General features: G+C 42.0%; 1 protein-coding gene across 2 annotated transcripts; it reads left to right on the top strand.

Moving 5' to 3' along the window:
* Positions 1–8,573: 8,573 nt before the first annotated feature.
* On the top strand, positions 8,574–57,536 carry SLC26A4 (solute carrier family 26 member 4). 2 transcript variants are annotated; one of them, XM_027573041.2, is made up of 21 exons: positions 8,574–10,815; positions 11,606–11,772; positions 13,238–13,377; positions 20,699–20,809; positions 22,426–22,610; positions 23,383–23,547; positions 30,277–30,429; positions 31,193–31,275; positions 34,669–34,816; positions 35,442–35,555; positions 39,275–39,352; positions 39,494–39,589; positions 41,012–41,118; positions 43,173–43,242; positions 44,980–45,072; positions 46,010–46,105; positions 46,699–46,929; positions 50,306–50,360; positions 51,422–51,567; positions 53,853–53,936; positions 56,794–57,536. In XM_027573041.2, exons 2-21 carry the CDS (start codon positions 11,609–11,611, stop codon positions 56,815–56,817), a joined length of 2,343 nt encoding a protein of 780 aa, XP_027428842.1. In that variant the 5' UTR covers positions 8,574–10,815; positions 11,606–11,608; the 3' UTR covers positions 56,818–57,536. The 2 variants fall into 2 exon arrangements, with proteins under 2 accessions (XP_027428842.1, XP_027428843.1); XM_027573042.2 differs by having other exon boundaries at positions 8,574–11,772.
* Positions 57,537–58,116: the final 580 nt, after the last annotated feature.

The raw sequence follows: 58,116 nt of genomic DNA, 5'->3' as shown, positions 1-58,116 counted from the left end.
GGTGGCTCAGTCGGTTAAGCGACTGCCTTCGGCTCAGGTCATGATCCTGGAGTCCCGGGATCGAGTCCCACATCAGGCTCCCTGCTCAGCAGGGAGTCTGCTTCTCCCTCTGACCCTCTTCCCTCTCGTGCTCTCTCTCTCATTCTCTCTCTCTCAAATAAATAAATAAAATCTTTTTAAAAAATTTTTAAAAAAGTGCTAAGACCTATGTAGGAAGAACATCAACCCTGGCCTTTGGCTACTAGGGAAGACTCCAGGGAGGACTCCATGAAAGGGGCACCTAAACCAAGACAGAAGCTAGGGATGGTGAAAAGGGTCCCAAACAGAGGGAGAAGCAAGCCTCCAAGGCAGAGAGAGCTCACTCGGTACCATGGGTGCATAAAAGAAGAGGGTGATGGAGAGCCATTTTGAGAAATTTTAAGCTAAGGACAAACCTGACCAGATATGCATTTCTAAAACTGTTATTGGCTGGTTTGAAGAATATCTTGTGAGTAGAACAAGAAGAGAAGCAGGGAGAACTATTAAGGTGCTGTTGCCTTTGGGGTAATCCTGGCCTAAACCCAGGCAATAGCAGTAGAGATGGAGAGAACCAGGGGAACTGGAGAGTTATTTAAAAAGTAGACTTGACAGTAGAATGACATCAAAGGCATCAAAGAAGCCTGAATCAGGTGTCCTAAGTCTCTGCCTTAGGCAACTGAATGGATGGGATGCCATTCGCAAAGATGGGAAACTCAGGAAGAGCAGCAGATTAAAAAATGGGGTTGAAAGAAGATCATTATTTCCATTTTGACCATGTCGAGGTACTCATGCAACATACAGATTCATAGGGGGATCATTCTTTATGAAAGAATAATTCACATGAGCCCTTTTAATCACCCAGTTGCCCTAATATATTTTCAAAAGCTTGAGTCACAAAATTTTTAATAGAACTTTTTCATCTAGTAATCCACAACTCTTAAGACATATATATATATACAATTTATCTTATCACTAGGGAATTTCAAACATCATATTAGTTCTTTTTAAATGATTGACAAACTACCATATGGCTATTATTTAAAAAAAAATAATACAGTACAAAATAGCATACAACAAAAATAAGTCTATTAGTATGAACTTATGTTAAGCTTAATGGAGATACAGATGGTTACATATAGAAGTACTATAGGCATGTTTATATACATATTTTATAATATGTAAAATGTTATCTAATATTTCATAATACACATGTGTTTTTCTTTGCTCTATCAGCAATGCCATCCCAGCAGCAATGAGCCCACCGACTGCCCACATCTTGGTTTCTAATACTGTTTCCCAGTAAAAGAAACCGGGTGGGCTTCCTTAGAGAAATGGCAGATTCAAGGACTGATACAGGAAATATACAAGATAAGCCTGGAGGGGCTCCTGGCTGGCTCAGGCAATAGAGCATGTGACTCTTGATCTCAGGGTTGTGAGTTCAAGCCCCATGTTGGGTGTAAAGATTACTTAAAAAAAAATAATAATAATAAGCCTGGAACATCTTGCAGTGCCAGAAAGTAAGGAAGTGCTCCAAAAACCAAAATGAAAACCACCCTACGTTGATGGGGACATGTCAAAGGGGCATAGGAGCCAAATGAAAGAGCTTTCAAGGCCAAACCTGGAAAAATTTGATGAACAAAATAAAGTAGTATTAGATCCTAATACAAAGGATAAAAGAGTCATGATTCCATACGGACATAAAGAATTGAATAAATGAATAAATGGAGGAGGGTGACACAAATCTCTGTTACAGAAGAACTCTAAGTAATCTATGCAGATACTCCACCCTCACGGAGATGGAGGTTAACTCCCCTCTCTTAAGTGTGGGCTGCATATAGTGACTTCTTTTCAAAGAGTACGGTTATCGAAAAGGGGGTAGGGTAGGAGAGAGTCACTTTACAGTGGAGAAACCTAACAGGTGATCAAGCTCAATACCCTATCAACAGTGGTAAGTCATATTGAAACTGTAAGATAAAACTGGTAAGATAAAAATGTCTCTTGCCCTGTATGGTTTTCCTCCCCCCAGAAGCATAACACCAGTCTAAGGATGAGAAAAACCAGATAAATGCAAGCTCAGAAGTATCCTACAAAATACTTAGCCAGTACTCCTCAAAACTGTCAAGGTCATCAAAGACAAATGGAGTCTGAGAAACTGTCACAGCCAAGAGGAGCCTAAGGAAATAAGAAGACTAAATGTAACGTGGAACAGAAAACTAACGTTTGGTAAAAACCAAGGAAATCTGAACAAACTGTTGACTTTAGTTAATAATAATGTATCAGTATTAATTTTTTCATTGTGGCAAAAATACTATACAAATTTAAGTTGCTAATAGGAAAAACTGCCTATCGGGTACATGGGAACTCTCCGTACTATCCCCTCAATTTTTCTGTGAATCAAAAACTATTCTAAAAATAAAATGTATTTTTTTAAAAGTCTCTTGCTTCCATCAGAACCTTGTTTCTGATGGATCTTTCTAGAAATACTCTGTTTATATGCAGAGAGATTGTCAATTCACCCCTCACTATTCCTTCTCCACCTTTCTCTGCTCTGTGCCCTGAAGACTGACCCTATGAGCAAGGAACAAGCTGTCTGGCTTCTTCCAATAGAATTTGGGCAATGGAGAAACAGAGGGGTGGGGAAGATCCAACCAGCAAAAGATGAGAGGTTAGGAAGGGGAGCAGCTTCTTCCTTGTTGGGCCCGGAGTTAGCAGTGCTTCCATTCCTCTATTGAGGGCTACAGCTCCTGCTGAGCCGCCCGGTCCCACCGCTCTGGGTCGTGGTAACCGCTCCCGCCCCCTCTTCCTGCAAGCTAGAATTGCTGACAGTGGTCTTCTCAGACGGTAGACAGCTGACAGCTCCCCTCAGCTAGCCCTGAGGTGCTTCACCATTGCCTTGTTGGTTTTTCTTGATCTGCCCACACTTTTATAAACAGTCCCCTTATTAACTCTCAGGGTCTTATCTCTTTCTTGCTAGGACTCTGGTTAATATCATATACAAATGTATATTCCTTTCCTTTATACAACTAGGAGCATGCTATACACACTTTTTGTACCTTGCCCTTTTTTCATCTATGATGCATTTTGGGTTCCCTTCCATGTCCATATTTGTCGATCAACTTTGTTAGTACCCCACAGTATCCTACTGTCCGTGGATATCATACTTTAAAATATCATATCAAAAGAGAGGAGTTAAAAGTTGAAACCTAGCTTAGGGACCATGAATGAAGCCTGGAATGGGGGAAGAAGATAGGACTAGAAATTCCATGATACTGTGGTGAAGAGAACCGACATTGCCAACGCCTGGAGAGGTGAAGAAGGTGGAAGTTAAGAAGGTGGGCTCTGGAGTCAAACTGCTTGGGTTCATATTCCAGTTCAGCCAAACTATATGACCTTGGGCAAATTACTTAACCTTTCTGTGTGTACTTTCTCATCTGTAAAATGGGAATAACAATACCCACCTCAAGGTAATCCCATGCTCAAAAGCAGTTAAGTTTTCAAGTTAGCTTTCAAGTCATTCCACACTGGGAAATATGGCTCATCCAGTGGAGATAATGCCATGAACTTCCATCCCAGTCTCTCATCCTGGTCCCAACACTTTGATTCTTTCTCCTCAACCTCCCTCAGCTTCTTCCTTCTCTGCTCTTCACACCAATCTCTCTTTATGCATGATAGGCTTTCTCTCTCTTGATATTTAAGATTTGCTTTTAAATGAAGAATTCGTAGATTCTAGGATTAATTGTGTCATTACTAATTTATAGTTCAATAGAGGTGGTATAAATAATTTTAAAAACCATTTTTAATAAAGGAAAATAGCTGTCAGCCAGACAAAAAAAAAAAAAGAAAGAAAGATAAACTGTCTCAGATAATATGCCATTGTTTTCTACCAAAAGCAGTTGGAGTCATTGTCTGGATCAATGTCTGCTTAGATCTAACACAAATTACCTTTACTACTGAGGAGAACTTACCGAGTGTAAGGCACCACCAGTCCCCAAAAAAGTAATTAATCATACATGGGATAATTAGAAACAATTGAATAAATTCTAAATACTGAAAGTTTTTCCTTTATATGTGTCATTTAAAAACATAGCTACCAAAAAACTTTATTCAGAAAATAGTTCTCCATGATGAATCACAGACCTGTACCCCTGAAACAAATACATTATATGTTTAAAAAAAAAAAGTTCTCCAAAGAGTTCAAAGTATTTTATTTTATTTTATTTTAATTCAATTAATTAACATCTGGTGTATTAGTTTCAGAGGTGGAGTTCAGTGATTCATCAGTTGCTTATAACACCCCGTGCTCATTACATCATGTGCCCTCCTTAATGCCCATCACCCAGTTACCCCATCCCCCCCAGAGTTCAAGGTATTTTAGATTTTCTTTTCTCGCCACCTGAATTCAAGAGTCATCTGCATTTTACAGAAGAAAAGAGGTCTTTCATTCTCCTTTATGACCTCTCAAGGGCTTTGGTGCTGGCCTTTTTATCTGTCTACCCTGCCCCCCTCCCGAAATGCCTGGGTGTAATTGCTACATACATATGTACGGAGGGCTCCCAGGTTGCTATCTCTAGATCTGACTTACCTGAATTTCAGCCACACTACCTTCCTTTTTCTCAAGCACAGCCTGCTCTTTGCTGACTCAGGGTTTTTGCATTTGCTATTCCCTTCTCCAGGAAGGCTGTCTCCTCATCTTTCAGATCTCTCTTCCAATGACATACCCCGTTTAAGGCAGTCCTCCTACTCTCCTTGCCATGCATTTTCCCCACCAACAATTCCACGTGACATCGTTCTGTTTATTTCTCCCATAGATTTCATCACAACTAGAATATTATCTGATTTATTTCTTTGCTTGTAGTCGTGTCCCCCACGGGAGTATGAATTCTTTGGGGGCAGGAACTTTGTCAAACCTGCTCATTGCTGTATCCCTAACACTTAAGACGGGGTCTGACACAAGAGGTTCAATAAAAATTCACTGAATGAAAAAATAAATGGATGGATGGATGAATGCGTGAATGGAATACCTAAATATCCAACTATGACAACAAGGCACATCCTCAAGTTTCCCTTTTCTCCCTCCATTGATAACTTTAAAACTTCATGCTAGTGAGAGACAAATTTCCAGAGCACATGTCAAATTTGGATTCATATTAAAGAATCTGGTGCTTCCTCTACTATCCGAGACATTATTGAATTATATAAAAATACATTTTTATTGACACTGCAAATTGTTTTAAATTGGAATTCATGGCCACATAGTTTTAGAAAGAATTCTTTTTTTTTTAGTGATTTTTTTAAAAGCATGGATTCTCAGTTTTTTTAATTAGTTTCATTCCTACCTCACAATTTCTCAAGATTCCATCATTAAAAATCAACCAATCTGGGGCACCTGGGTGGCTCAGATGGTTAAGGGTCTGCCTTCGGCTCAGGTCATGATCCCAGGGTCCTGGGATCGAGCCCCACATCGAGCCCCATATTGGGCTCCCTGCTCAGTGGGAAGCTTGCTTCTCCCTCTTCCTCTGCCTCTCCCCCTGCTCATGCTCTCTGTCTCGCTGTATCTCTGTGTCTCAAATGAATAAATAAAATCTTTAAAAAACAAACAAATAAATAAATAAATATCAATAATTTAACAAGTATTTCTTCAGTACCTGTTACATCATCATGATTTGCAAAGGTCTTGTCTGGAAACGCAAAAGAATACTAGCATTATAATCTTGCAGATAGGAAAAAAAAAAGACAAGCAGGAAATCATCAAAAAGCTTAACAGTGATTATCTGGATAATGAGATAGGAAGTGAATACTGTTTTCTATTTTAATATATTTTTTAACTCATCTGCTTATAGGCATGTCTTATTTTTAAATACCATAAAAGACATATACGATATTATGTTATTTCTGTCTTCAAGCAGTGTATCTTGTATCTAAGAGAGAAAAAAGTAACATACAGGAAACAGAGAACTATTGAATACGAAATTGTATGGTTACTGAAAAGAAGCCCAAATAGTTGTTCAGAGGAGAGATGGGAAAAGGTGAGAGAAAGTTAAGGTTCTTTTTTGTGTATACTTATGGCAGAAATTTAGCATCTATTGTCTTGAGAAAGTTAACAAGCAAAATGAAAATAAATGCTCAGGATTAGAGTTGATTTTCCCAGTGAAAATGACCACTTCCCAGGCAGCTGATTTTTCAGAGTTTCTACTGATCACCCACACCAGCTTGAGATGTGAACAATGTTTCTGTTTGAAATGTGGACAATAGTGAGTTCCAAACACTGCCTCCAAACAGAAGTGACTCAATTCAGTTCTATAGAAAAAAATAATAAATGAGCTACACACATGACAATTCAAATGTAGAAGATGATAAAATCAAAGTCTAGGTTGCTTTTGAAAAACAAATTTTGGGGCATTATTTGCACATTTCCATTAGTTTGTAGTTCTTCTGATTGGAGAACTTTTAACTTGTTTGAAAAGAAGAAAGTAAAAATTTACACCATAAATTTGCCCTCCAGACCAAAAAAGAATAAAAAACTGAAAAAAAAAAGCCTAAAAATGCCTCTAATTAAACTCTAGGATACCATCAATTGCAGGATGAGTCCTGATAAAAGGTGAAAAATACGCATTGTAGAATCAGTGAAATAGTGTATATATTCTGCGACCACTTGATGAATGTCTGCCGCCCCCACAGATAAGAAACCTGTGTCCATGCCGATTTTGTTCATCATTATACCATAGCCGGCACTAATAAATTCTTAATAAATCCTTGAATGAACGAATGAATAAACAAACGAGTGTGTAGATCAAATAGTGGAGTTTGTCTTACACTCCAAATACGTAAATGATAAATACAAAATGCATTTTAAATCAGCATTAATGGCTAAAGCAGTGCTGGAAAGTAACAACAACATTGTCTGACATTTATTTTGAAGTGACACATTATCTCTTTGGAAAGAAGTCCTTTTAGAAAGGATTAAATTCTGATAAATAAGAACCACCCACCTCTACATGAACCAGGTGAAGCTTGATTTGTAAAGCCTAAGTGAGTAATTTGAGGTGTTTAATATAACAAGTAAATTGGACAGGGAGGGGCGCCTGGGTGGCTCAGTTGTTAAGCATCTGCCTTCGGCTCGGGTCAAGATCCCAGGGTCCTGGGATTGAGCCCTGCATCGGGCTCCCTGCTCGGCGGGAAGCCTGCTTCTCCCTCTCCCACTCCCCCTGCTTGTGTTCCCTCTCTCGCTGTGTCTCTCTCTGTCAAATAAATAAATAAAGTCTTTAAAAAAAAAATTGGACAGGGAGAGCAACCTGTTATCACATCCTACTCTTCTCTGTTTTAAAAAACAGCCAGATTCAGACCTATGAGAAAAGCAATTCTCTACTTTTATAGAAACCTGTAAGGGAGATGCCATTCTATCCATGCACCATTTCTTTCTTTCTCAGAAAAGGCTTTTAAAGGGTGCCTGGGTGGCTCAGTTGGTTGGGCCGTGGGCTCTTGATTTTGGCTCAGGTCAAGATCTTGAGGTCCTGGGATCAAGCCTCCCCTCTCCCTACCTCCACACTCAGCAGGGAGTCTCCTTGAGAATTCTCCCTCTGCCTCTTCCCTCCCCGGTCAAATAAATAAATACATCCCTTTGTAGACAACCTGCTTCTGTTTCAGGGTTTCACATGTAGCAGAGCAGGTCCCTTGCTGTGATCTATCAAAAGCCCTCAACACAAGGGTTTGTTAAAAAAAAAAAAAAAGTAAAAGAGAAGGAAAGAAAGAAAGAAAAGAAAAAGGTAAGAAAGAAAATGAAAAAAAAAGAAATCGTAAAGAAAAAAAAGAAAAGGCATTTAACAGAAGAAAACAGCATCTTTAACCGGGTACATACAGCTCTGTAATATTACAGTGTGATAATTTTTAAACCAAATTCTTCTATAGAAATATGCAGTTCAAAGAATAATTCTATTCTCCAAAGGAAGTTACCCCCTTGCCTTCTAGTGTAAGCTGATAGTCTGTTTTCTCCTCTGTCCTTCTGACACCTCTAACCCACTCCTTATTCTGTTGATCTCTACCGCCACCAAACCACCATTAAGTTTTGACACAAGTAGTCCACAGAGCTGACTGGCCCAGTTTACAAGTGTTCAAAATCGCAAGTAACAGGGAGCAGAAGTTCTAGAATGGGATGTGGGTTATATATGTATTTGCACAGAGCCTCCACATTAATTCAACTAAGAATTGTGAGTCCTCTAGGTGAATGACTATGGAACCAATTATATGAATTGATATGAAATCTTAGGCAGCCATTGGGAAAAGTTAGGAAAAATCCATAGGTACTCACCTGGAAGATATCAGTGACATAGACTTAATCAAAAAAACAAAAAGTTGTAGACCAATATGTAATTTAAGTTTTAGTTTTTAAAAGAAATATGTTGGGCTCTAAGTATATCTGTTTAGAAAACATTATAGAAGGTAATGATGGTTGAGGGAGGTATAGTACTCTCCTTCAAAGATTTTTGGTCTCCAAAAAAAAAAAAAATGTTCTGGTCTAGTGAGAGAGATAAGATTTGTATGAAAACAGAATTAGGATATTAAGGTAGATAGTGAAAGGCATCTTGAGAGAATCAGATAAGGGGCCAAGAGAATTCAGAAAAGGAACTGGATTAATTCTGACTGAGAGCATCAAGGAATGTTCATGGAAAAGATAGTGTTTTAACTGGAGCTTGAAGCTATGGGTGAGGGTGTATAGAATGGAAACATTCAGAATCTACTTTAAGACAAATATTTGCCTCTATTTCAGTGTAGTTGAGTTACACATTCAATTATGTGTTACTTAGAGAAAATGCCTATACACTATATACACACATATGTATGTATATATATGGAGAGAGATTCGTATGTTTAGTACATGTAGCAATTTAGAAATAGATGTACATTTTAAGTAATATACACAACCTTGGAGGGTCTTTGAACCCCATCATAGGATGTTTAATAGCATCCCTGGCCTCCATCCACTAGATCTCAATAGCATACCCTCAGGTGTGACAACAAAAATGTCTCTAGACATTGCCAAACGTCCACCCCCAAGGGGCAAAACAGCCCTTAGTTAAGAACCACTGGTTTATACAGTTGATCCTTGAACAATGTGTTAGGGGTTCCAAACCCTGTGGAGTTGAAAATCCTCCAATAACTTTTGACTTCCCACAAATTTAACTACTAATAGCTTAGTCTTGATTGGAAACCTTACCTGTAACATGATCAATCAATTGACACATATTTTGCCATGACTTATGTATTATACACCATATTCTTACAGTAAAGTAAGGTAGAGAAAAGAAAAATGTTATTAAGAAAATCATAGGGAAAACACATTTACAGTATTGTACTGTACTTACGAGAAAAATTCCACCTATAGGACGTCCCGTGCAGTTCAAAGCTGTGTTGTTCAAAGGTCAGCTGCACAAGCTAAACCTCCCCTGTACTGAGTGGATAAGAATTCTCAGGTTCATGACCTGGATTTTTATTTTTGGGTCCCTTCTTCAATGGTTCTTAACTTTGTTTAAAGTTTATTTATTCTATTTATTTTAAGTTATCTCTACACCCAACATGGGACTTGAACTCAGGACCCCAAGATTAAGTAAGAGTCGCATGCTCTTTCCACTGAGTCAGCCAGGCACTCCTTAACCTTAAGAATCAAGTAAATTTTTGAACATCTGTTGAGAGCTGTTGACTCATTCATCAGGAAAATGTACATGCTCACACCATGTGGAATACAATTACAGGGAATTTACACTAGGATTCTCCCCAGAGGAGTTTTGTTTCCTGGAGCTTAGAGAATTGTCATGGTCCGTATTTTCCAGCTAAGCAACTGAAGGCTGGTGTCCAGAAGGTCCATAGTCTCTTTTGGCGTCTCTTCTGTATTTACTTCAGAACATTGATAATCAGGGAAGAATCTTCCTGTTTACCCAACTCTCCCCTCCTTCATCTTCACCTACATTAGTCAGTGAGATTCATCCCAGCAGGAGACAGAACGCTGCTGAGGGAGGATAGATCCCCCTGCCCCTCACTTCTTTCTAGTCTCCTTTCCTGTGGAGTCCAGCTGATTCCTTCCGTAATTGCCCAGCTGACTGAGAAGAAAGATAGAACCAAAGAGTCAGCAGGGTAAGAAAGCCAGCCCCCTGGACACTTGGTTTTGATTGTGAAATGTAACACACACAGGCACAGACAGAGAGAAAAGTGCATTCACAATGTATCTAAAATTTATGAATAAACTATGAACTCTCTATAACCACCACCCACTGAGTACTTCCGAAGAAACACTTTCTAGAAATACAGAGTGTTATTAAATACAAAACTGGCCACTGCTCCCTTCCTCCTCCCCCACCCGGAGCAGTATGAGAGCTGTGTCCCGGCTGTGGAACTTCTTCATTCACACAACCTAGGAGCCAAGGTCAGCGCTCCAAGCAGTCGTGTTTTCCACGCAGGGCGGGGCTCTGCTCTCCTGTAACAAGTTTCCCTCTCCCAGCCCCTGACCTCGCGGCCCGCGTTAGCAATCGCGAGGTGAGCGACGATCCCACTGGCCCTTACGTGACAACCAGTAGGAAGAATCTCGGCCTTCCCGGTTCGGGAAAGGGAAAGAATGCGGGAGGAGTAGCCTTTCTTTCCCAGTAGGATAGGTGGAGAAAGCCGCTGCCTCTGTGTCCCTCTTTTCGACTAAGGTGTCTGTCTCTGTTGTTCCATAAATAAAACGTCTCACTGCCTTCTGCGAGCGCTATAAAGGCAGCGGAACGGCTGTCCCCGGGGGCATTCCGGGCGGGCCACCAGCCGAAACAGGTGAGCTGGCCGCTGAGGATGCAGCTTACCTCCCCCAGCTCTGGCTTAACTCCCGGGAGGCATCGCTAGCCGCAGATGGGACTAGTGTGGGGACCCGGAGCGGGCGGGCAGGGGGCAGTACAGCCTTCTTTCTGAGAAGCTGAGAGCGAGAAGGAGGCTAGCAAAACAGGCCCGGGCAAGAGGTCTGCTCCACCTGTCCAAAGTTCTGCCCGGGGGAGAACTGCGACCCGCGGCTGGAATTTGCCTGCAGTGCACCTAGCCTCGGGCGCCGGGGAACGTGGCCTGAGGTTTCCACGCCCGGCCTGGGGGCCAGTGCTTCTCTCCTGGTGCGCGCCTGGGGCTGTGCCCTGGGTCGGGTGCGACGCGAGAGGAGCGCTCCCAGGGTCCCCTTACGTCCCCGCACACGGTCGGGCTCCAGCTGGGATTTGGGGAGATTTCAGGACGCGGACAGCGCCCTGGCTGCCCGCGGGTGGGGACTGGGTCTAGCTGCGGAAGACCCCAAGGCGGGCCTCACCCTCTTCAGAGTCCGGGAGCCCCGGGCAGCAGGTGCAGGCTACCGGACCCTAAGGTCCTCACGTGCCCCGGTGCAGCCGGGTGGTGCGCGCCCGGGGGCGGCGGCCTGGAGCGCCCGGGACGGCGGCGCGCGGACCAGGCGCTCCGGGATCGGCTGCAACAGGTGGGGCCAGGCGACAGCTAACGGGCGGTCGCCTCTTCCTGTCTCTTCCTCTTCGCCTCCTCTCCCTCCTTCCCCGCTCCATCTCCTCCCTCCACGTCGTCCTCCGCCTCGCAGGTCATGGAAGCGCCCGGCAGCAGGTTGGAGCCGCCACCGCTCCCGGAGTACAGCTGCAGTTACGTGGTGTCGCGGCCGGTCTACAGCGAGCTCGCCTTCCAGCAGCAGTACGAGCGGCGCCTGCAGGAGCGCAAGACGCTGCGGGACAGCCTGGCCAAGGGCTGCAGGTAGCGGCCGCGGCGGGCTGGGCGCGGGCAGCAGTGGGGCCGGGCGTGTGGGCGCGCGGACCCGGCGTGGGATGGCGCGCCCCCCTGCCGGGTCGCCTGGGCTTCAGTCATCCGCATTTGCTGTCCTTCCTGGTCGCAGGGTGGCTCCATCATTCTCGGCCCTAATTGAGTCTAGTCCCGGAAACTCATCTTTGGGCAGAGTGTGTTCCGGGTGCCCCATCTTTATTTTCTTCCTCTCTTCGGGACATCTGGAGCGCGCTTTGGGGTACAGCACATCCCTAGGGTCTCCTCGTGAAGGTCAGGCTGAGGAGAGTGGAGAAGAAAAGGGCTCGATTAAAAAGACATGATGGGTAAACCCATCACCTGGCCAGTCCTTGAAAGCCCCAAGTTCATCTAGGCAGGATGCCACTCGGAGACACGGAATGAAGGCTAGAACCCAGGAGAGTGTACTCCAAGGTCTTCCCTCTCTGGCAATGGGACCCCCAGGGAGACCTGCATCACTCTCTAAACCCATACGGGCCGCCTGTAATTAGATACCACAAAAAAGAACTAGAGAATTGTCAAGTGCTGCCTGATTTTCTTTCTTTTTAAGAATCTTTTATTACAGAACGTGAGTATATACAAAACTAAACGTAGTAGAATAATTGAAGCCCCCTCCATGTTTTTACCCACCACCCAGCTTCAACAACCAAGCTCTATCTATCTCCACCCATTTGCCCCCATTCCACTATGGAAGCAAATCCTACATAGTGTATCTTTTTGTCTGTATATATTTCAGTATATTTCTCTAGGAACTCTTAAAAAAATAACCACAATCTCCTTATCACACCTAAAAAATAATTCCTTAATATGAAAAACGTCAAAATTTCCAAGTGTCTCATAAATATAATTTAAATAGTGCAGTTGAATGAGAGGTCGGATAATGTCCATCCACTCTTAACATTTTTTCTTTTATCTGTAGGATGCTGAATTAAAAAAATACTAAGTAGCAACGTACAACAAAGTGTACATTTCTCATGTTAAGATTTTTGCATAAACTGGCTCCAAGTTTGTAGTGCCAAAATAGAGTGTGTTTATTTTTCTTTAAAGAAAAAGAAGTAATAAAAGAAGGCGCCTGGGTTAGAAGTGTGAAAATTAATCTCTGTTTGGAGACTCCACATTGATTGTTCTGTGGCTGGTCTAGAAAATGGGTCCTTGTGTAGGGATATTTTCTCAGAGGATTACAAAGGTGGGAGAGGGGAGGGAACACTTAATCCTGTGTTTTCTAGTACAGCGCATTTAAAAGGGTAGATAGAGTTCTTGGCAAAAGCATGGTAAGCACTTGAGCGTTAGTATTTGCCAGGCAATTCTTATTCTTTTTCTTAATGGTTATGAAGATCAGCAGAGCCCAGCTCAAAACTTTGTGCTTTGCAACTGGTCATGACCGAGATAGTATTGGAAACCCAGTTTTCTTGCCTTTTGACAGTTGTTCCAGAAAGAGAGGCCTTGGTGTGCTGAAGACTCTCCTGCCTGTCTTGGACTGGCTCCCCAAGTACCGAATCAAGGAATGGCTGCTTAGTGACATCATTTCGGGAGTTAGTACTGGGCTAGTGGGCACGCTGCAAGGTAAGGTGTTGGTGGATTGGCCCCCAAGTGATTGAGAGTCACCATCTCCAGCAGCAGTTCGTAACTTCCTCCTGAGTCCCAGGAGTCTGTTCCAAATGTTTGCTTACCCTTCAAGAGCTTCATCTTCCTCTAGAGCCCCTTAGTGGACAGATTTGCCTCTTTTTTCCTCTTCCTTGGAGTTCTCTTGCTGGGAAACCCTGCTGCTTCTCAAGCTGCATGGCTTCAACTAGAGCCCTAGCATCTGAGCAGTGGCTCCCCAGCTTCTATTGACCACAACTCACAGTAAGAAATAGATGTTACATCACGATGTGCACATGCATGTCTCAAGTTTTGTGAAATAATATTAACCCTCACTACAAGTGATATACTCAGATAGTTTCTATTCCGTCCTCTTCTATTCTGCTTATATTTTTTAAATGATGTTTGCAGTCCATTACATTATTTTGCGTCCCACACCTGGGTCTTGACCTGCAATTTGAAGGTGGCTTAAGGGAAAATGAAGGAAGTGTTTTAGCCTGGAGTGTTGTCCATAAGCTTTTTTGTCTGTCCTCCTTCCTTTTTTTAATCCATCCCCTTATTTTAATCTCTGGCAAAATGTCTTAACAGAGGTGTTTTGTTTTGTTTTGTTTTCCTTTGTTTTGTTTTCAACAGGCTTTATAGGATATTTCCACGAGCCTGTTAGAAATCTGTCGTATAGATGGTGAATCGCAGTATGGGCATTCTCCTCTGTCCCCCACCCCCATTGCCTTGCTTCTGCTATCCCCCCAACTCTACAAAGCCCCTGGACCATGAAAACAGAAGTCTCATTTATTTATTATAACTCGATGGGGCATCTAATTATAGTGCTTCAGGCACTAGGTATGCTGACATGAATGAGCTGTACCACCTGCTCTCAAGGATCTCATGGTCCATGGGAAAGTGGATAATAATTCCACAAGGGCTGTGATGGGGGTAACCAGGCCTCGGAGGTGAGCTTGCACAGACGTTCACAACCCAGCCTTAGGGGACTGGGACTGGCTTCCTGGAGGCTGAGTTGTCAGATGGAGTTTCCCTGAAGGTTAAGTCTGAGACTGCCCAATGATGGGAAGTAGAGTCGGGTGGGGGTGTGGGTAGAAAGATGGCTTGAAAATGGACTACTTCAGAAGTTAGTAAGTCGTTGAGCAATGTCCAACCTTTGCCCATAGAGCTCTCAAGATTACTCAGAGCAAGCCAGGTAGATTTCCACAGAGGAGGTATTCTGCAGCCTCAGAGTGGAGCCCCTGCCTGACCAACCACGGTTTCCATCACAAAGGTGGATGGGAGAGGAGGTAGGGCTGGGAAGTACATTAGTTTGATGATGCCACGTGCCCACAGGGGACTGTAAAAGCTATGACGTAGCAACACTGTGTGACTCCTAGAGGACAGGAATCATCGAATTAATGGTGTTTAGCTAGTGCCTGGCATGGAGACTGGCACAAAATAGATGGCCTTATAAACATGGAGTAAAGAGGACTGAATTGCTTTTCTGCTGATGAATCATCTTTATAGGTTAAAAAAAATGATATTTCAAGCTCTAGCTCCCAAATTTTCATAGACAAGTATCTTATAAGAATTAATCCTACTTTTAATTTTGTTTATTAAGTACCAGACACTATGCTTAAGGGCTTTGGCCAATTATCTCATTTAATCCTCACAAAAATAATTATTAACTCCTTTTCAGTAGATGATAAATCCATTAAATCTTTTTCTATCTCTATAAAGTTACCTTTGTAAATTTCTGGGAGGTCAACCTGGTTCATTCATGTATTCATTCATCTTCCGTTCACTTAATACTATTTATAAACCAATTCTGTATGCCAGGTGCTCAGCCATGAAGATTCAGTGGTTTATTGACAAGCACAGGTACTGACCTCACGGAGTTCCTTTCGAATGGTGGACGTTAATTTAATTAAATTATTAAATAAATAAATAAATAAAGAGATAAAGCAAAAAAATAATTACAGATTGTAATAGATTTAATCCATTGTGTTGGATTAAATACTCTGTACTAAGGATTACTTTGAGGAGGGAGTATTTATTTTAGATAGAATGGTCAAGGAAGGCCTTGCTGAGGGTATGAAATTGAGTCAGAGATCCAGAGGGTGAGGAAACGCCATGGAAAGAGCAGAAGGTAGAGTGTTACTAGGCAAAGGCCCAAGGCCAGAAGGAGTTCAGTGTGTTTCCAAGGGAGTTGCAAGAAGAATTCTAGTGTGGTGGGTGCAGTGTGTTTGGGGGGAGGGTGAACAGAATGCGATAAGACTGGGTAGGGCTAGGTTAGGATGAGGCAGTGCGGCACTTGCTCTCAGGAGGCTTCCTTAAATATTGTGCCTCAGGCACCTGACTTGCCTCACCCTCCTCCCAGCCCCGGAGGACAGTTGTGTCAGCTTAAACCAGCTTGAGCAGGAGACAGAGAGATCTGCACAGATCTGAAATGTATTTTGGAGCAACCATCACGGGTGTCTGCTGATGGATTTAGCGTGTCGATGAAAAATCCCAGATGGCTCCAAAGTTGTTGGCTTGAGCAACCGGGTAGATGGTTATGTTACTTATTAAAATGGCAAAGACAGGCTAAGGAGCAGGTTTGGGTTGGAAAGTGAAGAGTTTCCTTTTGGACACGCTAAGTTTGAGATGTCTGTGAGACCTCTAAGCGGAAAGGCCAAATATGGAGTTGGAGCTATTACAAGTGTGCAGAACAGAAGAGAGGTCTGGGCTAGGCAGACATAGCAGGGAAGCATCCCTGTAGAGGCGATCTTTACAGGAGTGGGAATGCCTGAGACTACCCAGGGAGAAAGGTCAGATGGAAGAGAAGATGGCTGGACCATTCAGAGGTCAGGCAGAAAAGAGGAGGGCCACAGAGAACCGTGAGAAGGCTCAGGAGGTTGGAGAGAAAAGAGCAATTGGAGGGATGTGGGGTCAGAAGCCAAGAGAGGAGGTTGTTTTTAAAAGGATTGAGGGGCGGGGCGCCTGGGTAGCTCAGGTCATGATCCCAGGGTCTTGGGATCGAGCCCCGCGTCGGGCTCCCTGCTCTGCGGGAAGCCTGCTTCTCCCTCTCCCACTCTCCCTGCTTGTGTTCCCTCTCTCGCTGTGTCTCTGTCAAATAAATAAATAAAATCTTTTTAAAAAAAAGGATTGAGGGGAGATAGTGTCATACTCTTCAGGGGAGAGTTTGAAGATGGAAGACAGACAATGCTTTTAAGAACGTTTGCTGTGTGGGGCACCTGGGTGGCTCAGTCGATTAAGTGTCTGACTCTTGGTTTCGGCTCGGGTCATGATCTCAGGGTGGTGGGATCGAGCCCCACATCAGGCTCTGTGCTCAGTGCAGAGTCTGCTTGAGATTCTCTCTCCCTCTGCCCCTCCCCCTAATCCCACGCATGCTCTCTCTCTCTTTCTCTCTCTCTCTCTAAAATAAATAAATAAATCTTTAAAAGAAAAAGGTTTTCTGTGAAGCAGAATAGAAAAATGGCTGTAATCAGAGAGAGGTAAGGTATGGAGGTAGAATGAGGGAGGATTTAGGTTTCTTTTAATAGAGATACTAGAACATATCTGGGAACTGGTGGGAATGTCCTTGTAGAGAAAGGCGTCTATGGCCCCCGAGGTGGAGGAGAAACTGAAAGTGGCGAGAAGGGGGGGAACTGCAGCTGGGGCTCAAGGACAGAAGTAGGCAGGTTGCTTCTTAAAGACAAGAGGGATATCTCCTCCATTTTTTTTTAAAGATTTTATTTATTTATTCATGAGAGACACAGAGAGAGGCAGAGGGAGAAGCAGGTTCCCCACCGAGCAGGGAGCCTGATGCAGGACTCGATCCCAGGACTCTGGGAACATGACCTGAGCCGAAAGCAGACGCTTAACCATCTGAGCCAGCCAGGCGCCCTATCTCCTCCATTTTTAAAGGAAGAAAGAACAAATGGTACAAATACAGAGGGGTTTGAAATTATGGTGAAAAGCAAATTAGGAACATCTCTTACGGATTCTTTGTTTTAGGCGGAGTCTAAAATTCATCTCTGAACCGTGTCTGTGTGCAAAAGGGGGAGGGGCAGTTTGAGGAAAGTGCGGGAGATCTGAGTCTTTTTCAGAGCAGCGACGTGGAGTTGAACCGCGAGGCAGTCCTGAGGCACCAAGGGTAGGGACAAAGTGAGTAAGTTAATCCTTTAGAAGCCCCACGAGAACAAAGAAATGTTGCAATAAGGATTCTGGAGTAGGTAAGCTGAAAGGCTGGGAGGCTATAGTTGGAGAGAAGGAGCTCAAAATTGAGATTTCAGGGGTGGTGCCATAGTCTCTAATGGTGGCCAGACCCATGACCCACCTCTGGCTAGCGGGGCAGCTGAGGAGTGCGGGAAGAACTCACCAGAGAGTGCAGGCTCAAGTTACTGAAAAACCACTGGTTGCTAATGATAATGGGATCTTTTTGACTTTTGTTATTAAAAAAAAAATGTTACCACCAGGCAGCAAAAGATCAATGCAGGCCTTTTAAGCTATCTTCATTCCCAACTACAGGGAGACTGCTCTCCAGTGTCTACTTTTGCCTTCTAGAGGCTTACAAACATTTGCTAGCACCACCTTTATCAGTATATGCCACCGTCCTACACATGAAGGGTATCAGCACAGAAGTTCCGTGGCTTAGGGCGCCTGGGTGGCTCAGTTGGTTAAGTGACTGCCTTCGGCTCAGGTCATGATCCTGGAGTCCCGGGATCGAGTCCCGCATCGGGCTCCCTGCTCAGCAGGGAATCTGCTTCTCCCTCTGACCCTCTTCCCTCTCGTGCTCTCTATCTCTCATTCTCGCTCTCTCTCATATAAATAAATAAAATCTTTAAAAAAAAAAAAAGAAGTTCCGTGGCTTAGATTTCTTTACAAATTGTGTAATTTCAAAATTGTTGCACCAAAATCCTTTATAAATAGAGATGATTACAGTCTATTTGAGTAGCAGTTGTCCCTAAGTAGGACACTGTATGGAAACAGACAAAGTCCCCATTTTCTCAGGCCGTAAAAACTGCACAGTTTAGGGAGGTGAAGTTTGAGAAGGACTTGAGAAAAGAACATAGAAAATAGGTTGTTTTTATTTTCTGCTCCTTCTTTGCTTCTCTTCCCTTTGGGGAGTCACCTTTCCACTCCAAGTTCTTGGGACGAGTGATTATTGTCATTTCTTGTTGTAAGTTATAGATAGATTAAAACGATTGCATCAGTAATACAGATCATTCTAGAATGCAAATTCTGTAAGGGCAGACACTTTCTTTTGTCCACTTCCATATCCTCCCAAACCTAGAACAGTGCGGGCACATGGTAAGTACATAATCAACAGTTGTCAAATAAATGCCTGAATGCTTATTGTAGGAAACCAGAAAATACATATAAGGAACATGAAAAATACCTCCTCCACAAACTAGAAGTCTCCTGTAATCCTACCACGTAGACAACCCATTAATATTTTAGTAAATATCCTCCTAGACACATAAATGCATATCTTTTTTTTTTTTTTTTTTTTAGATTTTATTTATTTACTTGTCAGAGAGAGAGAACACAAGCAGGGGGAGTAATAGGCAGAGGGAGAAGTAGGTTCCCTGCTGAGCAAGGAGCCCGATGCAGGACTCAATCCCAGGACCGTGGGATCATGACCTGAGCTGAAAGTCGATGCTTAACCAACTGAGCCACCCAGGCGTCCCCACATAAATGCATATCTATGTAAAAGAATAAAACGTCAGAAAACTAAATTCAGGATAGTGGTTGCCTTCTGGGGGTGGAGGGAGGAAGGATGACACGATTGAGGAAAAGTACACAGAGTTGCAACTTTACTGGCAATTTATTTCTTAAGCTGAACGGTGAATACATGGGTGTTTATTACTTATATAGTCTTTTTGTATATGAAAATGACTTTGTATAATATTGAAAATCTTTCCAGATTTTTTTGTACATGCAACAGCCATGTTTACTTTTATAAAAGTGAGAACATGCGTACTACCACGATTTTTTTTAAAGATTTATTTATTTGAAAGAGAGAGAGCATGAGTGGAGGGGGGAGGGGCAGAAAAAGGGGGAGTAGACTCCCCGCCGAGCAGGGAGCCCGATGCGGGGCTCAATCCCAGGACCCTGTGATCATGACCTGAGTTGAAGGCAGATGCTTAACGACTGAGCCACCCAGGCACCCCCTTACCATGATTTTTTTTCATTATTATGTTATGTTAATCAACATACATCATTAGTTTTTGATGTAGTGTTCCATGATTCATTGTTTGCATATAACACCCAGTGCTCCATGCAGAACGTGCCCTCTTTAATTAATACCCATCACCACCTTACCATGATTTTGAGTCCTGCTTTTCCTTACCTTTTCCTTTGTTCTTTACATATCTCCATGTTAGCAAATGTATTCCTATACATCACGTCCATTTCATTTTACAGAATTACGGTATGTAAAATATAATTCAGTTAACCGCTTTTCTGTTTTGAGACATTCATTCAATAAATAATTCGGGGCACTTGTGAGCCAGCATATTTAGGTTGTTTTCTGCCCTTTTTAAAACTGCTATAAAATGTAATCCTTTGTTAAGAACCCAGTGATCAAAGGGCTTGATTTTTCTCTCACTGTGGGTGAAGTGTGAGGAGGCAATATGGAGTAAGATGTGCTGACTACCTAAGAAGTATTTAACCAGGGAAAAGAAGGCATCATTACGGTCTTCCAACTCCCATGTACATGGAGAAGTTGAGATTTCTCCACACTGCGCCGTGTGGCCCCAGAGGCTGCTTGGGACAGATAGCCCCAGTGGACGAGCTGCGCTCCTGGAGGAAAGCCTAGCAGAGCTGTCTCACCTGCTGCCGTGGACAGTTGTCATAATTTCCTTTGTTTGGATCCAACTTCTGTTCCCCAACAAGGAAGGAGGAATCACAGTGCAACGACTGTGTCCCTCCGGACACAGAGAAACACGGCATTCACACGAAATGTCTGTGTACACAACTGCTCTGAGTCTTTGGACCGAATTGATGAAGTTTTTAACCAACTAACTTGACTTCGTTTTTCCACTCGTCTAATCGGTGGATAATTGGATTACTGATCAATTCAATCAATTTATTTTAAGCAGGTGGTGCGTGAGGATGAATCATTATCTCAGCTGATCCAAATCATGTTCTGCATCGTAGCATAGCCCCGGACTATACGCAAAATAAGGAAGACTATGCAGGGCAAGCTGCAAACTGGGGATATTTATGAAAAGGCCTTTCTTTGCACAGTAGAAATCATAGGCCTTCCTTTGCACAGTAGAAAGAATACCCTAACTTTTGTTTGTGAATTTAATCATTTTGGATGTAATTTCAGGCATGGCGTACGCTCTGCTAGCTGCAGTCCCTGTTGGATATGGTCTCTACTCTGCTTTTTTCCCTATCCTGACATATTTTATCTTTGGAACATCAAGGCACATCTCAGTTGGTAATTATAAGCATATATTGTAATTGTATTTGTTCATGTTTAATGTGTTTTAGTTATAGTATTTGTATTATGCTTCCGTATCTTTCTTAATGTTTTCCAGGAAAATAGGTCTTCAGTGTTTTGTGAGATTATCCAATTCAATAGTTCTTCCTCGCTTTCAAAATACCATCTCTTTGGTATTAGGTTTATACTTCTCTCTTTTTTTTTATAAAAGAGGATAAAATTGAAAGATTGTCAAAATTACAGCCTACCTTCAAATTCTCGCGTGTTTTCATTTTAAGAAATGTAATAAATTTGACTCCATACTTGGAAAGTGTTCTCTTCCAAAATACAAAATGACAAGGGAAAAAAATCTTAAAGAGGTCCTCAAACCTACTGTTTTATGAGATTAACTTATCTTAAAATTACTTAAATTAACTAAATTATGTTCATCAAATACATATTCATCATTTCATTAAAAACTGTACTCATTTTAAGTCACTAATATTAGAAGACTGGCAAAATTGTGCCAAAACTATTTAGAAACTAAGCTTGGCTTTCCTTCTTGGTATGACTCAAAATAGGCTTATTTTCTGCTGTTCCTAAAATTTGAATTCTCTTTTGCTGGAATGTTCTAGTAAATGAATGTTTTAATGCTATTTTGTGACTTTGACATTTATACTTGAGATAATTTTACGCCTACATCCATCTGCTGGCTAGACATGTCTACCTGGACAATCCTCTTGAGACAAACACAATCATCTCCAGCCCATACCCTCATTCTTAGCCGTATTATCCCCAGGATCTAGCATATTGCCTTGGCTATGGAAGGAGATCAGGAAGACGCTGTTGACTGAAAGCATTTTCTCACCTGGGAGAATCAATCAGTATCAAATGCTTGACAATGTGAGGAACATAGGAGCTGATTTTTTTTCTCTTTGGTATTCTATACATTTAAACACTCCAGGTTACTGGATCTGGGTAGTGAGCCCTCCCAACTGTTAAGGTCTTCCATGAACAAAAGATAGGCTCACCATCATGGATAAAATTATCAGGAGTGATTTGGAGAAAAGGAATACTTTTAAAACACAGAATCTCATAGACTGGCATATGATATGAAAAAATAATTTGTCTTGAAAAGAGAAAAAGAGAAACTATATACTCTCTTTGCTCTTTCTTTATCCTAATCTGGACCATGTGATATTGATCAAGGTACTCAGCTCCACAGAGATCAGGGCGTTGGATGCTCTAGGAAATGAACTTATATGGAAATAAGATAGAACAGGTAAGGATTCAGCTTGTTTGCCACCTCTGTCAGGAAACCCTTCCTAGCAACTCCCCACACCCCTGTCCCAATACGCATGAAGACCTCGCAAAGACAGGCTAGACAATCCTCCTGTGAATTCACAAAGCATCCGGAGTGCTGTATTATAATTGCCTACCTATATGTCTCTCTTGCTCATTTTGGGTCACGAATGCCTTGAAACGTCTGCTTTATAGCTTCCTTTGTGAACAAACAAGATTTTCCCAATCACAGCTAATAATTTCACACATCTTTCTAATCCTACGTACACACGTTGGACCTAAACATTTGTGATGAATAATTATTAATCAGTAGAGGCTTTTTTTTCCCCCAGGGCCGTTCCCAGTGGTCAGTTTAATGGTGGGATCTGTTGTGCTGAGCATGGCCCCGGATGAACACTTTCGCATACCCAGCAGTAATGGCACCGCCTTCAATACCACGGTGATAGACTATGTGGCCAGAGATACGGCAAGAGTATTGATTGCAAGCACCCTTACTCTTTTGGTTGGAATCATACAGGTAATGGGATTACAAGTACAATACGGATCGGCATGATTTTTATTTGAAATAACTGCGTGTAAAGCATGTGGACTTCAAGATTCATTTAAACACGAAACTGAGCAATTTATTAGACCCCCAAAGTTATTTTCTAAATTATATTGTTTTAGGTCAGATGCTGAAATAGTCAGCAAGACCCCACTTATGAAGGCTCGAGTATCATCAAAGTCAGAGACAGAAAAAAAAAAATCAGAATAACATGTGTGATTCAAATGAGGATGAGGGAGGGAAGCGTGCAGAGCCAACAAAGGAGAAACAGTGTCCTGGTGAGCAGAGCCATGGGATCTGAAAGGCATAGAAATAAGCCACATGATTTTTGCTTTTCTTATTACATATCTAGAAATACTTCAAGGTTCAGATTACCACAGTTTTCAAATTTCAGAGCGGTGGAGGGGCATTCCTACAAGTATTTTTGTGTTTTTGTTTTTTTTTTAAGATTTTATTTATTGATTTATTTGAGAGAGAGAATGAGATAGAGAGAGCATGAGAGGGGGTAGGGTCAGAGGGAGAAGCAGACTCCCTGCCGAGCAGGGAGCCCGATGCGGGACTCGATCCCAGGAGCCTGGGATCATGACCTGAGCCGAAAGTCGCTTAACCAACTGAGCCACCCAGGCGCCCCAGTATTTTTGTGTTATTAGCAGAATTTTAACTGGTGTTAAGTTTAACTTGTTAATAGTTCAAGAGAGTTGGTCCTTCTCTCAGGCAAATGTTAACTTTTTCTTTCTTACACTAGTTGATATTTGGAGGTTTGCAGATTGGATTCATCGTGAGGTACCTGGCAGATCCTTTGGTTGGTGGATTCACAACAGCTGCGGCCTTCCAAGTGCTGGTCTCACAGCTGAAGATCGTTCTCAATGTTTCCACCAGAAACTATAATGGCATTCTCTCCATTATCTACGTAAGTGTGGCTTCTACCCCGGGCCTGGTTCACTGAGAGAACTCTCCTCTTTTCCTCTTCAACCTGCGTCTGGAGACCGTAAGCTCCTCCTCCATCCCCTACTTTGGGATGCCATGGAAAACATTCTTCTCTGAAAGCAAGCAATAGAATCAGGAGTAACGCCGAAGACGGCACATTTTACAAATCATCGTTCTCAGCTGGTCAAAATGGTTTCAGAAGTGTCACTGCACTTAAAAATATTAATGAAAACAAAGGGGTATAGTGAAGTGAAGTCTCGTCTGTGAGGCCACGGACCTGAGTTCTTGTCTCAACTTGGCCTCTGGTAAGTTGAGTGACCATAGACACACCATGGGGGATAGTGACTGAAAGCTTAGGTTTGGAGCTGAATGACCTGGAGTCATGTCCTCACGCTACTGCTTACTAGTTATATGAGCAAATCACCATGCCTCAGTTTCCTTCTCTACCAAATAGAGTTGGTAATAGTATCTGTATTCATAGTTAGGTTAAATAAGGGTGTAAGAGAAGCACTTGGCCCAGAGGCTGGCACATAAGTACTCAGAAAAAGTAGTTAGGTTGGAATTATTATCTCACATCTCAAGGCTTCTTTTTTTATTTGTAACATAAAATGACTGGAGATGTAGCTCTAAAGCCCTTTCTAACTGCAAGAGTCCATAAAATGCATAATGTAAATGTCTCAGCAATTATAGATGAAAAAGAACACTAGATTCGGAGATGATTCAACATGCAAAAGAGATGCAAAAGAAGGATGTAGATCACACTAATTAGATTTGAAAAAGTTCTTGGATCTAAATATATGTTCTATATAAAGCATGCTATTGATGCTTGAGAATGATAATGATAGTAACGTGATGTCATCCCAGCTTGGGGAGAATGAAACTATGCAAAAATAATGTGCTAGCCTTAGGAATGGAGTTTAAGTCCTTTAATGACCCACGGCTTAGCTTCTAAGACAACATAAGGCATGCATCCATATGTAAAAGCTAGCGAGGTGGTCAGGAATTTGGTCGGTTTCACGACAGTGCCGTAATCCCACATTGCCCTTTCCATTCAGCAAATACTGCCCAGTGCCTGTGGCCACCTACCGTGCTGAGCAGTGGGAACAGGTGGAGGAGGCGGTCTAACAGTGATCAGTCAGGGACTTTGAATTTCAATAGAGCTGACTTGGAATCTGGGTCCCACTACCTACTACCTACGTGATTTGGGGCATGTTCTATTTAACGTCTCTACACCCCAGGATCCTTCATTGTCAAATGGGAATAATAACAGTAGCTGCCTCTTAGAATTGTGAGGATTAAAAAGGAAAATCCATATAAAGTACCTAGTACACTATCTGGCTCATAGTAAGAGCTTAATTTATTTATTGTTATTGTTAATTTCATTACTAAGGTGAATAGACCTCATGGAGCTTACTGTTCACTTCCCAAGGAGCCAGCCAATTAATGCAGGCTGTTTTTTGATTCAGAATTATTTTTGTCATTGTTGCTTTTGCTCCTACCGAGTGCTTGGTTCATTTTCAAACCTTCTGACTGCCTTTCTTGGACGGGACCTCTCACCCTTGCTGTCCTTGGCACGTTTGGCTTTTTCTTGCTTTCATACTTTTCCTGTCAACCGTTCATTCAATTATTCCTTCATTGTCATTCATACAATTCATCTATTCAACAGGTATTTATTGACTGCCTCCAATGGGCTAGGAACCCTTTACTCCCCGTACAAATCCACTGACCCCTGAATCCACCAAAAGACCCCTTACTGAATGTATTCACCTCTTCGTAAACATTGCTTGGCTTGCATCCACACAGATCACAGGAGGCTTAGGCCAATGGTTAACCTGGTTCCCTGGCCATTGGGGGACCTCTACAGTTAGTAATAGTTCTTCTGCTCTCCTAGGACTATGTTGGTTTTTTTTTTAAGCTTTTATTTTAACTCCAGTATAGTTAAGATACGGTGTTATATTAGTTTCAGGCGGACAGTACCGTGATTCAGTACTTCTGTGTATCACCCAGGGCTCATCACAAGTGCATTCCTTTGTCTCCTCACCTATTTCCCCCAACCCCCCCACTCACCTCCCTTCTGGTAACCATCAGTTTGTTCCCTATAGTTAAGAGTTTTTAACTTTTAAAAAGAGAGGTTTGCCTCTCTTTTTTCTTTTGCTCTTTTTTTTGTTTGTTTCTTAAATTCCACATATTTGTGAAATCATATGGTTTTTGTCTTTTTCTGACTGACTTATTTCACTTAGCATAATACCCTCTAGCTCCATCTACGTTGTTGCAGATGGCAAGATTTCATTCTTTTTTTTTTTTAAGATTTTATTTATTTATCTGACAGAGACAGCTAGAGAGGGAACACAAGCAGGCGGAGTGGGAGAGGGAGAAGCAGGCTTCCCGGTGAGCAGGGAGCCCGATGTGGGGCTCGATCCCAGGACCCTGGGATCATGACCTGAGCTGAAGGCAGACGCTTAACAACTGAGCCACCCAGGCTCCCCAAGATTTCATTCTTTTTGATGGATGCGTAATATTCTAGTGTGTGTGTGTGTGTGTGTGTGTGTGTGTGTGTGTATACACACACCACATCTTCTTTAGTCATCTGTCGGTGGACATTTGGGCTCCTTCCATATTTTGGCTATTGTGGACATTGCTGTAATGAACATTGGGGTGCATGTGCCCCTTTGAATCACTATGTTTGTAGCTTTTGGATAAATACGTAGTAGTGCCATTGCTGGGTTGTAGGGTGACTCTATTTTTAACTTTTTGAGGAAACTCCACACTATTTTCCAGAGTGACTGTACCAGTTGAAATCTGGAACTGTGGTACCTCCAGTTTTGTTTTCCTTTTTCAAGATTGCTTTGGCTATTCAGGGTCTTTTGTGGTTCCATACAAATTTTAGGATTGTTTGTTCCAGTTCTGTTCTGGAACAAAATGCTATTGATATTTTGATAGGCATTGCATTAAACGTGTGGACTGCTTTGGGTAGTACAGACATTTTAACAATATTTGTTCTTCTAATCCATGAGCATGGAATGTCTTTCCATTTCTTTGTGTCTTTCCTAGGACTATGTTTAAGACAAAGCTTGCTGCAAATGATCCCACTTTCAAACAGGGACAAAAGTAACCAAGAAATACTAGAGCAAGGTCAAAAAAAGTTTTGAAACCAAACACAATTGTTATGTGACTGTTGAACATTTTCCTTGAAATCTTAGGTTAAAATGTGTCATAGAATTTTATGAGAAATTCCTCCAGAGCAGTCAGGTTAGATGAAGATATCTCAGTCTTCCCTGTGTCATCATGACTCTAAGCTTGCTCTTCAGAAAATTAAGGATCAGCAGGTTTGGAAAGGATTGCATAAGGGTTGAATGAATCCCTCAGTACTTGAACAGAGAATTTTGTTTATGACATAACCAGATACAATCATTCGTGAAAGAATACTTCAACAAATGCAGAGTAGTAGTGGATTCCTCCAGGAAAAATTGGAAGATTGTTGTAAGATACTTTCCCTGGCATGTAGCAATTTAACATCTCTTTTGTCGTAAGGCTGTACTTTGGATTGTTTCCCTCCCCCAACTCCTCCCCAAAAAGAAAACAATACAAAGAATTGGAAGAGGAAATATCAGGACAGTAAGAAAAAGTAAAACTTTAACTAACAAATGCCAGAGCCACTGAGGATAGGCTGCAGAAGGGGGAATGACAGGGTGTTGGCAGAATTCAGAATAATACTCCTCCTGCCACCATGTAGCTGCTCAGTTATGTAAGTAAATCACATAGAGCATTTAAGGGTGATTATGTTTTCCTATCATTCACTTTGAATGGCTTGTCTCAATAGGCAAAGCAAGACTTTCTGCTTGCTTACTGAAATTATGCCACCTCCTCATTTCTTCCTCTAATGAGGAGGAAGACCACACTGAAAATTTCTGCCCGGATGATGAGAGTTTTGAAAGCCACCGTTAGGCTTGATCAGACACTCTTTTGAATCTGTTTCAGTATGTAAAAATTAAACCATTCTAATAAGGAAAGTAACACTTTTAGGGTTGATCTACGTATGGGCAAAAATTGTTTCTGGCAGGAGGAAATGCCTGACTACAAGGGGTGATTATAAAGGGTTTTCTCTATTTATAAAGATGGATTAAAATAAATTTGGCACCAGAGGTTAGCTGATAAGTTTCCTCAAATGTAACAGCAGGTATATATTTGTTTCTTATGGCTTCGTACCCCCAGGTAATGCTAGGCAAAGAAGGAAGAAATTATCTTAATGAAATGGTCCTAAACTTCTCCAAGCATGGTAGGAAATAGAGTAAAATATTTCCCATCACTGAAATGGTCATTATTATGATTTAGGTTGAAGTATGGATTCATATGTGTATGCACATTTTAAACATATATTAGTAAGTGTTTTAATAGTAAACTAAATTAGAATTAGTTTTCAGTGCTTTCTTAGAGTCTTGTTTCTATTCTCTTTGAGTACAATCTGACTACTTCAGTTTTATTTCTACATAGACTAAACTTTTTATTGTAAAACTTTTCACAGGAGATACCTCAGTATATAAGCAACTAATATATTTATATGCTTGTTTAATGCAATTGTGTAATATAAACTGATTTTGTTTTTTGTAACCCATATTACATTTTTAATATACCAGAGGTGCTTTTTATTCAAAGATTTAAGTGACTCTCATAGATTAAATGGGAATCCTGGAGTGATCATTTTTGGAAGGTGAAAATGTTTTTATGATTGGGATAGTTATCTGATTGTTTATTTTCAAGTTTGGATTTTTCCCTCTTGAGTTGAAAGTAACCCTTTACCGTATAGACAGTTAAGTGAAATATTGTATCGAGCCTGTGAATTAAGGAGGCTCGTCATCAGAAAACTGATGACGGGAAGGACCAAACAGCAGTACCATCATGACTCTGAGGCACGCGGGACCGTCCGCGCCTATGGCGGGCGCCCTAAAGTCTTGAGTTACTGTGCCCACTGGTGCACCTCCTCCATTTTCTCTCTCTCTCTCTTTAGAAGATTATTTATTTTAGAGAGAGAGAGAGAGGGAGAGAGAGAGCGAGCACGTGAGTGTGTGAGCAGGGGAGGGGCAGAGGGAGAGAGAGAATCCCAAGCAGACTCCCCAACGTGGGGAGCCCCATGCGGGGCTCGATCCCATGACCCTGAAATCATGACCTGGGCTGAAATCAAGAGCCAGATGTGTAACCGACCGAGCCACCCAGGTGTCCCCATTTTCTCTTTTTCAACCTGCTATCATTTGCTTCACCTCTTGTTATCAGTGTAACTGCTTCTAGCAATTTTGACTGACTTCTAGAAGGCAAAGTAAATTTATTGGTATTGGGTTTATTTTTATTTTTTTTAAAGATTTTATTTATTTATTTATTTGAGAAAGCGAGAATGAGAGAGAGAGAGAGAGAGAGAGAGCACATGAGAGGGGGGAGGGTCAGAGGGAGAAGCAGACTCCCCGCTGAGCAGGGAGCCGAATGCAGGACTCGATCCCGGGACTCCAGGATCATGACCTGAGCCGAAGGCAGTTGCTGAACCACCTGAGCCACCCAGGCGCCCTGGTATTGGGTTTAAAGCAAGAGCAAAAATACTCTAAAGTCCAAGAGGCTTCCTGTAACTCAAATGCTTGAACTCTAGTTCAGCATTTGGTGGATGTCTTCTGCTAGCATGAAAACTTCTCCCGTCATTCCCTTACTCTTGAACGTTTCCAGAATGTTGGAGTTGCTGGCAAAACGACTGCTAGACCACGTCAGGTTCTTTATACACAACTGTTATTGGATTGTCACTGTAATTACTTTAAATATAGCTTGTCTATAAAATTAAGATACCTGTTTTAAATGACAAATGCTCCATCCCTTTATTTTCATATAAAAATATATCTATAAAAGGACTCATTAAAAAAAAAGGTAACCTTCACTGAGAGATTATTACCTTCTTAAATCATGCCTTCTACAGGACCGAAGCTGCTGGAACAAAGGTATTAGTGTTCTTCCCTGGGATTCTCCCTTGCGAATTAATCTCCTTTGATTCCCAGAAACCTCCTATTTGCAAAACAAGATGAGTTTATTCTTGAGTTGGCTTGTCTGCCCACTTGGAAAGAGTTGCTTTTATTTAAGTCATCTCAGTTCAAGTTTGAACTAATTACCAAATTAATTTCCAAAAATTTATATTTGAACTATGTATCAATTCAGTAGTTTTTCTTTGGCATGAAGAATGGATCAGTCCCTATGTATCTACATGTGAAGTATTTAGGTATTTTTATTACCACCCGAAACATTCAGGTTGGGGATGAGTTTTACCTAAAATACTGGCTAATTGAGACTTTTTGGTCTATCAGTTTTTAATCTCAATAATACCACATCAACTTTGTGAAATTGGGTCACTTAATAGTCCCTGTAAAACCACTTTGATATAAACTTTTAAAGATTTTCTGCAAGTAAAATTCAGTATGTAATGATATTTTTTCTTTTAAAACATCTCATTTTTATTGTAAAAAATGCAGATAAACAAAAAAAGTAGAAATCACCCATGGTTTTACCACTCCAATTAGCCATCATTAATACCTTGGTATGTATATTGCCAAGACTGGATGTTTTTAATGGTCTCTGTATTAGCCAACACTTTTTTATGATTTTACATGAAATTTTTAAGTGCCGTTTGATGATGTTATCATGATTTTTCACATGGGGAGAATATACAATTATTTTCTTTTTACAGACTCTGATTGAGATTTTCCAGAATATTGGCAACACCAATCTTGCTGATTTCATTGCTGGATTACTCACCATCATCATCTGTATGGCGGTTAAGGAAGTGAATGATCGATTTAAGCACAAAATTCCAGTCCCTATTCCTATAGAAGTAATTGTGGTAAGTAAAACGTGTAATTAGAAAATTTAGCATTAATGAGTTTGACAAGAAAGAAGTTGCAATATATGTGGAATATTACTTAGCCATAAAAAAGAATGAAGTCTTGCCATTTACAACAACGTGGATAGAGCTACAGAGTATCATGCTTAGTGAAATAAGTCAGTCAGAGAAAGAGAGATACTAAATGATTTCACTCATATATGGAATTTAAGAAACCAAACAAATGAACAAAGAAAAAAAGAGACAAACAAAAACCCCCAGATTGTTAACTACAGAGAACAAACCGGTGGTTGCCAGAGGGGAGGTGGGTGGGGGATGGGGGAAAGAGATAAAGGGAATTAAGAGCACTCTTATCTTGATGAGCACTGAGTAATGTATAGAAAAGTCAAATCATTGTACCATATACCTGAAACTAATACAACACTGTGTGTTAATTATACTTGGATTAAAAAAAAAAGAAACCAACAAGGTGACGTTCCAAAGGAAGAGATAAAAAAAGGAGGGGGGGGGGAGTTGTTAAAACATGGAGTTTTTCAAACTGAGGGTTCTAGAGGGGAGAGCGGTGGGGGGTTGGGTTAGCCTGGCGATGGGTATCAAAGAGGGCACGTTCTGCGTGGAGCACTGGGTGTTATGCACAAACAGTGAATCATGGAGCGCTACATCTCAAACTAATGTAATGTATGGTGATTAACATAACAATAAAAAAATTTAAAGGGGAAAAATGGAGTTTTTTATTTTTTTAACCTCTTTTGTTTTATTTCAGACAATTATTGCTACTGCCATTTCATATGGAGCCAACCTGGAAAAAAATTACAATGCTGGCATTGTGAAATCCATCCCAAGGGGGTGAGTGTGGAGTTCCTCTTAGGCAATACGAATATATTAAGTCAGTATTTTCTATTTAAAGGAAACCTTCTATTACAAGCTTCATTTCATTTGTGCTCCTTGAATAGTCATCTCTGTGTATGATCTTAAAGAAGCACCCATTTGAGCAAACTATCAGATAAACTGTATGTATAGATAAGGTTCAAGCCATTTGTTGAAAAGCAGCTCCTATATGCTCTGTTTTTTTCTTCATTTCCTTAAAATGTGGCAGGATATGTACAGTTAACCACCAGACTCCTGACTTAAACTCATATGTATAATTATAATATAATACATATAGAATCATGGTTAGTAACATTTATCACACTGAGAACAATCTGCTTAAGGAATAAGGGACATTTGGCCTAAATTCTCCACCGATGAGTTTAATCAATCTTAGATAATAATTATGTCATTGGTTCTTATGAATAAAATGCATCATCTTAAGGGAGGTTTTGTATATGTTTGGTAGTTTGGTGAACTAGAAGAGTGGAGAGCTGAATTCCTTTGTCCACTTCTGTCACCACCTAGATGGGGTGACGGTGGAGTGGGGGTGGGGGTCTCCTATAAAACAAAGTAAATCCTTAATTTGGGCTTGTTCTGAAATGCCAATGAGATCTGTTGTAAAATGTCGTAAAATGGACCGAGTGCACTACGCTGTAATTTTATCATACAGCATTAAAAAGGAAACCCAGACGTTTACTAGATGGGTCACATTAACTTCCGGCAGTTGTGACCAGACTTACTGTTAGATAGCCAACAGGTACTGGTGCCAGAGGGTGTCACTGCCATCATGTTTGTTACCACTGCTTTTGAAGTGATGTGCTTTGCACTTGAGAGTGTGGCACGGGGGAACAGGAAGGGGAGGTCAGCAGAATCACAGAGGTTTTCTCCCGGTTGCCTTCTGAAGGCCGCTTTTCCCTTATAGTTGGAGTGGTGGTGCATTGGCCAAACGCTCAGGGCCAACCTGAAGTGAAGAGGTGCACTTGGCATCATGGCTATCACGCCCGACTCTCTGTTCTGGGTCCTCTGGCCCTTCAGGGACCCACCGCTCCCCACCCTTATCTTTTCAGAAACGTGTCCTTCACCCTCACTCCCCTTCATAGTGTTATCTCATAATAAGGCCAGACGTGGGAGGGTTGGCTGCAGCCACACGGGGCCACTGAAGAAGGGCAGGAGGTTGACTCAGCGGTCATTAGAAGGTGTCCAGCCTGGGCCCCAAGTGAGTGACTTGGGGCAAAAAATCAGCACTGCTAAGATCCAGCAAGGTAATTCAAATGGATGGCAGGTGCGTGGCAGACTTACGGTCTCCCTACATTTACTGAGTATCTGCTATGTGTGTAGGTACTAATTACTTACACTTATCATACTTCCTTGACTCCTTCCAATAACCCTATGAGAAGAGTATATAGTTCCCCATTTCACAGCCGAAGAAACTGGGACTTGGTAAGTTTATAAAGTCAGTTACTTACCAAGCAATGGAGCCAGCATTCAGGTCCTTTGACTTCAAGTCTCTGTGCTTTCCACTTTGTGACCCTGGGGAATCGAGGACCTGGTAGAAGGACCTGGAATTGGAGAAGTAGGCAGGCAGGGGGCATCAGGTTGAAATCAAAGCAGAACTCTTTGCAGGACTGGAAAGGTGTCTGGACAGACCAAACTACCTGAAGTCAGTCTGAATGGGTCTCGGGAATGAGTCACAAGACTGCTTTATGTATATGTGTGTATGTGTGTGTGTGTGTATATATATATATATATATTTTTTTTTAAGATTTTATTTATTTGTCAGAGAGAGAGCACAGCAGGGGGAGCAGCAGGCAGAGGGAGAAGCAGGCTCCCCGCTGAGCAGGGAGCCCGATGCAGGGCTCGATCCTGGGATCATGACCTGAGCCGAAGGCCAGACACTTAACTGACTGAGCCACCCAGGTGTCCCCACAAACCCGGTTTTAAGAAGTGAGGTCTAAGCTCACGTCCAGACAAGTGGAGATGTGATACCAATCTTGTGAGTCAGGATGGGATGTGGGAGAAAAGGAGTCTGGAAATTAACCTCACCTGTGGGGAGAAAAAGGCTCCTGGGGCAGAAAGCCAGACAGACCTTGTTATGCAGGAAATCAGCATTCATGCCTGGACCCTACTAAATGACCTTGAGCAAGTCATTTCACTTTTCTGGACCTTAGTTCCCTTATCAACAAAAGGAGAGAGGTAGATTCAATCATTTCTAGGATATTAGATTAGCATATTAATTTGGATGATATCAGGATACTAGCTATCTCTAAATTTCTATGGCTTTCTGTAATAATCTCATTTCTGCTGTAGCACTTCCCTCTAATTAGAGGGGAAAAATGTAGTTTCCTATTAAAGGAAACTCAGACATAAGTGAGGTAGGTGAGAGAGATTGTTTTTGTTTGTTTGTTTTGGAGGTTTTTTGGCTAGGGACCTCTGGATATATACTCTATGGATAGTCATCAAGATACAGGTACATGAAAGCCATTCCCCCAGTTTTCATATCTGGGGACAAATGAATGATTATAAACGTGTAGGTTTCCTTCCTTCCTTCCTTCCTTCCTTCCTTCCTTCCTTCCTTCCTTCCTTCCTTCCTTCCTTCCTCTCTTTCTCTTTCTCTCTTCCTTTCCTTTTTAAGTGGGCTTTTCCGCCCAACATGGGGCTTAAACTCACAACCCTGAGATCAAGCATCACATGCTCTACTGACTGACTGAACCAGCCAGGTGCCCCTAGGCTTATTTCTTTACATGGTTTTTAAAATAGCTCTGGTATCTCAAACAGTAGTCGTTTGACCCCACAGTCACTGGGAAGTCTTACTCATTGTGATTCTGGAACATTCTGATAATTGCATAAATGTAATGTTTTCTGGACTTAAGATTTTAAATATCATGGCTCTTAAGATATGGATTTTCTACTTAGCTCTTTTAACATCCTCTATTGTTTGTCTCTTTCATAGACCTGACCTCTCTTCATACAAGGCACATCTCATTTTATGGCCAGACTATCTTTTAAATTCAGAGACCTTTAAGATAAAATTGTGCGAGGAGAAACACTAATGTGTGAAATGGCATGGCATGGGATTATATATTACAGAATCCATAATGACAGGCTTATTCATGTCAGGGGTCTAGATAAGGCAGCGTTCGTAGGTTCTCGAAGAGCAGACAAAGAAATCAGCCCATGAGATAGCACCAACTTCGAATTAAAAACTGTAAAAGCGATGCTACCACTTACTTGTCTCGATGTGCTTTTCCCCTTGGGATCAAGCACTTTCATGCCTGGCTTGGGGTTGGGTGGGTATAGCCTTTGGTGGCATAGGAACAGAGAATTGTGGTCAAATCCTCACTGCCCTTTTCTCGTTTAAAAACTCACTAGGTTTTTGCCCCCCATACTTCCACCTGTGAGCCTGTTTTCTGAGATGCTGGCTGCCTCGTTTTCCATCGCCGTGGTGGCTTATGCTATTGCAGTGTCTGTGGGAAAGGTTTACGCCATCAAGTATGATTACACCATCGATGGGAACCAGGTATGGTCACCCTTACGCTGACCCGCTTTTGTAGGGCTGCAAAGAAGAAAAAGGCATGAGCAGGATGGATTTTGTTGTCTGCTCAAGAAGGGATCGGTTGCTTCCACAGGCCCTTATTGAGCTGGTTTCCCTCTTATGCATGCTAATTTGAAATTATTTTGAAATATGCAGGCTGCATCTCTTTTCTTTCTGAAGTAAGCCAAATTTTAAGAGTTAATTCAGTCAGGTCATAAATAACAAATAAATAACATTCAATGCGTATTAGGTCAGCGTGAGAGTTCTTCATGCAGTCCAGTGTCTCCTGATATATCTTATGTAATGGGAGTTATAATATAGCAAAACCATGCACCAAACACCATCGATGATGGTTGTGACTGCTTTAAATTGAGGTGGTTCACTGCAGTAAATACATGCAGGGCCTTTTTTTTTTTTTTCCCCCTGCGGGCATGTGCTGCCTTGCCAGGTTGCTGCTATTAAATTGCTCACAAATGTGCAAGTGTCTTGGGGCTACCAGACAGGGTGGGCTTGGGAGTTTGCTTTCTTCCTCTGCTTCCCTAAACGCTGGGTGAGGGTCTTGCCAAGTGATTCTGTTTGTAGCATCCCCGCCCCCCGGTCTCTGCCTCAGGAATTCATTGCCTTTGGGATCAGCAACATCTTCTCAGGATTCTTCTCTTCTTTTGTTGCCACCACCGCCCTGTCCCGCACGGCCGTCCAGGAAAGCACTGGGGGAAAGACCCAGGTAAGGCACAGCAGTGTGTGCGGGGTTCTGTCTCCAGCGGGGGACGGGCCAGGGGAGCGGCCCTCAGAAAGGCTTGCGCAAGAACCGAGCAAGGCAGTTAGGCTTTGAGCGCCTAGGCTTGTGCCTCCTGAGCGGATCCGACCAGGGCTCCTCCATCTCCTCGATCCATCTCCTCACCAGAAACCTCTTAACCAACATTCACGGTTGCCCAGTGCCCACATTCTCAAAGGCATCTCTTTGTGTCAGTGCTCAGTTGGCAGGTGGCTACACCCGACCTGCATTTCCAGGGACAATAAGAACTGACAAGGAATCAGTGGTGAAGAATGCTGATTTTTATCAATTTGTTATCTGGGGATAGAGAAGGCCGAGCGTGAGCACTTCATGGCATTAGTGAGGTATTGTATTTTCAGGAGGATCAAAAGTGTCTGTCTACATTCCCTTCCCAAGGATCAGGAACTTCCTCCGGAGGCCTTCATCCCATAGAACAAGTTTGCCAGCCAAGGATAGTTTGGTCATAACATTTGGCCTTCTTCTTGAGGACAATTTTTGTTCCTGAAGTTCTGAACGTGGGTTTAATCTTGCCTTTTCAATGTGGTTCTAAGTCATTGCCTTCACAAAGTGACCCAGAATCCGGCATCCCAGTTTGTCTCTGAATCACCCCACCTTCGACTGGCCAGAAAGCTCATAAGCCGTTCTCAAAGGCTAGCCTTTCTAGTCACAATAGGTGGGGTCAGATTTGCCAAAACAGGTGGATGCAGGCGAGGCACAGGCTCAGGAACTGTGTTTCTGTCGTGCCTGGGGGCAGGGGGTTCCCTCCCCACACAGAGTTATTATTTCAGAGTAAAAAGTGCATTGAGGCTATAAAGGAGGACGTCCTTGAATCCGAAGTAAGCACTATAACACAGACAGTGTGCAGATAGGGTTTTAGTAAGGCAGAGACTTACATGTACAAGAGATTAATCGAGAAAACTAGTGACTCCCTAACAGTGGCTTGTCCAGGGGGAGCTTTAATTGTCCCGAGGGCGCATGTGATGCTCCTCTCCCATTTATAATGGATCTCTGTGTGGGGGGATTGGAAGAATGGGCCTCTTCCAATTTCTTGGCTCCTGTTGAACAACATTTAATTTTAGTTTTCAGAATTTTTCTTTTTAAAATTGAACTTCCTTTTTGGGGGTGGGGGGCAGGCCTTTCTAGCTCTGAGGGAGCAGGAAAGACAATACAGCCCATACCAGGAGGCTGAGCCAGGGGTCTGTGGTCCAGGGGGAGAGGTCAGAGGTGATTTCCAGAGCTGCCCCCGTGTTCCGATGGTGGCTGTCAGCATGCAAGTTTCCGCTGCTTTCATCGGAGATGGGGCGTTGACAGACTCTCCAGGGCACAGGGCTGTATGCGAGTGCAGGTGGGTCCCCGACTGGTGATGTCCACTCTCCTGCTGTGGCCTCCAGGCTCAAAGGAGGCATGGGCCAGCCGCCCCAGGAAGAATGCCCGTGTAAAGCGATTCCTTTGAGGGGATAATGGTGTTCTGGTAAGCTAATACCCACCGCCACACACAGACATGTATTATATTTAGGAATGAAGGGTGCCAGGATTTCAGTAGTGAAGAATGAAGCAAGTACAGAAGTGGCTTGATATTTAATTACTGAAATGTATACTAAGTTCTGGGGTTAAAAGTCTAAGTGCCTGGACTGAAATCCAGGGACTCATGACCACAGAAATTGGCAGGTCTTCCCTTGTTGTGTGGCTTCTTGTGTTTTCTCTTATGTTGGGGCCTCAGTCTCAGCATCTATAAAATGGGAATGTTAATTGTATCCACCTCAAAGGGATGTTGTGAGGATTGAATAAAAACGTCTGTAGAGTCCTGGATCGTACTCGTAAATGCTAATTGTTCCCATCAGCCTCTCCTCGTGATGGGAGGAGCATCATAGTCCCAGTGATACATATGTTGTGCCTGACACATAAAAGCAATATTTCCCAAACGAATGAACGGAGTAATGGGGGTTAGTGTTCATTAACTGTTTGCAGCATGTCCTCAGATTGTAGCAGAGCTTAACGTTACAACCTGTTCTTTCTCTCACCCCACCTGACTCCTACCGACTCACCAAAAACTAATTCTGATTACAAACTATTCTCAGCTCTGATTACCTTCTCATTTATAGAAGAATCATTAATTACCTAGTGATTGAATGTGCTCATAGACATAAAATCTACAGCAATTCCCACAATTCAGCCTTATAAAGTAAGTACAAGTAATGGATCCCTTACAGATTTTAATAGAGTGACCAAAATTCATCTCGGTCCACATCATTGGCGGCTTACTGTTACGTGTACTTAGGGAGTAGGTGGCCATTCTCCTGGCATGAGCTGGGCAGCTGGCTGTGGTCTCTGTTCCCAGATCCCCATTTCTTTCAGCAACTTGCAGAGCCCCGCATCCACAGCAAGATGCAAATGGCTCATGATAGGCAACCAATGTTGGTTAAGCAATTGTGAGGAAGGAAGGCAGGCAGGCAGGCAGGCGGGAGGGAGGATATTAGTTTTTCTGCCTAGATAGGGGAGGGAAAGGCACCAAGGCACAGGCATCCTGGAGGTGTGGTGCTAACGGGCACAAAGAGCCTAAAAAAGAGCTCTGGAAGTACAAAGCAAGGTGTTTAGTCCATCAGATACATAATGTTGCCTCGGGCTGGTCTAACCATAATCGGAATGTTGAATGATCTATTTGCCAGGTGGAAAGACTGTGACTTTGAAATTTCCTGAAGCTTCCGGAATTTCTATTGATGTTGGCTTTATCTGTCTCTCTTTCAACTCTTGCAGCAGGCGGCCCTTGTGCCCAGGCCCGTCTTCCCTGTTGCTTCTCCCATCGCTTTGCTTCTGGTGCTCTGTCTCCTTGGCTCCTCTGTTTCAGGGCTTCTGGTCTTCACCTTGGTCATGCTCCAGCTGTCTCAGCCGAGTTCACTGGTGAGCTAATGGCGCCAGAGAACAGCCCCAACCCCTCAGCCTCTCTCCTAACTATTTACGATCTTAGGAGAGCTTTTTGGCCTGCAAAGGTACAGTTTCTGAAAGTCCTTTAACCCCTGCACTGGCCCCGTCATCCCTGGGGCCACGCTCTGAGCCTGCGTCTGCAGATGCTCAGAGGAGCCGGGGACGCGGTCCTGCGTGTCATCATGCTCATGTAGCATTTTGAATCTGCAGCAGGACTGGTGCACTCATTTCCCCTGAGACTTTTGTGGGAGTCCTGTGCCGTAAGTACGAAGTGTTGTCCAAATTGCCATTATGGCTGCTGGTTCCCTAATGCGGGAGAGTCCGACGTGTGCTGTGAGAATGTATTTCCCAAGAACATTCGGTGATCTGCTGTTGGGGGGAAAGGGGTGGCCAGGTTCCCTGCTATGGCAAAGGATTGCAAGTCTGGCCTCCTGAGCGGACACCAAAGTTCTGGGTCTGTAATACATCCCGATGAAATCCAGGTCCCGCTGGCTTTCCCTTAGCAGGCTCGGACTCCTGTTTTCTTTAATTCCTCTGCCGTAGCTCCCCTATGTATGTTTCCCATTTTTCCTTCCATCGTGTAGTTTTAGGAAATAATTCTCATTTCTTTCGACAGTATTGAGCAGAGGTGGGGGAGTAGGGAAGCGGCAGGTGCCCCCACGAACAGGCTCTCCTGCCCGCACCTAGCAAGCTGGAAGATACAAGAGGAGGATGCGCCCTGCTCATGGGAGGTGTGTGTCTTTCAGATTGCCGGCATCATCTCAGCTGGGATTGTGATGATCGCCATTGTCGCCCTGGGGAAGCTGCTGGAACCTTTGCAGAAGGTATAGCCCTGCTTCTGGGCGCGCTGATTGCATAATCTCGCTTCACTGCTCTGCCACCAGAGAAATAACAGGAGATTTAAAACTCGTCACATGGAAAGCCATTCCCCCGAATAACACAGCCTTCCCTGTCTCTCCTGGCAGTCGGTCTTGGCCGCCGTTGTCATTGCCAACCTGAAAGGGATGTTCATGCAGGTGTGTGACATTCCTCGTCTGTGGAGACAGAATAAGATCGATGCTGTAAGTCACTTACCACCTGTTTTTGTCTGAAATAAGATTTGGTTCTTTTTTTGTTTTTAAGATGTTATTTATTTATTTGACAGAGAGAGAGCGCACAAGCAGGGGGAGCGGCAGGCAGTGGGAGAGGGAGAAGCAGGCTCCCTGCTGAGCAGGGACCCCAGGATCATGACCTGAGCCGAAGGCAGACGCTTAACCGACTGAGCCACCCAGGCACCCCAAGATTTGGTTCTTTTTTTTTTTTTAAATGGATTCTTTTTTTTTAAAGATTTTATTTATTTATTTGAGAGAGAGAGAATGAGAGATAGAGAGCACGAGAGGGAAGAGGGTCAGAGGGAGAAGCAGACTCCCTGCTGAGCAGGGAGCCCGATGTGGGACTCGATCCTGGGACTCCAGGATCATGACCTGAGCCGAAGGCAGTCGCTTAACCAACTGAGCCACCCAGGCGCCCTCAAGATTTGGTTCTTATATGCTTCCGGCCACATCATTATATCCTAAATCTCACTTGCATTTTGGGATTCCCAGAGCAGAAATTAGAATTCTGTGGATAAGCCAAGGCTCTGAAGCCTGCCATGTGGACCAAGTTTTGTGAAGGTCCTGTATCTCTGGGGAGATCTATTTCCATCTAGGAAGAATCCCATACAAACAAATTAAGCACCAACCAAACCAACCAACCAAATTAAAAAAACAAAACAATTAAAAAAAAAAAAAACCTCTGTAGTATAGAACGACAAACAAAACACAAAACAAAGTAAAATCAAAATACTCACCCTTGGTGAGTATAACTCTGACCAAAGGAAACTTTGCAACGGGTCTGAGGAACTGTAATAACCAGAAGCTAAGTCCTTCAGAGTCCCGCTCTCATTTAAATCAGGACAAACGTAAAGAAGGAGAAAACTATTTATTGATATGGAAAAGTTCTCCAAGACACATTGTGAAGTGAAAAAGAGACCAGAGCAGCATGGCATAGTGTGTACAATACATTAAAAGATGGGAAATTAAAATACTGCTGTTCAGTCGTATTTGCAGAAAGCAATGCTGGTGAAAAGCGCGCACATGCGTGTGCACACAGACACACACGGAAATAGAAGAGAACGCAAGTAGGGAGGGGGGTTGGGTGGGTGGAGAGGGGAAACGGTTGGAAGCAAGACTTCCCACTGTAGACCTTTTTTATATTAATTCCACTTTGAACTATGTTCATATTTTCCCTATTTAAAAATTATACGAAAACACATTGAAATGGGACAACTGGTCTTTATCAGAAAGGTCAATTTCCACTTCCACTTAAACATGAAATGAAGTCAGAATATTAAAAAAAAGGCTGAAATTTGTTCATGGACAGTTGATCTTGTTTCCACAGGTAGTCTCTCACTTGATGGCACCTGGCAGATTAATGCAATTCTTCCCATTTCCGTTTTGTCCTAGGTTATCTGGGTGTTTACGTGCATAGCATCCATCATTCTGGGGCTGGACCTCGGTTTACTGGCTGGCCTCATGTTTGGACTGCTCACTGTGGTCCTGAGAGTTCAATTGTGAGTAATGTGAGACCCAGATTTCCCACAAACAGGACCACACGCCCTGTGATTTCTTATACCATTTTGATAAAATATCGGGAAGCCACTCACTTTTGTAATAGTTACTGTATATTGAGGGCTTCTGTGATTTAAGCCCATAGTGCTTGACACACGTTATTATATTTAGTCTTTGAAAAAAATCCCATGAATAGGTTTTATTATTCTCATTCTACGGGGAAGCAAATCAAAGCTCAGAAAGGTTAAGAACCTTCCCGAAGATTACATAGCTAGTAAGTCACAGTCAGGATTTGAACCCAGGTGTATCTCACTCCCAACTCTGTGCACTTAGTCAGGTGCTCTTTTGCTACACTCTCCTTTTGGTGGTGATAAGGCTCAGAGATTTGTGACACAGCGAAGGACCAAGGTAGCTGTGTGGTTCCTTCTGCAAATGAGATGCAGTGTGTGGGGCACTGGGCCCGAGGCTTGGGACAAGGTAGCTGCTAAATAGATTACAGCCCATTTTCTCCTGAAGCTAATAACACAGAACAGGAGACTTTGAAAGCATTGATTGTAGCTAGCTATCCTTCAGATTGGCCAAATGAAGCATGCACCCCATAGGCCACATGATTATATGAGGTAGGCGTCATTAGGTCATATGAAGAGGGAAGGAAGCAAAGACATGGCTTGACGTCACCGAGAACGATCTGTGAGGGAGCCTGAGTGTCTGGTGTTTTGTTGTTTCTGTTTTGACTCTTGAGAGGCTTTCGGTATGTGCCCTCCTGGGTCTATGAAGTCGTCCCAGCAGAGAGGCGAACAGAGCCTGTCTCTTTCCTCAAAACCTCTGTTAGCTTCCCAGACTTCTGGCCTCTTCTCTGCCTGTGCTTGGGCTGCACAGGAATAAGACACCAGGAAACAGATCAGCCGAGACCCCTCCCGCTTTGCATAAGCCCACACTTCTCGTTCCACCAGCCAGTTCCCCTTCTCCTCCTTCCCTACCCCTGCGCGCCGGAGTGGGGTCTTCCCAAAAGCTGTGTTCACTGCCTCTGCATCCTTCCGTGGTTGCCCACGGGCTGAGAGAGTTCCCAAGCTCCCAACGTGCCCAATTTGCTTCTGGGAAGTAACTCCAAACCTGGCCTTGGAGGACGCTGCTTCTCGTGCTCTCTTGGCCTTGTGGGGGTGTGGTTGGGCGAGAAAGTTTTGAAGAGAGAGACGACGTACCTTATGAGCGTTACGTGAAAATCCAGCACAGCCCAATAAGCCGAGGATAAAGCAGTGGCACGTTTTAGCTGCTGATTTGGTAACTAGGCTTTTAGCCAAGCGAAAGCAGTATCCTCCACAGTGTCTCATTGCCAGTAATTATATGGTTGATCTGCGGAGCACATTGCTGAGAGTACCCCAAACAGATACTCTTTCTTCAGGAACTGTATTTAGCATCTGTCCCTGGTCACACTTGAAGAATCACGGGATTTACTTAATTACATCAGGAGCAGGAAACCAACAGTCTGGTTGATGGAAGAACTTCCTCCTGGTCCCCCCAGGCTCCCATTTCTATCAACTGAGACTAATTTGATCCCCGAAGACTCGCCATACTTCCTCAGAAAGTTGCTATACCTCACCAGTAAGTTCCAGGCACTGTGCCAGGCAGTGAGGACCCCGGGGTCAAACTTAAAGGCTGCCCTGCTCCTTACCTCTGGGGCCTTTTTGACCTTACCTGACCCTCAGCTTGGCCATAAAAATGAAGATAGGACTGCTGACCTTCCAGAAGGATGGTGGCACTTAGGTAAAACTCACCATGTATGAAAGCTCTTTGCTTGTCCTCTAAAGTGTTATACACCTGGGAATGGGAGGCTCATGACTTCTGTGGGCCCTCAGGAAAGTGCTCCTTCCCCCAGGGCCCACACAGACACCAGCTGTTCATTTCAGAGTTAGCTGCAGGAAGCTGTCATCTGTAATGAAGACACAGGCCAGAAACACCGGAACGACGGGCTCTTTCCTACCTGTTATTCCTTCTCATGTTTTATTCCAAAGGAGGCCTATTCCAAAAAATCCTGACCTCACTTTTGTTCTTCTAGTCCCTCTTGGAATGGCCTTGGAAGCATTCCTAGCACTGACGTTTACAAAAGTACCAAGACTTACAAAAATGTAAGTGCCTTTGTGAGACGTTTGCTGCATGTGGGTTTTCTGGCCTGGCTTTTCAGGGGCAGTGTATTTCTTTTTTAGTGTGTCAGGTAGAAGGTAGCTAAGGGGGAGGCTTCTGCCAGGAACGTCTAGAAGTCCACTGGGGGGTCATGAAAACTTTGACCCAATGTGCCTTCTGATATGCGTGGTTTGGATGAATTGTGTCCATGCTAGTTTGAATGTCCTTTTCATGTAAAACCATTGTAAGAGGAATTTTTTTTAAATAGGCAATTTGATGATTTCCAGAAGTTGCCTCAAAATTCTGTTTATTTGCTATCTAATCCTTATCCTCTATGAAATTACCTGAAATCATCATAAGGTGATTTTCATTTAATTCTAACATGAGACTTTTAAGTCCTCTGTCACAAGGAACCTTCTTTGACATGTTGCTCTAACCTTGGAAGAAATAATATATAATACCGGAAATGAAAAAACAAAGGAAAGACACAGCCCACTGATGGGCTTTTGTTCCGTGCAGATAAAGTAGCTTAGTGGTCACCAGGGGAAAAAGCAGAGAAAGAAAATGCAGAAAAAAACAACCAAGTATCAAAAATGTTGGACACTGGGGCGCCTGGGTGGCTCAGATGGTTAAGTGTCTGCCTTCGGCTCAGGTCATGATCCCAGGGTCCTGGGATCGAGTCTCGCATTGGGCTCCCTGCTCCTTGGGAGACTGCTTCTCCCTCTGCCTCTCTCTCTCTCTCTCTCTGTCTCTCATGAATAAATAAATAAAATCTTTAAAAAAAAAAAGAATGTTGGACACTGACCCTGGAATTCCATTAGCTGCTACTTAATTTATTTCCACAATCTTTCTCAGTTATGTTGAGCCAAGTGCCGACCAGAGCTAAACAGGGTGGTAGAGAACCTTTGGGCTCAGGGAACCATGGGCTGAGTTTGGGAGTTTACAGCTCTAGTCTCCACCCTGGGGAGACTTTGCCTGTGTCGCTCAGCCTCCCAGCACCTGCTTGCTCATCTCAGGGGCTGGACTGCAATTGCTAAGATTCCTAAAGACTAGAAAAGTCTAGGATTCTGTAAGCTTTATTTTTGGTCTGGCCACTCTGTCAGGGTAAGAACAAGCAGATGACATCCTAGGCCTCAGTTCTTGCAAACCCCCTCAGTTTGCTACTTTTTTTTTCTTTCTATTTTTAAAGAATTGTAGCCAAAGAACAAAGGGGGGGGGCAGTGGTATGAACTTGAGGAAAATCATGTCACTGTTCTCAGCCTCAGTTTCTCCATCTGGAAATCAGAGGGTTGAGTAATTGCTTATGAAGGCCCTTCCTAACTTGACCTTCTATGGGATGGTAAAGTTCCAGCAGTTTGAGTAACCTGTGGCCTCTAAGTGGGGGAAGCCCTTATTCAGGGAGAGGTGGGTGCTACTGCCCAGTTCCTTTGAACAACCGTAACTCTCCTCCTAGTGGAAAAGCCAGAATTTTTTTAAAAGATTTTATTTATTTATTTGAGAGAGAGAGAGCAAGGTGGGGAGCAGAGGGGGAGGGAGAGGGACAGTCAGACTCTGCGCTGAGCACGGAGCCTAAGGGGGGGGGTGGAGCGCCATCCCAGGACCCGGTGATCATGGCCTGAGCTGAAACCAAGAGTCAGATGCTTCACCGACTGAACCACCCAGGTGCCCCCCAAAGCCAGAAATTGAATCAAAATGTTTGAAGCCCAAGATTATTTAACCTCACACTTTTTTTTTAATGCTAGATTGAAGAACTCGAAGGAGTGAAGATTCTTAGATTTTCTAGTCCTATTTTTTATGGCAACGTTGATGGTTTTAAAAAATGTATCAAGTCCACAGTGAGTATTTTATCCCTAGAAATTTGGTTTCTAACCTCCTTTGAGACTTCATTCATTCTACAGGTATTTATTGGCTCAAACGGGGCTAAGGCCCTACGCCCTATTCCATTTATATGGGGCGTTAAGAATTATAACATCCAGTAACTTACAACCTACTGGGGGAGAGGAAAACACCAACAATACCATATGTGTTAAAATCCAGGTAGCAATAACTGTGGAAAACAAAAACAGTAGAAGATGTCTCCCGGCAGAATTTGAGTTCCAAATAAGTAGTATACACAGTGCATGCGAAGAGTTTCCAGAAGGGAGCAATCCCAGGGGGTTGGACAGAGCAGGCTGGGTGTGACAGTTGGGCAGAAGAAGGGTTATGTCAGGGGTTTGGGAACTCTGTGAGCTGAGAGTCCAAGGTAGGTACACATCTTTGGGCTGGGGGAGGGGGGTATTTGCCCAGTTGGAGTAAAGGGTAAAAAGTCTAAGTGGAATATGTCAGCAGGAAATTGTGGTCTTGAATGCCATGTCAGGCTCTGATGCTAAGTCACTACATCAGTGTTTTCCTGAGTGGGGTCTAGAGCAAACTGGTTCACAGGAATGGTCCGATGTGATTTTGCAATAACAAAAGGGCTCTGTGATGTCAAGCAAATTTGTTAACACAGACTTAAAGCTAAAGAGGTTATTCTTTGCTGTTTTTTGTTTGTTTTTGGTTTTGGTTTTGTTTTTTACCGGCTTAGAGCCTTCAATATGAGAATATCTTTCCTGACTCTCTGGGTAGATGGGGTAGGGCTGATAGGGGAGACCTCCACCAGACCTTAGAATTTCTTTTTCGACAGGATGTCTCAAGGAATAATATCACTTGAGAGACAGCCTTTCCAGATAACAATTGCCATTAATGAGCATTAGGAACCAGACGTTTTAAGTAATTTGACATTTCTTTCCAAAGGTTGGATTTGATGCCATTAGAGTATATAATAAGAGGCTGAAAGCACTGAGGAAAATACAGAAACTCATCAAAAAAGGACAATTAAGAGCAACAAAGGTGAGGTGACATCTTTCTTTTCCTTGTTAAATTCTTTCCCTGCTCAGATGAAAATGAAAGCAGATAGTCAAAATTAGATTTATTCCTTTTGGTACCCAGATATGTACAAGGAGACAGTGGAGTTGTTCTTGTAGGCAAGAGGGAATGGGAGAGAATTTACAAATCAGCAGAACTCTCTGGAAACACAGGGTGTGATTTTTCAGGGTGTGATTCTTTTTTCCCATCAAGAAATAAACCTTATTTTTACTGAAGGGAACAAAATTAGTGCTAATTCGATACAATAGAAGACAGTTAAGTTCATAAACTTTTAGATCTATTACCTTTTATTCAGACTCTCCTGCTAATGTATCTCTTGGCCAAGTTCCACAATCTTCCAGAAATCAAGAGTTTCCTGGCTCCTCTGCTCTTCCATTTTTCTTCCTAGGGAACATCACAGTTTGGACTGAGGTAAATCTCATTCCTTAAGAGTTCACCCCTTCGATGTTTTGCTTGCCAAGGAACAGTGTATAGGACTTTTAAGTAATTTGAGATGAATCATTGAAAGATGTCCCCCAGTCATTGGCACTTAAGTTGGCAGTGTTTTCTTTGTTTAGAATGGCATTATAAGGGATGCTGGTTCATCAAATAATGCTTTTGAGCCTGACGAAGATATTGAAGATCCAGAAGACCTTGATATCCCAACCAAGGAAATAGAAATTCAAGTGGATTGGAACTCTGAGCTTCCAGTCAAAGTGAATGTTCCCAAAGTGCCAATCCATAGCCTCGTGCTTGACTGTGGAGCTGTGTCTTTCTTGGATGTTGTTGGAGTGAGATCACTGCGAATGGTAAGGTTTTGGTGCTTTGGATTATAGATTTGGAGCTTTGGCAGTAGTAATATGATAGGGGTTACCTGGTCTTGCAAAGGGACGATTGTAGGATCTGTAATTTTTCTAGAGGAATGCTTTTGCAATAGAGTGCAATATTTTAAAGCATGGACTGTGAGGCCACACGGGGGGTTGAATCCCGGCTCCACTACTTAGTAGCAGTGTGACCATGGACAAGTCGCTTAATCTGTCTGTACCTCAGTTTCTTCATCTGCAATATGGGGGTAATGATGGTACCTACTTTACAGGGTTTGTTATGAGGGGACTAAACAGGGGAAGCAAACATTAAGTAACCTTTTAAAACCAACTGTATGAAGTGCTCTGAAATAGACTAACCAGTGTGTCAACTTGACTAGAGGGGTCAAATTTAGGTGAAGCTTCAGGGAGGTATTAAGAGGGCCAGAGAGAAAAACAGGTTCAAGGCACTGACAATCAGATGTAATAAATGGAAATGACCCCAATAGGTGAAGGGGATTAAGAGTACACTTATCAGGATGAGCACTGGGTAATATATTGAACAGTTGAATCACTATGTTGTACACCTGAAACTACTATAACACTGTATGTTAACTACACTGGAATTAAAAAAAAAATTTAAGTCTGTTAAAAAAGTATGGCAGTGACCCCTAACTGGGGTTTAGCTTAATTGGGGCTTCCTGGCTACTTCGGCAAGGGCAGGCAATGATTCTGCGATGTGGGTACAAGGCTGGTAAGGTAGAAAAGTGATTATACTTGAGAGAAGAGCTCAAGAATATGCTGGCAGTTTCTACTCCAGTTCTTTTAGAAAGCCTGGCTATTATAGTACTCATTTGAGAACAAAAATGAAGACATAAATCTTGTTCTTCATTGTGCATTTCACTCTCATCTGTGGCTCAGCTCCATTGTAGATTGTATTGGTCCAAGGGTTTAATGAATTACTTTTGGGGAGAGTCGTAACTTATTTAATGCCAGAATATTTTCCACACCTAACAAATAGTTCTTTCAAATCCTGTAAGGGCAACTATATCTCCAAACATTATACTTGTGTAGAGGTCTTGACTTTTTTTCCCCCAGAAATGTCAAGTTCTGTTTTATTATTGCCCATAGTTCTTGTGTCTTGGTTTTTTGTTTTAAATTTTTACTAATTTATATTATTTTTATTGAAGTATAATTAACATACAGTGCTATATTGGTCTCAGATAAACAATATAATGATTCAACAATTCTATACATTACCCAGTGCTCATCACGATAAGTGTGCTCTTCATTCCCATCACCTATTTCACCCATCCCCCACCATCAGTTTGTTCTCTGGATTTGAGACTCTGGGGTAAAAAAAAAAAGACTCTCAGGTTTTTTGTTTTTGTTTGTTTGTTCATTTGTTTCTTAAATTCCACATATGAGTGAAATCATACGGTGTTTGTCTTTCTCTGAGTAACTTATTTCACTTAGCCTTATGAGTGATGTTGAACATCTTTTTATGTGTCTGTTTGTCCATCATGTTGCTGCAAGTGGCAAGATCTCATTCTTTTTTATGGCTCGGTAGTATTTGTGTGTGTGTGTGTGTGTGTGTATGTGTATGTGTCCACACTACTTCCTTACTCATTCATCTATTGATGGACACTTGGGTTACTTCCATATCTTAGCTATTGTAAGTAATGCTACGGTATTAACAGAGCGGTGCATATATCTTTTTGAATTAGTGTTTTCATTTTCTTTGGGTGAATAAATACCCAGTAGTGGAATTACTGGATCATGTGTTATTTCTATTTTTAATTTTTTTAGGAACCTCCATACTGTTTTCCACAGTGGCTGCACCAATTTACATTCCCATCAACAGCATGCAAGGGTTCCTTTTCCTCCACATTCTTGCCAACTCTTGTTATTTCTTGTCCTTTTGATACTAGCCATTCTGACAAGGTGATACCTCATTGTGGTTTTGATTTGCATTTACCATGATGAGTGATGTTGAGCATCTTTTCAGGTGTCTGTTGGCCATTTATAGGTCCCCTTTGGAAAAATATCTATTTAGGTCCTTTGTCCATTTTTAATGAGATTATTGGGGGTGTGGGGGTGTTGAGTTCTATAAACTCTTTATATATTTTGGATATTAACCCCTTATTGGATATATCATTTGTGAATATCTTCTCCCATTCAGTAGGTTGCTGGGTTTGGGTTTTTTGTTTTGTTTTTGTTTTTTTGATGGTTTTTGTTTTGTTGATAGTTTCCTTTGCTGTGCAAAAGCTTTTCATTTTAAGGAAGTCCTAATAGTTACATTTTGCTTTTGTTTACCTTGCCTGAGGAGTCATATTTAGAAAAATATTTCAATGGCCGATGTCAAAGAAATTACTGCCTATATTTTCTTCTAGGATTTTTATGGTTTCAGGTCTCACAGTTAGACCTTTAATCCATTTTGAGTTTATTTTTGTGTATGGTGTAAAAAAAGTGGCCCACTTGCATTCTTTTGCGTGTAGCCATCCAGTTTTCACAAAACCATTTTTGAAGAGACTGTCGTTTCCCCATTGTGTATTCTTGCCTCTTTTGTCATAAGTTAATTGACCATATAAGTGTGAGTTTATTTCTGGAGTTTCTATCCTGTTCCATTGATCTATATGTCTGGTTTTTTTGCCTGTACTCTACTGTTTTGATTACTAGAGCTTTGTAGTATATCTCAAAGTCTGGGATTGTGATATGTCCAGCTTTGTTCTTATTTCTCAAGATTTCTTTGGCTGTATCTAGATTTTTTCATTAAATTTTTTATTTTGAGATAATTGTAGATTCACATGGAGTTGTAAGAAATAATACAGAGAGAGCCTATGTACCCCTTACCCAATTTCTCCCCATGGTAACATCTTGTAAAACTAGAATACAGAAATCACAATCAGGACATTCACAATGATAGAGTCAAAATACAGAGGACTTTTTAGGTCAGTTTTTTACTTTTGGCATCCAGTGGCCACATATCCATACTTACATGTCTTCCATTCAAAGAAACAAATGTATACTCTTGTCTCCAATCAGCAGGGGCTATGTTAGGAAGCCTCCTGTATTATCTTCCCTTTCTTGTGCAAATATTGTTGAAGCACCTCTGTGCTGTCCAGCACTGTGCTATTATTGTGTGCTAGATGCTGCCACCTCTGGAGACATGGCCTTTTCATCCCTAGTCCTACCATCATTGTAGGTCAGAGAAAACCTCTCTGGTTTTCCAAGAACGAACTTTTCTCCAATAATCAACTTTCCTCGAAGTCCTGCTTAACCATGAAATTGTCCGCGTTTCTCCTGAGCAAGTAATGGAATGCTACTGAATTATGGGCAGATAAAGTCACTCACTGTTACAAATTCTTTTTTACATTTTTAGATTGTCAAAGAATTTCACAGAATTGATGTAAATGTGTACTTTGCATCCCTTCAAGGTAAGTGCATGTACAAATATATCTACCTCTAAGACTATCTCCTAAGCCCTTTCTTCTACCTTGGAATGTGGGTGCATAATGTCCAAAGAGCCCTTTTTTTTTTAAAACTATGTTTTATTGGGGTAAAAGATGTATAACATGAAAGTTGCCATTTTAGTCACGCTGATGTGTACAGTTAAGTCAGTGGCATTAAGTAGAGTCACAGTGTTTTTCAACCTTTACAATGACTGGTTCCCAGAATTTTTCAGTGCCACAAACAGAAACTCTACCCATTGTGCAATCCCTCTGAGGGCCTTTTGGAACCTGGAAAGATATTACTTCCAATTTGTTTAGTAGAGCTGGTGAGCCATGTCCTGACAGCAGTGCAGGGTCAATGGGAAAAATTTACCATGGGGATGATTTGGATCCCTTAGAAGTAGAGAATCCTCTAGGGTCTGAGTCTGTGTCTGTCTGTGCACAAGTGTATGTATGTAGGAAAATGCTAGTGCTTAGGCTGAGTTGTCTAGAAGCGGGCCCTGAGAAGGATTCTTGCCCAAGTGATTTATTGAGAGTATGCCTGAGAAGTTCCAGAGGGGTTAATGGAAGAGGCTGGACAAAGACATGGTTTTAGAAGTCTACCTGAGCCTGATGTCATAGGGGGTACACAGCAGGAAGAGCGTCACGGGGTTATCCTTCCTGAGGCAAGCAGGCCGGTCTTTCTACCCCCATATCAGTCAGTAAAGGGCTGCAGGCCACCCAAGGTTGGGGTATAAACTGGTGGCCAAGGAAATTCTTCAGAGAAGGGCCCAGCTGTGAGCCATTAGCATCCAGGCTCCTAGCAGCCTGAGGATGGGTACACTGGCAAAAACAAGGTGGTCAGGAACCAAGGCTGTCTAAAGCAACCAGTATGGTACAACCATTCCATGTGCTTTTGGAATAGAAACTCAGCCAGTTTAGAGCAGGGTCACGTTTTGAAAATGAGGGGAAAACAATTAAAAGGAGGAGCTGACAAAACTTAGTATTGGCCGATGTTACAAAAACGTGCTTTCCTAGAGACTGAACATTATTTCTTTCTTTTGAAGATCATCTGATAGAAAAATTGGAGAAGTGTGATTTCTTTAATGATAACATTAGAAAGGACATATTCTTCTTGACCGTCCATGATGCTGTCCTCCATCTACAGAACCAGGTTAAATCTCGAGAGGGTCAAGATTCCATTTTAGAAACGGTAAACATTTAACCTTTCTACATAGGTATCTTTCCTAAACTACCACAATTTCTGTAAAGAGCAAAAACTGCACAAATCTAGTTTTGAATCCCAGCCTACTAGGATTTAGAGCCACCTGCTTAACTTCTCAGAGCCTCACTTTTCTCATCATTAAAATGGGAGTAAAAACATTTACCTTACTGGGTTGATATGATGACTAAATATGATAGTTTATAGGAAAGCACCTGGTAGTACCTGATACATATCAATTTTATAATGCATGGGTTTACCAATAAAAATAGGCATTAGCTGTAATAATGCCTTTTTAGAATATAGGCGGTGAATCTTGGATTTTCTGTGATTTGTATATACGATGCACAGTACAATTTAAATCTTCAGCCATCTGGAAAATCTCGATGGTAAATGTCTTTAAATAGGATCCATTAGGTCATAAGTAATCTTTGAAAAAGGAAAAAAGAAAAGTAATGAATCAGCCCGGAGTTAATTCTTTCCAACAAAATAGAATAGACCCTGGTTTCCCATGAGCCTCCCTATTTTGTCAACTCTCCAGACATATCCCCCAGAGAGCCGAGCATTCCAGACTGGGTCATTGGACAGGTCACTGGCCTGGGTCATTGGGCCTGGTCCAAGAGCCTCTTCTTTCATAGACTCTCTGACAGTGAATCTGGGCAACTAAAACAAATACTTATAAAATAACAATAGTAATTAGTCCAGTGACACAGTGTACTATATTTTCAATTGGTTCCTTCTTTTTAAAAATTAGGATGAGTAGATTTTTATTGTAGATTGGAAGTTGATGTTTGAAGTAAAATTAATTTAGAAAACAATAGTGCATTATTTTCTTCAGCTCTTGCTTAATGCTGCTGGGGAAAATATTAGTACTAAATACCAAGGTGTGGATCTGAAATACATAAAAGAAAAAAAGTAGTAAAACCACAAATCTCAAAAAAAAGAAGAAGAAAGCAAGCAAGCTACATGCAAGATGCTGATCTTTGAAAACTCATAAACCTTTTTCTAAAACTTTCTAACTTAAAATTTTCTAACCAATAGGTAACAACAAAGCAGGATCACACAAAGTATCTAAAAAAAAAAAAAAAACCCTCACATTGGAAGTATTTAGAAGTGAGGTGTCAAATTCTTTCTCAACATGAAAATGGTTGTTTCGTTATTTGTTTTTACTCTATTTCTGATTCAAGGTCTCAGGCCAGGAATGCTGCAGAAACCACTGACCAAGAGTGCCCCTTCCAGGGTTAGACTCAATCTTGTCTGCCAACAGGGAGGCCTTGTGAGTGGCGGGGGTGGATATTTTTTTGGCCCTGAACAAGTGTTAGACTGAGTATCACTGAGCGCTTATATCATACACTTACTGGTTCACTGGGTAGAGAGGGTTGAGCAATCCTGATGACCTGTCACACCAGGAACTTTTACTTGTATGTGCCCTCACTGTCTAGCACAAAGCCCCATACCCCCATGTCCCTTTATTTGACCATCACAAGGATTATCCCAGGATAGCCTCAACTGGTGGTTCTACCTGTCCCCTAACTTTTATGTCATGACCATCTGCACAGGGACTTGAGTCTCTAATGCATTTCCCCCTGAGCAAAGAGAATTGGGTTATTTATTTCTGAGATGAAAAGTCACTCAAAAGCACTTCGAAACACCGCCCTTGCCTTGATACACATCTGGAGTTGCTTTAGAAGTATCCTTCATACATAAACCAAGGCCCAAATTGTTATTGGTCTCCTCTGTGTGGAAGATTAAATTGCATACTAGTGCTAAAAAGCAGAACTTCCCCGAACAACCAACCTGTGTGGTCCATACACTCTGGCTTCCATTTCCAATGAAATTAATTTTCATCCAGTTCAGCTGGGGACGGCTTTTTGCCATCAGTCACAAGCCCTTCACTGGGCACTCACTGCATGCTCGATGGGGTACTAAGTGCTCTCAGCTCCGCCACTGAAGGAGAAACACAATTGACTGCTGAGTCATTTAGGCAGACAGGGTGACTCTGGAAGCAGTACACACTTCAGAGGTTGGGGAAGAGAAGTGAGAAGGAGCTGAGACAATGGAGAGCCATGCCAGTTCACACTTGAATGTGAAAAATTAGTATGAGGAAAAATCCTGAGGTGGGAAATGTAGAAGAACAAGAAAGCTGAAAAGGATTATGCGGTGTGGAGACTATAGATGAGAAGCACCAGCAAAGCTTCAAATAATTTTCAGAGGAGCATCAGGGTGGGCTGATGTCATTGTCTTTCCAATAAATATTTTCTGTTCTCTTGGTCAAGATTACTCTCATCCAAGACTGTAAAGATCCTCTTGAATTAATGGAAGCAGAGCTGATTGAAGAAGAACTTGATGTCCAGGATGAGGTATGATCATTATTTCCTTTCAGCAAAAATAATTTGTACTGAACCTTGACTGAATAGCATAATACAAATAGTGACTATGTCTGACTAAAACCATTCAGGGAAAATTATTTTTAAAAATATACCAAAAGGATGGCTTCGTAGAAAGGGGAAAATGGAAAACAAGAATTGTCCCTTGAAGACATTAAGTATTTGGGGAACTTTTGCCCCAGACATATAGGCACAGTGATTGGAAGCAGCCAACACACTGGTCCTGATTTTATACCTAAGCCTCTGCATATGTCTTCTTCCTTCCCCACCTGAGGATCGTGGGATGGGGGAAAGGTAGATTGAGGGAATTTCTAACCCAGGAGTTTTATAAGCTTCAGGAGAACTATGTGAGGGACAGGAACCTCATGGAACTTTCTTCCTCTGACTGATAATGGTAAACAAGCCACTTCCTCCATTTGAGACAGCCCATGTATTTCTGATGCTCTTGGGACATCAGATTCTTCCTAGGGACATTGACCTAAATGTATCTGACTGAATCTTTGTGGCTCCACGACCAAGTAAAATGGGACCAACAAAGGAAGATCATAGGAATTTTAAAGTTGAAAGATGTCTTGGAATATCAAGACATCCACATCCTAGCCCCTGCAGAAATCTCTCCTACTCCATCCCTCATCACACTCAGCTTGTGTGTGAACATTTCCAGATATTGGCAGCTGATAGCTTTTCAGGGGAATTTGTCACATGATTGGATGTCTCCAAGTGTTAGTTTTGCTTCCAAAACTAGATGCAGCCTTTCTTTAATAACTACCCAGTGGACTGAGATCTGCCTTCTTTAGCAACACAAGCCCTCCCACTGAACAGCCCTTACATATTTGAGAGTAGCTCTCGGGGGTCCAACAGACTCTACCCCAGGCTAGATTTCTCTAGCTCCCTTTATTCCTCATGGGCACAAAATTTGTCAAGAATGGGACACAAAATCCCAGGTGGAGTTAGGTCAGCATGGAAATTACACAACCACAATCGACCTTGATCTTGTCAAAATATGTCTATTACTGCGACTTTAAAATGTGTTTATTTTCATTGCACCCACATCAAAATCTTGTCTTCTTTTTTTCTTTTTTAAAGATTTATTTATTTATTTGAGAGAAAGAGAGAGTGAGCAGGAGGGAGGGGCAAAGGGAGAGGGAGAGACTCTCAAACAGACTCTTGCAGACCATGGAGTCCAATGCAGGGGGCTTGTTCTCACAACCTTGAGATCATGAACTGAGCTGATATCAAGAGTCAGATGCTTAACCAGCTGAGCCACCCAGGCACTCTTCAAAATCTTGGCTTCTATTGAGCAGGTGCCAACTAAAAACTTGGTCATTTTACACAAACTATGGCCCAGCTAGGCTCCCCATTTATAGTTATGTAATTGGTTTTTTACCCTAATGCAGGGTTACACATATTTTTGCTAGATTACATCTTGTTGGTCCTAGTTTACTGATCTAGTTTCAAATTCTGAACTCATCACCCAGCATATTAACTATCCATCCTACTGGTGTCATAGGCAAATCTGATTAGCATGCCTTCTCTGCCTTATTCCAGATCTGGATAAAAGGTGTCGAGAAGAATAGTATTCAGACCCCTATGGTATAATCAGGCAGTGAGGATGACAGGCAGAGATTTTTGTGGAGAAAATACATTGCTAGGGTGAAAATCAGAGGTCCCGCATCCTTAGTCCACCAGCTTAGTGAGTCTGGGAATGTCATTCGTTTTTTTTTTTTTTTTTTTTTTTAGATTTTATTTATTTGACAGAGAGAGACAGCGAGAGAGGGAACACACGCAGGGGGAGAGGGAGGGGAAGAAGCAGGCTTCCCGCTGAGCAGGGAGCCTGATGCAGGGCTCGATTCCAGGACGCTGGGATCATGACCTGAGCCGAAGGCAGATGCTTAACGACTGAGCCACCCAGGCGCCCCTGGGAATGTCATTCTTGAGCATAGAAGTACTTCCAGCTTTAGTAGTTTATGAGTGTGGTTATAAGGCTGACTTAGTTGAGTAAAAACTCATCAAATTCAAACTTAAAGGGACGCCTGGGTGGCTCAGTTGTTAAGCATCTGCCTTTGGTTCAGGTCATGATCCCAGGTCCTGGGATCGAGTCCCACATCAGGCTCCCTGCTTAGCGGGGAGCCTGCTTCTCCCTCTGCCTGCCACTCCCCGTGCTTATGCTCTCACTCTCTCTCTCTGGCAAATAAATAAAATCTTTTAAAACAATTGGAACTTAAGAACTTGCCACATTACAGAAGTATTTTCGGATTGCCACATAAACTAATGGCATCATTATTCAGGTAACAGATAAAAGGATCATTCAGTTAGGGTTCCTGTAGGTAGCAAAGGAGTAGAGTGGAGTGGTTTTGGGGGTATGAGCTGTATTTTTATTTTTTTATTATTTAAATTCAATTAGCCAACATAGAATCCATCATTATTATCAGATGTAGAGGGTATGAGCTTTAGAATCAGACAGATATGTGTGCCATCCCTGAATCTAATACTTACTGGCTGTGTAGCCCGGGGAAAATTACTGACCATGTCTTCATTTCAGTTTCTTCATGTGAAATGGAAATAGTAATACTTCACAGCGTTGTGAAAATTAAAGGATGCATGTAAAAGTACTATGTACTCTTGTACATAGTAAAGTGCTCGATAAATAGTGCTTGTTGCTTTTAAATAAATCTAAGAATGAGTTACAAAACTAAGTTTTTACCCTACACCTAAGAAGAGTAATGTGAGTAACCCAAACTATCAAATCATATTTGTAAAAAACAAAGAGCATGTAGACTAAAGGAGAATTCATTTGTATGAACACTTTGTTTCCCCTTTGTTTCCACAGGCTATGCGTAGTCTTGCTTCCTGAAAGCCAGCTCAGGAGATTGCTATAAGCAAGAACTGCAAGGCAAAATTCACCCACCGATGTCATTCTATGCAAACATTTTCTGCATTGACTATTTCTTTGGACTTGAAACACTCATTCTCTTTCCATTTGATGTTTTAACCTCTTCAATTTTTTTTAACCTCTTAACCAATGAAAGAGAACCATTAAGAATTTTTTAAAAGGCTTTATTCATAAAATAAATAGCCTACCTCTAAAATGTGCAAAATGGTGAGGAGAATTATCCAGGTGATTTAGCCATGTCCAGATCTGCTGATGTTATGCTGCTGTTCCCCGCCCCGCCCCGCCCCACAACAGATTTGCTAACAGTGTTCTCGTGGATACTGGTGTACCTCTGTTTAGTTGGGCTAAGTGTGCCCCAACAGTCTCTGTAGGCAGGTAAATCAGGAAGGATTATCCTAAAGGGAAATCCATTTCTGACTGACCTTGATACCCATGAGCTGCACTGGTCACACTGTAGGGCTACACTGAATAAATGCAGAAATTTAATTATTAACACATTTATCAAGAAAAGTCTTCAAAAATCACTTTTAGTAAATACATCAACAAAGTTTTTAAAATACAAACTTAGTACTTAATAATCAGTGTGATTACATGTGACCAGATATGTAACCAGAGTTCAAAATTAAAGAAAAAAGAAAAAAAAGGTTCACTTAAAAGCTACAGAACCAGGCTGATCTATTTTAGAAACATGGATTCAGAGAAGCGAAGCAATAAGATTATTGTGGTTTGTAGAAATCATTTTTTGATATGATAATAGTCATGGATCACAATTAAGATCAAATAAAATATATGACAGACTGTCTCTAGCTTAAAAATGCAGCTTTCATTTATCTTAGTTAATAGAAATGATCATCATGTATAGGTCTATAGAGGTATGGTCTATTTAAAATCTAATGCAAAAAATGTGTTGAACAAAAATTTTGATATGACTGAGTTTATATTTTTCTCTAAAACTTTAGCAGCATGTAAAAATGTGATCTTTAACAGAATTCTGACTACCTTTCCAGAAAAAAATCTAAAAAGTGAACATCCTTATATAAATCTGTGTTTAAAATGAGTTTTTTAAGACAGAACATTCTAAATGAGCTTAATATCAAAAGAAAAACGTTGGTTTGGAATATACACATTAAATATACTTAGGTTTTTAAAAATCCATATTTTAAACCAGAACATTTTATATCTTTTATTTTTACTTAATCTTTCCTGAGTGCCAAAGATTTTCTAGGTATTATATATAATATATAGTCTTTAGTCCTGAGG

This window comes from Zalophus californianus, chromosome 12 (genome assembly GCF_009762305.2).
Source record: "Zalophus californianus isolate mZalCal1 chromosome 12, mZalCal1.pri.v2, whole genome shotgun sequence".
Classification (NCBI taxonomy): Eukaryota; Metazoa; Chordata; class Mammalia; order Carnivora; family Otariidae; genus Zalophus; species Zalophus californianus.
Note: the sequence above shows the minus strand (reverse complement) of the source record. Positions and strands in the feature narration are given on the sequence as shown.

Excerpts from the sequence above, each read along its gene's own strand:
- SLC26A4 (XM_027573041.2), top strand. The coding sequence starts at position 11,609 with ATGGAAGCGCCCGGCAGCAGGTTGGAGCCGCCACCGCTCCCGGAGTAC. Across the intron at positions 23,548-30,276 it reads GCATTCTCTCCATTATCTAC|ACTCTGATTGAGATTTTCCA; the intron begins GTAAGTGTGGCT and ends TTCTTTTTACAG. Across the intron at positions 30,430-31,192 it reads TTCCTATAGAAGTAATTGTG|ACAATTATTGCTACTGCCAT; the intron begins GTAAGTAAAACG and ends GTTTTATTTCAG.